A 72,089-nucleotide genomic window follows, 5' to 3' on the forward strand; every position below is an offset into this window, starting at 1 on the left:
AAATTTACTGAACTGGGATTCTAAACTCAACTATACACTCAAGTGCAAAACAAGCACTCAACTGATGGTACTACAACAAGGGCCCATTCATTAGTACCTGTGGCATTTGAAATATTGTAATCCTACCTTCTATGCTGATCTCCAGCTGTTAAAAATAATAGTGTATTCAAAGATTGGACAGCCACTGGAACCCAATGCAAAACACTCAGGAATCTTCTCAGAATGCCTGGTTTGAGAAATGGTAACTTTGGCAATAATGACCTTAGACATTATAACTTTGGGGAAGGAGTGAGATGATTTCTGAGCTTTTTTCTTGATGAAGTTTTTCTCTTTTGATTGTAATTTGACTGGTTTTACCAGATGATACATGGACTGGAGAGCACCCTGGCTTGAGAAGTGGGAGGACCACGATGGCAGCCTTGGCCTTAGGTACCAATCTGAAGACAACATTCTATTTCTAGAGGGTTCCTGGTTATGTAAAAATGAGGTGAGATTTGGTGGTCATAAATGTCCCCACCACTCTAATACCTTGTGGACCTATAATGGTATACTTATAAAACAGTGAGATTACTTTTCCTGGCCATCATCACTCTATCATCAGAATAGATTTATATAGCACCTTTCTTTGAAAGTTCCATGCATTCTATACACAACAATTGCAAAAAGTGAGGAACATGGTGAATACAATATGCTTTTGCATTGGATCTGAGTTCAAATTCGAAGTCTCCCACTTTACCAATGGCTCAATATTGAGCAAATTACTTAATTTCTCTAAGTCTAAATTTGCTCAATCATTAAATATGGTTCAGGTTCACTTTACCTATTTCATAGAGTTGTTTAAGAATTAAATGAGAGAACATAACTAATGGGCTTACCTCCTGATAGGTGCTCAAATAGAAGAGAGGTAATTATTCTTGTTATAGGAAAATAAATAATGGATTTAAGCCTGGAAGAAGGTCTTTCATTGAAGGAAGTGCCAGATGGCATTATGCACATGAATATTGCTCCCAAACCTAAAAGACTATTGTCAATTTTTGTCACGTGCTAAAATATTATCAGTAGAGACCCTGGAGGAAGCAACGTGATGGTGTTGGTTGAATGAATTAATAAAGTTGCTCCCTTCAGCCAGGACTCTTGGACATTGCTGAACACTTTCATAATGTGTTGGAGTCAGATTATATCATACAACTGATCATTGTATCCATAATACCAGACATTTTGGGCCTAATGGACACAAACATACATTGATGAGTAAGTGAAGTGTTTCATATTTAAATGATTTTTAAAAATTAAGTTTGTTCCTGATAGGTCTGAAATAGCTAAAAAAAAATAATTCTTCATAAATGGGAGGCGGTACATGAGAATACACCCAAAGAGGCCAATTGTAAGCTATGCATAGCAATAGTGAACAAGTATTCTCTAATCAAAAGGGCTTTACAGATGGACAGCTCCCCCTTGATATAAGGAGACATTAATGATACAACCTATCTTCAGGCTTGACCCAGGGCCACCTTGAAAGGAAGGATACATGTGAACTTCAGAAGAGGGAGTCTGGTTGCTAAGATCAGGCAGGACCACTGCATTTGACCTCTCAGTTGACAGAGGAGGTCAGGAGCCAAGAGACCAGGGATTACTCTGTCCATTCTGCGACCTCCCCTTGGTTATTTTTGTTGCCTGAGTCTGTTTCCTATGATGATTACCAATAAAAGCTCTAAACCAATTATAAATAATAAAGTACATTCTGGAATAGTGGTGGGAAACTGCTCCACACTCTGCAGCCAGACTTGAATGTGGGGAGGAAGATCACAAAGGATAGAGGAAGCAGGCTGAGTCCAAGAGGCCTCTGTGAGGAGGAAGAGAGACGAGCAGGGGCAGAGAAGGGATTCTGAGAACTCCAGATTACAGTGTAGTATCAAGCAAGGGAACTGCTTTCTCTCAGTTTCCAGCAATACAGGTTTGGAGGGTTATTTTCTCCAGGTTTGCAATCTATTTAATCTATCTGTACTCTAGTACATAATAATTCTTTCTTACAATTTTTTCCCAGTGCTTTCTGAAAGAGTTTATTTTCTGGGTTTGGGAAATGCTGAGAAGTCCAGCTCACTAGGAAATAAATTCAACCTGATTACTTAACCAAACTTCCTGAATGGCCAATATATGAATTTATCTCCAACTCAAAGATGAACAGAGCATTGTCTTAACCAAATATCATCATTTCCTGCCTTTGAGAAGAGACTAGAAAGACTTGTGCTGAACCATTTCAGAGCATTTTAGATATGTCTTCTGCTGAAACCTGGAAATCAAAGCAAAAGAGAAGAAAAATAAATATATAAAAACAAAATTTGTGAGCTTTGGGAAACAAGTGGTTTTGGGGAAAAGCTAATTTTCAAAGGTCTCCATCTGCCCCATGGCCACTCCCTTCTCTTCTAGGACCTTTCCACCTCTCTTCATTCAGTTTTGAGTTAGAAATACTGGAACTGATCACTTTTCAGCCTCAATAAGTCCTTGCTAATTATTTTAACATTTCAGGTTCAGGAAACCCAAACCCAGTGTTTGTTAAGTGCTCTTTGCCTTGATTTGTATGCCCTCTTATATTTCAAGGGAAGTTGGGTCCATGTGTTTCTGATTCATTTTTACTAAACTCATCAAGACATTGTTTCATGAAGGCCATTTGATGTCCAAAGATTCTGCTGAACCTTTTGTTTGGTAAGCCACACAGCCAGTGAAGCAGTATGCAGTTTATAACAAAAGAACAGAATTAGGAGACCCAGGAACTAACCATCCTACCTCTGTCCCTCACGTGCTTTCATACACCGATGAATCACTTCTCTATACATCTCTGTTATCTGGGGAGTAACAACAATGCTTTATGCACGGTTTAGAGAATTTTATAATAAAATATAATTTTGGAAAGTCTTTGTTAAGAGTAGGTCATGTTATAAACCAATACCAAGTTGAAAGAATGAATTTTTGCCTGGTGTTGAGGCTGTTTTACTAATTTTCCTGGCTAAGTACCACAACTCAAAATTAAAATTTCAAATGGTGATTAGACAAAACATAATATTTCACCTGAAAGCATAATTCTTTTATGGCTCTATATACTGGGAGAGTTCTATATTTTCTACTGGTTTCCTTTTTGAGCTAACAATCACACCACCAATCTGTTTAACAATTTGGAGAAAATTAAGAGGTAGATATTTGCATAGAAAGACATTACTGTTTTTTACTCAAAGGCAGAAATTCTTCTAATGTTTTATCTTGGAGTATGGAATACTAAAGTCAAAGTTCTCCTAAATGGAACGGCAACAAATTTAGCAGATATCAACAATAATATAATTTGTTTTTATTCATTCATTCCAGTTTTCCACTGGGCTCATTATACTACAGTTAACTTGCTGGTCTGTGGGTTCTCAGGTGGCATCCTGATAGTTTACCAAGCCTCCAGGGGGCAAAATAGGATTCAAGAATCAGTTCTGACGGGGTCAAAAGCAGAAATCAAGGGAGTTCTCAATCAAAATGACAAGGAAGTTACAGGAAACATGTTCAGGCAAACTTACAGGATTTACCTTTTTGGCTTTTAGTTCAGGAAGGCATCTAGAAAAGAAGAGAGTGATCAGAGGGTTGATGAAGACCTCTGAAATTAGCTTTTTATCCAAAACTCTTGTTTCCCAAGCTCCGAAACTCTGTATCTATCTATCTATCATCTATCTATCTATCTATCTATCTATCTATCTATCTATCTATCTATAATCTCTCTATCTATCTCTTTTCTCTGGATCACTTGATCTCCAATCAGGGCCCTGGAAAGGGACCCAGGCAAACATGGCATAATCACACCTAGAACAGACTGAGACACACAGGCAGAGGGTCAGTAGACATGGATGTAGTCCCTTTTCTCAAGCTTCTGAGGAAGAAGAGTGGTTGGCCTGAGCATGGCCAGATATACCATGGGTATGCTGCAGGAGAGGCACCTAGCCCCCCTTCTGGTCTTTTTGTAGAGTTCTCACAAAAGCATATAAGGGGGGTAAAACAATGTAAGTTTTGTTACTAGCTGCTTATGGGAAGTACATACCAGGGCTGGATCCAGCACCAATATACCTTGGAGACCTTGTGGCAAGTTGAAACCAGCCATTGACCCTCCTGCTGAGGTATTAACTAATACCAGCTGGCTCCTGCCAGGCATACTAGAAAGATTCACTGGACAAGCCTCTTCGTCTCTCCACAATGGGTAAGCTATTGAAACCTATTAGGAGAATACCTACTCTTTGTCCAGGGACTGGGATGAGGAAATCAAGAGAGACATAATATCAGTATTTGATTCATGGTAGGGGGAGGTGGGACAACTAAAGGCTAGCCTTCCAGAGTTCACAGTCTAGTGAATGACGTCAGAACAAATACTGACCACACAACATGGAAAATGATCTCATAGAGGTGTGAGTTACAAATGACGTAATGATAGCACAAGTGACATGGTGATCAACTCTGTGTGGCAGGAGGGAGGGTTCTTAGAAGCCTTCCCAAGAAGTATAAGCTCATGGGGAGGCAGGCTATGGGTGCATGTTGAAGAAAGGGCATTCCAGGCAGAGGGAACCACATGTAGGCAGGAGACTTAATTACAGCCAACCCAAAGAAAGTTTGAAGAAATATTCCCCTCCCACAGTTTTATATATTCTGGAGGAGTCATATCATAAGAAGCTGAAGTCCAACAGTGTAACACGGTTTCCAAAAATTTCACAATTAAGGAATGCCAGGTCCATTTCAAAAGCCAAGATTCTTTTAGAACCCTCTAGATAATGAATTGTCCCTCAAATGTCTTCTGCCCCCTTCTCCTACCTGAGTGGTCTGGTTGACATCCTCTTCCAATTGGTCACAGAGCTGGGGCAATATTAGCTCAACTGCCCTTGCTAGTTGGCTTGCTTATCTTTTGGTCTGGGTGTTATTTTTGTCCCACGTAGAGTACCCAACCACCCAAGTACCTTATATACCCTAAAAGAAGCACAGAACTCCCTCTGGTCGGGCCAAAGAATATAGCTCCTCTAACAAAACTCAAAGTTCTGAAAATAAGAGAATCCTTCTTGTTAAGATTGATGGTATTGGTTTATAACCGTCCGGCTTCAGAAGCTGAGAGGCTTCATACTAGTGGAGTCAGTGTCATCTCCCATGATCTGGGTCACCAGAAAGTTGATATACTAAATCCTTTAAAGGCTTACATGTCTTTGCCCTAAAAAAATGACATTCTGTCTGTATCAGTGATGCCACTGCACTCCAATCACCAGCTAACAACTTCCACAGTCACTTGGTAGCCCCTGTCCCTCTCCACTTCCCTTCCTCCTCAGCCAGGCAGCGGATGAAGTGACATTCTCAGTAGCTCAGAAAAGGCTTCAGGGAGTTGTGAATTTTCATATTCATACCTCTCAAGCTGGCATGAGAGTCTTGGCTTTTGCTATTCAATAGGAGAAATGGGAATAAAATTTAGAAGCCCGTAAATAGATTTCTTACTTGTAAATCTTAACATGTTTTGAAAAGCTTGACGCACTGAAGTGGGTGAATCTGGCTGATGTTAATTTAGTGAGAGGGTGTATTTGTTATCGATTGCTGTACAGCAAATCCCCCCAAAATTTAGCAGTGTAAAATAATAATAACCACTTACCTTTCATGCTTCTGTGATTCAAGAATTTGGGAGTGGCTCAGCCGGGTGGTTTGGGGTCTCATGAGGTTATCAGCAAATGGTGTCTGGGCCTGGGGTCATTTTGAAGGCTTTTTCACACACAAGCCTGGTGCCCCAGCTAGGAAGACTCCAAAGCTGATGGCTTGAACAAGTGGAGCTTGTCGAGGAGGTCTCTCTACTTGTTTTCTTTCTTTTTTTTTTTTTTTTTTTTTAAGATTTTATTTATTTGACAGAGATAGAGACAGCCAGCGAGAGAGAGAGAGAGAGAGAGAGAGAGAGAGAGAACACAAGCAGGGGGAGTGGGAGAGGAAGAAGCAGGCTCATAGTGGAGGAGCCCGATGTGGGGCTCGATCCCATAACACTGGGATCACGCCCTGAGCCGAAGGCAGACGCTTAACCGCTGTGCCACCCAGGCGCCCCTCTACTTGTTTTCTGTATCATGGCAGCTTTAGGGTATCTGAACTTCCCACGTGGCAGCTCAGGCCCTTAACGGCATATCTCCTAAGAGTATAGAGTAGAGAGAGTAAGGTGGCAGCTGTGTCACTGCCTGCAGTCCACCTGCAGAAGTGTCAGGAGATTGCTTCCCCTCACTCTATTTGGTAGAACTGACTCACTAAGTTTGGCCCATGTTTATGGGAAGGGTAATTAGATTCCACCTTTGTATTGCAGAAGTGTCAAAGAATTTGCAGATTTGTTTTAAAATAATCACAAAGGAAGTCAGGAAGAGGAGAATATCAACCGAAAATGACATATAAAGCTAATTATCATCATTTCCACTGACATGTCTTTGAAATTTGTCATGAATCAAATTCAGACTTTTAAAAATGTTTTAGTATCATTTTTGCCTTTTACCTAGTTTCTAGTTTTTTGTTACATAATTCTATTTTTTCTTAATGACATCAATTTTCTTTTTAATTTAATTGATTAAATTTTGTTTTGGACCTACTGTATGCTAAGCATGTGCTAATTCAGATACAGAGGCAAATTTGTACGCTTTCAAGGAGTTCACAGTCAAAATTACAATCCCTTGTGACAACTGCAACATTAGAAGCATAAACAAGGCATAGATGAAATAGATATGGGAATGAAAAATCACCTGATAAAATCGTACCATATATTTTCATTCTACTTCACAGCCTTGCAAAATGAGACCTCAATTGCACCTGTTTTAAATGGGCCATAAATCCTGTTAATATTAATCTGAAGTATTCCCAAAGGTAGCCTTTAGTGCTAAAGCCAGACAAAGATTTTTTGAGGTTAAAACACAAAGGTTTAAGCATAGGATTCTCATCTAGGTATAAATTATTGAGATGTCATTTGGTCCAGCCCATGCATCCAAGCAGGTCTCAGCCCAGCGCAAATCTACAGAAATCTATCCTACTGTTTCCAGGATAGTGCTTCTAGGAATAGCTCTTGTATCTCGTACGGTGAAAGATATTTACTACACTGCAGGAGGCCCTGATGTACTATCAGGTATGCAACCGTTAAGAGGAAGCCCGTGCAGAAAGAGAAGGGCACAGGACAGCACCTCAGAAAGGCCACACTCAGAGGCTGGAAGAAGGAAGAAGGTCACTGAAGAGACAAGAGATCGGCAGTCAGAGTTAGGGAGGTAGAGAGGAAAAGAAGAACCAAGACAGTCCAGTGTCATGACAGCCCAAGGAGGAAGACTTTTCATAAGGAGAGAGGTGACAACCCTGTGAATGAACCTTGTAGGTCAAGAAGGATGAAGGCTTAGATCGGTGCTTCTCAAATCACATTATAGCTTCAGTCGAGTGCTGGAAAGAAAAGCTGCTGAGATTGCCCCAGATTACTCAGCACACAATTACTAGGCAAGGGGGCCTGCAGTTCTACTGGGATTGCAGCAAATTCCTCAATGCAATTCAACAACTATGCATTTGAGCACCTTACTGTGTTTCTAGCCACTCTTTAAGTGACTCCCCACTCCCCACCAAAGAGATTACATTCCTTAGCCCAGTATTCATTGCTTTTCAATATCATTAAGTCTCCTTTATCAATTACTATGTCTTCACATGCACACTTTACTTTGTCCTAATATGATTATGCTTAAAAAAAAAAAATCTCATGCCTTAGTTTTTATTTCTCTCTTGCTGCCAGGGAAGAAGTCCAAAGAGGCTAATTCAGAGATTCACCATGGTAGGGATATGTTATAGGAAAAGAGAATGTTTAGATAAAAATTTAAGGCAGAATTCAGGAAAAAAGTCATCTGGTTAAAGAACATCAGCTGAGAGGGTAGGAGCTGATTTCCCAGAAGAGCTCTTAATTGCATTAAAGTTTATCAGAAAATTGCTTAAGCATTTATCAGGAATGCTAATTTCTTTCCAGAAAAATGTTGGTTGTGAACTATCTCACACACAAAATATTTTATCCTAGACCAAATATGGGACAAGTTTGTCTCTCATCTATTTACCCTTCCTTATGAACACTTCATGACTTCTCAACATCAGAACATATTCTGTGCCTGCATGAGCAGCCCCACTCCCCAGTCCCTGGCACTTCTTATTGTTTCGGGCCAAATCCAATGTTCTCTCCTCTTTATCATGGACTATTCTAAACTACAGTTGTTGTCGTGGTTGTTGTTTTTTCCATTCTAAACTAGAGTTCTTTTATTGCCACTCTTAATTTTTATTGTCATTGACTGTATTTATATTTCTTATTTTAACTACAAGAAATTTTATCTTTTCCCCTGTATGTACTCATTAATGTTACATACAGGTAGAATAATAACTGTCTAATCCATAGTATATAAGATGTTTTATAACACAATCTTCAATCTGTTGTACTTCATGGAAATATTTCATAACCTAATTATTTTATCATTAGACAGATTAGATTCAGTGGTGAATCCTCAGTACTGTCTCCTTCCTCATGGTATAAGATGGATGCTTCATCTTTAGTCATTGCATCCTTATTCTCACCAACGGGAAGGGGGAAGGGGAGAATGACATGCCCCTTCTTTGTAAGGACACATTTCAGAAGTTGCACACAATATCTTTAGAATCGTTAATGCACTGAAGAGCCAAATGACATTCCATTAGTTATAACTTAGTTCCATTACAGCACCAATAGTAAGGGAAACTGAGGAATGAGCACAATTTAAAAATCATGGGTTCCACAACTGAGGAGGAAAAAAGAACAAATGTTGAGGGAGAGCTAAAAGTCTTTCCTTCTATTGCCAGCTAATTCTAGCATTACCAAACCTCACTGGTCAGGAAATTCCTGTTTTAATTTAACTTGTTTTTCCACTATCCCAGCATATTTATTCCTCTTGGATTCTCAGTAAATACTAAGAGACTCCATTTTTTAATGTAGCAAAATATCAGTTCCAAGCTCTGGGAGAATATATATTATATATATATACATATAACAAAAAATGTTGGGAACTGCTTTTATGTAAAACATCATGGTTCCCAACTTTTTCTGATCATGAACCACAATCAATAAATATTAACCCCCACAATATATTTACATTCACCTATTAATATATTTACAAATGTACTATTAATATCATATGAATTATAAAACATGCACAAAAATTAAAATTGGAAAGATAAGGAATGAATACAAATAAAAGTTCTAATATTTCCTTCCTTCACACCAATGGACTTTCTGAGGCAAACACCAATCTAACAGATGTTAAATATCTTGACTTATGCTCTTCAGCTATCACGCACATCATCATTTCAACTGAGAATTGAACCAAAGCCTAACAGAGAAGGCTAGAACAACATGCTAACAATATACGTTGTTATATTGTTATGTCCCACATGGAAAAGAAATAACAATTGTTGAAACTCCCACATTTTGGGTCTGACAAACAAATTAAGCGTCTCGACAAAATGTCTGCATTGAAAAACCCATTTGGGCTTTTTCACAACATAGTTGACTTTGTTAAAGAGTTCAATGTCTTCTTGTTTATGAAGTTTTAATTTTACTACTATTGAGTTACTCAGATGGAATAAACAAGGAACACTGCTGTTCTGCTCATTGTGGTCATGAATTACAGGGCCCCGGAGAAGCATGTTGAGGTACTTTGGAGTCTCGATTTCAGTGTGCTGTGTGTATACTCTGTATGCTTCTATGCAACATGAATGTAGACTTTAAAGTTTTTCAAGTTGAATTTGCCGGACCAGTCATGTTGCATTTCCCTGAAGGCAAACCCCAAGATTGACAGCTCTCCCTTTGGGTTACAGAATAAAACTGAGCAATCAGTACCAAGCAGACCCCTGCCACATAGCTACTCACTGATATCAATTACTTAGCCTAATTATCTTGACAAAGTATACTATTCATTTAAATCTTTCATTTTCTGGAACCACAAAAGCAAGAGACTGCAGGAAAAATGATCACGCCATCTTGGAATTCCTAATATCTAATATATAGGCTTTGATCAAAGTCAAGCATGAACCCAATGCCTTAAGAATAAAAAAGATTTTAAAAGCAACTTAGAGAAAGTTCAAATATGGCTTTATGAAGAGAAGCTTTGAAGGATAACATGGCTTAAGAGAGATGGGGGCTCTAAAAATGAAATTCTGACACATTATGATAAATAAATGCAGAGATAAAGACATCCATAAGACCGCTCAAAAACTCTCTGATGAGCTTAGATTTTGAAAGAATACATATAAAAATGCAAGGAAGGTCATATAACCAAGGACACAAATTGTAAAATGTATAAGAAAATTGTCAGGTTCGTTAATGTGCTGATAAGCCAAAGCTTACAAAAGTGACAGAGGCAATAAAACCTATCATTTCAACTCTGTTTAGATCACAGATGTGAACAAGAAGTAAAATGTACAATACTGGAGATGACAGTATAATGCTAGTAGATGAGAAAGGATTTCAATCAAGGAAAATTATCTTCAAAACTTAGGAAGTCCAACATGGGTTAAAAGGGTACACGGATTTTGAGAAAGAATGCGCTGCTTAAATGAATCTTATACTCCATCTCCAGAGGACTTGCACCCCAGGATTCTAAGGGAACTTCTAGGCATGATTGTGAGGTGACTTGGAGTTATCACTGAATCAAAGAGACCCTGAGATATGTCAGGAGACTGGAACAGGACAGATTCACTTTGGATTTTTCAGCAGGTGGGAAATGCAAGGTTTGGGAGCAGATTCTAGAAACTGTAAATAAGTAGACATGATGTGGTTATCCTGAAAAATCCTGGAGAGGACTATTAAACGGGTGGGCTGCTGACCTTACAAAACAAAATGCTAATCCGGTGGTTCTGGTATTTATTTAGTGAAAATCCACCCCAAATGGGCTTCATTCCCTTTTTAGTAGATAAAGTAAAAGATGGACAAGTAATGAACATGCACCAGTAACATGGGACAGAGGAACTCTTATTAGATAGTCTCTTTAAATACCAACATGAGAAGCAACCTTTAAGCCACCTTTAGCCACAAAGGACTTTTTCTTATTAAAAAATAATTTATTTTCTAAATATATAAGCAATATTTTTTAAAAGTATGTGGACATATAGTACTTTCTCGACTCCAAGATGCAATTCATTTTGAGATCATACATCAATATAAAAACAGCTTTTTGGGTTGAGAAAGGAAATATATTAAATGTATAATTCATCCTAATTTATGAGCACTAAAATATGAAAAATGCACCTTAGCATTGAAGAAACATACACACACACGCACACACGTATTTATAGAATTGAAATCATACATTTTATTCACTTGGCATCTGAGTATAATCTTTGACTCCATGTCACTTAAAGTTCTATTAACATAATTTCTAGTGAATTGGTAACACATTATAATTTATTCAGTTATTACTCTATTATTCCGAATTTTTTGTTTTAATATAAATAGTTCAGAAGTATTTATCTTAATCTGATTATTTCCTTAGTATACATTTCTAGAAGTGAAATTATTGAGTAAAAAGATGTTTTAAAGATTCTTGATACACAGTACCGAACTAATTCTCTGAAAGCTCTCACCAATTTACATTATCACCAGCAGTGGTTTGAGGAAAAACCCATTTTCCCACGATTCAAAATGATCTTTACTTTTCAAATTCTTTGTTGATTTGGTAGGAAAAAACATCATTTGACTAAGCAAATGATTTAATGTGATTTGGATTTTATTAACTAGAGTGACATGGAGTATTTTCCCATACAAATAGTATTATTTGTGTTTCTTCTGTGAATTGTCCGTTATTGGCTTTTATTCATTTTTCTAATGGAAATGTATTGTTTTCCTTCTCAATTATTATGTGGCTTTTGTATGTCAAAGATATTAACCGTTTTCTGTTAGATTTATTGTAATTTTTTGTGTTTTTGTAGTAAACATTTGTATCATTTTGTTTTAAATCTGTCTGTTCTTTATTTTAAACTCATCCTAAAGAATATATGCTTTTTCACTGGAAAGCTTACAAAGCTTACTTCAATTGTTGTATCTGATATTTGACTTTACCTCTAGTATTTTGTTTATTCTTTTTGTTTCTGAGTAATGTCTTGCTGTTTATTTTGTGTGTGCCTGTGTTTTAGTCTATGATTGGTGTTTTGATTGCTTTTATCTTCCACAGTGATTTGGAACACAGACATCTTATTTTTTTTTTATTTTACTTGTGATTGCTGCTAAGTTTTTAAAATTATATGTGAACCCATATTTCACAAAATACCAAATTCAAACAAAACCTTTGATTCTCATTATATGATATTAGGAATTTGGTATGTTTATACTCTCCCTATCCCTTACCTCCTTCACTTTCTGGCCTTTATGATATAATCTGGGATTAGATCTAGATCATTACTACGAAATCACTGATTCTCCATTTTATAACTTTTAAAAGATTTTTTTTATATTTCCTTTCAAAGGAATTATTTTATTTTTGCATTCAATTTTGTATGAATGTAATACTGATTATTTTTATTTAAATGTATGTTTATTTGGTTTCATTGGTCACACTCAGCAGCAGTCATTTTATATTTGAACTTTAATGTTTCTGGGTCCTGGGTATTTTATGTAATTATCAGACAACTAGATTTTTAAGAAGCAGAACAACAGACTGACCAGATAAAATTTAACAATGAAGATGGAAAAGTAAGGAAGGAGGGGTCCTTGAGTGGCAATAATTGTTATGAAAAAGACCAGGAGATTTGAGCTGTTCTAATCTCAATATGAGCAAGCTGTGTAAATGATGGTTTAGAAAGCAAATGCAATTACAATTGGCATGCTAATAAGCACAAGTCATAGGACAAAATGGTAGTAATTCCACTTTACTGGTTATGAGCCAGACAGTTTTTGGCTGCTGTACTCAGGTGAGTTCTGAGCCATATTAACATTTAAATCTAGCAAGCGTCCAGAAGGGCAATTAAAAGAGAGAAGAGTCTGGAAATCATGTCATATAAAGATTGATTGAGGGAACTTGGGGCTTAAACTGGGAAAAATAGGATTTAGGAGCCCGTAGTACTCATTTGTTTAAAGGCCATGATAGGTATCAAAGACTCATTGATCCCCGAGGCAGATGTAGGAGAATGAGCCAAGTTTCAGAGGAGAAGATTTTGACACAATAGGAGGAAATTTCCCAACAGTACAAGCTGTCCAAAATTGGCATGAGCTGCCTGACACACTACCATGCTTCCCATCCCCTTACATAGTGGAGGACATCTGTTGAAGATGGCATACAACTTTTTTGATGTTGGCAAAGAAACAACTGATTAGAAATGTTCTTGGGACAAATTTATGATTGTGTATGATCTCCCAGCTTTTTCCTCCCTGCTACACAACCTTCCCCCTCCCCTACTCCCAACCTTGGTTTCACCTGCTCCTTCTCTCCCTTCCTTCATCTGCTTTTACAGGGTAAGCCCCTGGGTTTGTTGTACAGAGATAACAGGTCTGGAGAAAGGGAAGGATAGTAGGAAACACTCCTGTTTGCCAGCTTAGTTTCTAGAATCACTTGGTTACTGAGAATATAGGAAAAGTGTAATTAATATTTTTAAAAGGATTACTTGATACTTTTAAGAAGTTAAAGGGATGGAATGCTGTGAGAAAAGAGAGATAGAAAGGCCAAGCTTTCTCTCCAAATGTTTGCAGGTTTTGGAGTGTGAGAGGCTCCAAATGTCTGCATGATACTGCAGAGCAGGAGAGAAGAGGAAAGGACATATGAACAAGTTCAGAAGGCCACTGTCCTGAAATAAATAATATTCCCTGCCTGGACTGGCTTGAGACAAAAGTCTTATGGACAAAAGATGAGAAGAATCTACAAGAGTTTCTGGATCCTATTTACATAGTCAAGTCACAAGACTCTCAGTGAGAAGAAACAGGATTTTAAATAAGATCCCTTCTCCCACTTTAAATATCATGCAGATGGTTATATATGCTGGCTAGTATTAATCACGTGGTAAAATGTGTAGGGTTGGCATTTCATAATGTGAATTCACTTATTCTCTATTAACTATTGCCTGCTTTCATAAAATCTAACTATGAGCTCCTCATGTGTCTGTGTGTGTGTGTATGTGTGCATGTGTGTATTACTTCCCTATCACAATCAAAATTATGTTGCTCAAATTGGGCAAAAAGAGAAAAGCAACTTTCTTCTTCAAATGCTGCTGATGGCTGTCATAATGTTTAATTTTATGTGTCAACTTGGTTGGGACATGGTGCCCAGACATGTATCCAAACATTATTCTGGGTTTTTCTGTAAGGGTGTTCTTGGATGAGATGAACATCTAAATCCGTGGGCTTTGAGTACAGCAGATTGCTCTCCATAATGTGGGTGGGCCTCATCTAATCAGTTGAAGGCCTGAATAGAATAATAGATGGACCCCCCATACACACACACCCAAGAAGGAAAGAATTCTACCAGCAGACAACCTTCGAATTTGAACTGCAACATCAGCTCTTCCCTGCTCTCCTAGCCCCCAGCCCACCCTGCAGGTTTTGGATTAGCCAGCCTCCATAATTATGTGAGCCAATTCTTTAAATATTTTTCTCCATCCACACACACATACTATTGGTCCTATTTCTGTGGAGAACCTTGGCTAATATAGGTATGCTATACATTGTGGCTATAAAAAGACACTCTGCATATGAAAGATCAGATTACATGAACCCACAACTCTGGTTCCACTCTGAGATTTGACTTTGTAACAGAGTCCAGAGTCCATATACAATCATACTGTATTATTTACCAGACACAGTGTTTGTATGGACAGGGTTGCAGGTCACCAAACCAAATCTATTTACAAATGGATTGGGCAAAAACATTCAGGAAGGCATTGTTTAATTGAGTGATGATAATCAAGGCATATACATATTAAGGATATTGGCAAAAGATGTGAGTAAATTCTTAGGTTAAAACAAAACTGGCATTTAACAGATTTCTCACTGTCCTGTGCAGACCTTTCAGTAAGAGAACACCTACCTAAAATGAATTACTTATCATCAAATGCTACAGTGAGAATTCTTCTGTAGGAAGTATATTGTAGGTTCTTTTCAGAACATAGAGAAGATAATCTGTTCTTAGGAATTCATATTCAAGACAGATTATTCAATTAATGACAACATTTGGGTATCCCATTCTGCAACTATAAGGAAGGGACACATTTTTTTTCAAAGACTGAAGACCCTTTCATCTCTCTTCCCACTATACAACTCCATTTAGGTCTGAAATTTTGCATCCAAAACTACATGAGCTTAGATCTGATTCATCACAATCCTTTCCAAGAAGAATTATCTTTCAGTTTCTTCCAAATTAAAACAGCAATAGAATGCCATTCCATAAAAAGCACAATGATATTATATAAATTGGGAATAATGTATTAAAATAGAGCTTGTATTTGGATGAAGTTGCTAAAATAAAGAGCAGAGAAGAACAAATGACTGTGATGAGTCATAATGCAAATGAAAGGCCTTGGCTTACTGCTTATACAAGCTAGAAAGACAATAAATGGTAGAGTCCTTTCTTGCTACTCAAATATTCATATTTCCAATTAAATCAAAGTTCAAATTCAGTGTATCACTCATGGGTATATTAAAATTTAAACTTCCTACAGCTTTAACAGGCTCGTTTTTAGCACCACCAGTGACAATCTCATGTGACTGAGACTTCCATATAAGTGGGAAGTTGGCTAAGTGGCCAGAAACATCCTACCCAAATCTGATACTCTTTTTTTTTTTTTTAAAGATTTTATTTATTTGACGAGAGAGAGAGACAGCGAGAGAGGGAACACAAGCAGGGGGAGTGGGAGAGGAAGAAGCAGGCTCATAGAGGAGGAGCCTGATGTGGGGCTCGATCCCAGAACGCCGGGATCACGCCCTGGGCCAAAGGCAGACGCCCAACCGCTGTGCCACCCAGGCGCCCCCAAATCTGATACTCTTGAGCTTTCTTCTGAGTCTGCAATTGGCTGGTGGAAGGATGGAGCGGCCCATTCACATTCTTGACAATATTTCCCTTTGATCCTGCATGCATTTCTGTATGCATAGACCCTTACAGTAATACCTGACTAAGACATTAAGACTTTCAATTCCCTGTGGAAATCATATTCCTCTGTCTATTGTCTTAGAGCTCACATTGTCTACAGCAGCTTGCCCAGGCATATATGGCAGCCAGCAAAGTCATGATGTTTGAGAAGCAAGAGGACTGAGAAGTGTTCAGTGTCTGCATCTAATGATCTGCTATCTGTTCTCTTGTAGGTGCCCTGAGGGCAAGGTCTATGTCTGCTTACTTTAATTGTTAGTATAACTCATAGGATAGAAGCAGTGGCCTACGGATGCTTCATAAACACTATCAGGTAAAGCGATGATGGGTAACTGCCCCTGATGTTGTTATCACCCGCCAAAGAATGAGACTACATTTATACTTTCAGTAATTACCTCCTGTGCCAAATTGTTCCTATATGGACCCAAACATTGCCACGTTAGGCTCGATTCACGCGAGAGCAGTGATTACTCAATTATTCTACCATGATCAGAGGCCAGTTTGCAAAAGAAGCAACTTTCACAACTCATTAGACAAACCTTTGGTCCGCTGAGGGCATGATCTTCACCCAGAAAGGTGAGAATGAGGTGGGAGTGGGACGCAGCAATTTTTACTGAAGACAGATGGCGCTGTAAATTGCCCTGCTTTCCAGAGCGGTGGCCCGTGAAGTCCCACATTTTTTTTGATAAAGCAGCAGTTACCTTGCTAACCACCTCCAGTATGTAACCTTAAAGAAGGTCTACACAAACAAGCACCACCACGTCAATAGCATTTTTTACTGAATTCTGTGCAACTTCAAAGAAAGACTGAGTGTATGGATGGGGATAAGGCAGATTTTGCCACACACTCAGGCACACCCGGCAGGCCACAGCCCTACCCTCCTCTCCTGTTAATACCAGCAATTTCCAAATTCTCTGGATTAATTATCCACAATGTTGAATAAGAACATTTTTATTGAGTCTCAGGTTAGGTGTCAATTTAGTTGACGGAGGAAGGAGGGGCTGGGGAAGAGCAGATGTTGGAGACTATCAAAGTCACTTATAATCTTTAAGGAATACTTCAGTTTTAAGCATGAGGATACATATAATTTCTTTCTAAAAATTATTAATTCAGTAAAGAACAACTTTTGAGAAAATGTATATACTTTCTAAAAATGTGGCAATAAGACAGGTGGCATATCTAGGAATAGATTTAAACTCTAAAAGATGGCTGTACTTAAGCTTCTCCACAAACAGACAACGGTTTCTGTGGTTTTCTTTTTTCCATTGAGTCTATAATCTGTTATGATGATCACTTCATTAAAATTTACCACATGCTGACTTGTATTTCCTCTGTGGAGTTGGTGCTGCCTCCATGTTGATACTGCTTTCCCTTTCTCTAGACTGATCTTGATTTGACTAAAATAATGTGCAGTTGAAATAATGTGCAGTCAAATAATAACCTAAAAATGGAAAACCTTTTATTCCAGAATGTGATATAATCAGCTTCAGTAATCTATAAAGGAAACACTAATACAAAGAGAAACTCCAACCTGAAGGCCTATAAGCATAGGAAATATTCAGCCAATAGTGATCACCACTGTTGTGCTTTTGGCAAGAATATGACTCAGGTGACAGGATTTTGAAATAGAGCCTTAGACTGGATAATAATACCTTTGTCCAGATACTGTGCTACCTCAAGACCCCCTAGGACACCCTCCTTCCCAACACACATGTACATCAGCTTTCTATCTTTACTTCAGGCCACCTATCCATTCTACATTATATTCATTTGACTGTACAGATTTTTCTGAGCCTGAAGTCTCCCAGAATTTACGGGTAGCTCCATTCTTACTGTGCGGCTGATCAGGGTTCGAGTCTTCCTATAACTCCAATGCGCTTATGCATGCATATATAAGGGGGAAAATTAAAGCAAATCTCTAAGTAATCCAGTTAAGTTGCAATCAATTTATATAATTCAGTGTAAGTGTTTTTAAAATACTATATTCCTAATCCAATGTTGCAGGAATACAGACCCAATTTCTGTACCCAAGAGCTTTTATTAGCCAGGTGCAGAATGCAAGTTCACAAACACAAAAGTGAAAATAAAACAACTTATATTAAAATACAGTGTAGTAGAAGTTCAAAGAAGAGCTAATGCATGAAAGATAAACCAAGCAATCAAAGTCTCTCCTTGACATGGCGTGTTCATGGAAAGCCCTGGGCTCCTATTCACTTCATATGTGAGAAAGATCTGCCTGAAGTCTTAGTTTGCAACATGAATAGTTCTGAAACATAAATTCTACATTTTACTTAGTAGGCCATTGGGAAAATTTCATTTAATAACTGAAAACTAATGTGGGGCATGCCAGAGTAGCTGGGGAAGTATCCCAAACTCACTGAGAACCCCAGAAGGCAGTCAGTGGGCTTTCTCCGCCATTCATCATGAGTGTGAACAGAGATATGATCACTTTGGTAAAAACCAATTGGTTTTCTAAAAGGAAACCTCTTGTAGTCAAATTTATTTTTCTTTGTCATGCACTATGAATAAAATGATACTCATATCACTGCATGGTTCAAATTATTTCCTGGAGTGCTGTTGAGTTTGGGAACTCAGTGATCCCAATTTTAAAGTAATTCTTGGGAGTGAGGGGCAAAAGGAACTGGCACTGCACAGTGAAGCATTTCATCACCTAAGCTCCCTTACCTCCCACCTCCTAAAAAAAAGAAAAAAGAAAAAAAAAACGCTTCTTTATATTTTAGGTAGAAAAATTCTATTACTTCAGCCTGAGATTGAGTTTCATCATTCCATAGGTTCAGTTAACAAACTCCAAATGAAAGAATACAAACAGACATTTGATAAATTATCTACCATGTATTACTCAATCATGTCAGTTGATTAGAAGAAAATATTCTGAAATGATTGACACTTCTTTGACAATACTAATTTTTACCTGCCAAGCTGCAAGGTACACTTTTGATATACAGAAGTGAAATAACAGTGGAATAAAACTAACTCTAAGTTAAAACAGGAGTCACGCTATTCCAAATAGATCCCAGATGACTATGAAAAGTTATTTGTCTGGAGAATAATAATTAGATAAGTAATACATGTTATTACATAGATGACAAACTTCAATGCATTATACCATGTAAGAGCTCCTACCCTATTAAAATAAAAAGCAACACTGAACCCAAGAACTCAAATGGAATACAAATTTGGAATCATAAATTTGGAGAGCAATAGATAGCAAAAGTTTGCTAAGTACTATTAAGAATATGACTTATTTCCTATAAATCAGTGGGTTTACCTCTGAGTTTTAGACCCATACATTTGAGGAAATGTGTTATAATTGGTTCACGTTGGGTTAAATGGCTGATATTTTCAACATACGAAACCTGTTATTTTGTAGCTGAGGTTTATCCTGCTTTCCTATAGCTTCACAAACTTTCCATTTTAAATTACAGAACTTCCATGCTAATTATAAACTTTTATCTTTGAAAGTGGTGCTGCCTTTTAATCATTTGCTGTAGTTGAACCTTGTAGAAGATGTTACTGTTCTTCATTTTGACCAAGAAAGGTTTCATTCGTCTAGCAGAAGCTCAAGGTGTTATTAATATTCTACGAAGTCTTGGTCAAAGGCGGAATTTAATGGAAAGCAAAATGTTTAAACACAAGAAGGTAGACCTACAACGTAACAAATGTTTGTCTATGTTAGCAAAGGAAATAAAAGTTATTATTTTTTTTTAACCTGTGGAATATATTGAGTGCTATTTCTCCCTTTATCAAAATTAGTCACAGCTGGGTTGGCTCAGGCAATGACTAAAGCTGTAGTCAGCTCGTTCGGAACCAGTTAGCATGATTCTCTTTGCGGTCTCCAGCTGTGCTCTAAGCTTGAAAAGCTGTGCCCCTGGAGATGGACAGTAGAGTGGTAAGTGCAGATCCATCTCCAGAGGGGCCTAGACTGCTAAATATATATGGTCCAGGGATAGTTGTTCAGTAGACTGAACCTCAAGTGATAAAGAGACACAGGAGTGGATGGGCTACGGAAGACTACATTAACGCTGGTCATTAAGTACCAGTCAGTGTAAACAGCAATGATAATAATAACTATGACTTATTTAGTGCTGCTTAGGGCCAGGCATTGTGCCATGTACTTCCTCCCTCTCCATGATGTGTTTTTGTCTACATTTTACAGAGGCTCAAAGAGTCTATGTAACTTACTCAGTAATAGTGATGGACCCATGGTTTGGAATAGGCATGTCTCATCCCAAAGCCCATTCTTACAATCCAGAGGTTTTCAAACCTTGATCTGTAGACCAAAAAGATCAGAGTCACCTAAGAAGTTTCTTATAAGTAAGCATATTACCTGGTTACAAGAGCCAAAGAATTTGATTCTGTGAATCTATGGGGCAGCCTGGGAATTTGGTGGGGTTTTTTTGTTTTGTTTTGTTTTTTTTACTATTCTCTAGGGGATCCTGACCCCGATCCAGACTTGAAAACCAGCACCTCCCAATCTTATTCATATCAAGTCACAGTAATAAAGATACGATCTGCGTGGTTTATAGGGAGTAGTGGACAAAACTGCTCTCAGATAGAAGTGATGGGTGTGGATGTAGCCAGTGCTGATCCTACCCAGGCCTGAGGGATCAAAATTCCAGCACACAGGTAAGCCAGTCCCAGAACACCCAGAATGGGATTGGTGGTGCCTCAATCTAAAACCCAAAGTCAGGCTGTGAGAGCCCTACACTGCTCAGTGGTTTGATACCATTATCAGGAGAAACACTTGTATGAGAAACCAAAAGAACCAAACTTCTGAAATGGCTTCACAGTTTCCAAGTCTCTGACCTGCTCCCCAGGACAGGCTGCTGCGCTGAGAGGTATATTACTCATTGGTCCCAGTCTAGACCAAAAAACAAATTACTTTTTGGGCAAAACATAAGGATCTCAGGCTTAGAAGTGGGAAGTTGGAGAACAGAAGGGAGAGAATTTTTCTTCATTTGATCCCTGAAGGTGATTTTTCTAATTTGATAATAAAAAGAATTAGCCCACAAGCTAGCAAATACTCAACAGACAGATGGGTTTCTTTAACTTCTCTCTAATATATAAGCAGGTTGGGGCAAGGGTCTACCTAAAGACACTCTCATGCAAATTTGCCCACAGATTTTAAATCTAGGTTTGCATTCTGACTCTGTCACTCACTAGCTTTATGACCTTGAACAAAAGATGTAACCTCTCTAACCTAATCATATGCACCTCCTGTGAGGACTAAATGAGATAGTATGGGGCACAGCAAGCATCCTTTAAATACTGATTATCCCAACCACATTCATTGCAAATGCATGGTAGCCTGCACAGTGACACGGGCACGAAAGATTCCCCCCACCTCTCTGTATTGCTAAGATCATGCTGGGAGCAATTAGCTGTGGCTGGTTTCTTCTGTTCTGAATAATGAGGGGCCACCCTGGTGCAAGCCATACCACCATACCACCATCCATGAAGTGCCCAAGCTGGAAATCTGGGAGTCACCATGATTCCTCCTGCCTAGACATGCTAGAAGCCTTTCAGTTCCACTATTGCCGCATTATGTACGATAGCCAAACTATGGAAGCAACCTAAGTGCCCACTGATGGATGAATGGATAAAGAAGATTAAAAAATACACACACACACACACACACACACACACACACACACACGGATGTGTCTGAAATAGATAAAAGGGATTAAGAGGTACAAACTAATAGTTAAAAAATAAGTAAGTCACAGGGATAAAAAAAACAGCATAGGGAATATAGTCAATAATATTGTAATAACATTATTGGGGCGCCTGGGTGGCTCAGTTGTTAAGCGTCTGCCTTTGGCTCAGGGCGTGATCCTGGCGTTCTGGGATCGAGCCCCACGTCAGGCTCCTCTGCTGGGAGCCTGCTTCTTCCTCTCCCACTCCCCTGTTTGTGTTCCCTCTCTCACTGGCTGTCTCTCTCTCTCTGTCAAATAAATAAATAAAATCTTTAAAAAAATATTGTAATAACATTGTATGGTGACTACACTTATCCCAGTGAGCATTTCATAATACATATAACTATCATATCACTATACTGTATACCTGAAACTAATATAACATTTTATGTCAACTATACTTCAATAAAAACAGACAGAAAAAAAAAAAACCATCAATGCTTCTTTGTTCCCTCTCTCCATGTTCCCTCAGCCTAGAGCACTCAATTTTCCATCTCCTTCTACTCTACGGTTATCTTTCTCCCAAAGAGGCCAATTTCATTGCAGACTTCCCTGATGCTAACGTGTGGCTCAGGTGTCCTCCTGCAGCTTTCACGACACCCTGTATTTCTAGTATCTTAACGCTGACTGCCCTGCATCATAATCACTTGCTTCCCAGTCTAGATGAAGCTGCTGCTACTGTATGTGCTGTGAAACAAGGATCTTGTCTTGATGTTTGTTATCTCCCTAACAGTGGCTGGCATGTGGCAGTGACTGGGAATTATTTGCTGAGTGAGAGATTTAACTATGGCAACATTCCCTGCTCGAAACAAGAAATGTCATAAGTAATTAGAACTCCCTTCGTATTTAACCAAGACCCATGCAAGTGTTCTCAAGTCAAACCTCTGTGTTCACCTTAAGAAAGAGGTGTTGCTTTTAAACTGCTGGCTCCTGGCTCAGGACTGCACAGGATGGGAGAGGCAGCATGGTGGAAGGGAAAGGATGTGAGGTGAGAACCACAAAACCTGAGTTCTATTCACCAGTAGCACTCTGAAAACTTCATTTTAGGCATTCAAGCTCAGTTTTTCATCTACAAAGGAGAAAGGTTAGACAAAAAGACCTTTCCTAGCTCTAAAATTCTGTATTACCAAAAGCACATGCCAGGCTTGGAAGCAACATCAGCGCCATTCTTTCTTTGATTGATACTGAATTCCTCATTTAGGGCCATGAGGATAAAATGCCTGCCCCAGGCCTTTGCAAGTACACATCCTCAAGTTTTTCTGTAGCCCCCTTCCTGCTCTCTCTATAAGCACCGTGTAAAGAGCTTTGCATAAAGAAACTACTCAGTAAATGTTCACTTGAATAAAGTAGGGCCATTTAATTTACCTTAGTTAATAGAGAATAAAATAAAAGAATTTTTAATAAAAGTTTTTCTAATGGTTTGAGTCTCAGCATTTGGATCAGAAGAAGTTAAAAAGTTGGTAATATAAGGAATAATGAGTAAGGCAGAATATTCATTCCTAAAAACTTAGAGTACATAATACAGGACTTTAAAGGAATCAAGTTATTCTTCATTTGGGTATATCCAAGTTTCCTGCCATCCAAGATAGGAAGCTGGAGGCAATCCCGGATTTCTTCCTTCTTTGTTATTTTAAATCATCCGTATATCAAATATTTATTTAGCACATATTATGTGCCGGGTAGTGTGTTTGGACTACAGGAAAAAAAAGAACAAAGACATAGCTTCTGACTTCAAGGTCGTCTCAATCAGTTTGGGTTGATAGAAAAGTCAAGATAATTACAAGATCTTTTGCAGATGCTTTCCTTTTTTGATCTATCACACTCAGTAAAGTCACTGATCATTCTTACGTGATCACCAACAATAGTCTCCTAATATGTCCCTTGGCCTATAACCCCTCCCCTCTCCAGGACATTTTCTTTCTTTTTTTCTTTTTTTTTTCAAGATTTATTTATTTATGAGAGAGAGCACAAGGTGGGGACAGAGGGAGAAGGACAGAGAATCTCAAGCAAGACTCCACACTGAGTGCAGAGCCGGACATGGAGTTCGATCTCATGACCATGAGATCACCACCCGATCCAAAACCAAGAGTCAGACACTTAACCAACTGTGCCACCCAGCCACCCCACCTCCAGAACAATTTTCATGTTTTCTGGAGGGCACTCTGGCAATAGGTATCAAAGTCATTTTAATTGTTCCTAATCCTTCAACCAGCGATTAAACTTTTAGGAATATATCTTAAGAACTTAATCAGATATGGGCACAAAGATACAGATATGCAATGATGTTTCATGGGCTGTTGTTTATGATAGCAAAACACATAGAAATAATACATACATTCAATAATTATTTCTCAGTTGGAATACTTCTACATGATGGAATGCTATGCACCTGGTAAAAATCATTTTGTAGAAAAGTGATAGGGAAAATGTTCAAAATATATTCATTGTTAAGTGAAAAAACAGGTTATTAAGCAACAAGTATACTATGATGCCATTTAAAATATGTATGTGTGTGTTTATACGTATATGAACACACACACAGATAGATACATACTATGTTACACACATATGTAGAAGAGTGATCAGAAAAATCAATACAAAAATGTTAACAACAGTCATCTCTGAGTTGTAGTATTCATATTTTTGGGTTTCCATTATATGCATTTAATGTGTTTCATTTATACAACAGAAAAAATATTATTAAAATGCAACCACACAAATCCAATTATGTCAACTCTTCAAGTGATCCATCACCTCAAAAAGCAAAGTCCTAACATGGCACCTGAGAGTCCTCCCAACCAAACTCCTGACCAACCTCCGCATCTTTGGGTCCTCATGCTCCCTTCCGTTCACCTCACTCTCCAGTGCTATCAGACCTGTTTCCTCTTTCACCCACTCTGACTTTGCACATATTGGGCCCTCTCCCTGGAATGCCCTCTGCCTTTCTGTGACTGGCCAACTCCAAATGGCCCTGTGGAGACCACCTCAGAGAGCCTCTCCCAGAGATACTTCTCTGCCTCTCCTGCCGCAGGCCTCCGAGGTGGTCACCACTTCCTCTGGGCAACCTCCAAAGATCTTCATGGTTGCAGGCACCCCCTTCTACTACAGTTACACATTAACTTGTCTGTGTTCCCTACAACACTCTGCAAAAGTAGGGACCAGGTCTCGGTCTCACCGGAATCAAGCACTGAGGTTGGAACATTACAGAGATTCAAAAAATACATGTTAGATTGAAACAAGTGACAGAGACTGAGGGAGGAATTTCTGCTTCCTACGCATTTTTGGTAGTTAGGCTTCAAGTTCACAGCCCACTTCCTCTATGTTAATTTACTCCAGGTTCTGAACTTTTGGACCCAATGAAATTTGCATGCCCTAGACTGAGCAAGCTTAAGCATCTTCCAAAATACCTACTTTCCATCAGATAAGCTCATTAAAATAGTAGAATGACCCACATATACAAATACAGCTCTAAAGTCAATAAATAAAAAATGAAGAACAGTTTCATTGCTATGAGTAAAATGGTTTTGAGGTCTAAGTAAAAGAAGAAAAGTGTGGTATTTGTTATGGTGCATTGGTTTTGGTTAAATGTTTTGGTGAGAATAAATATGGCCAATTTTTATCAACACTAAATAATTACAGTTGACATAATAGCCACACTTTTGAGGATTATATTTTTCTATGTAAACATTTTCTTCCAAAAAAAACCCCAAAATTACTTTAGTCGTGCCAATGTTACAAACGGTGAAGTGTAAGTCCAATAATATCATAAAACTGGAAATAAAAATTATTTTTAGTTTGGTCCCTTTACCAGAATTTCTCAACTTTGGGAGTAAAATATCATTAGCATTTTTATTTATTTATTTATTTAAAGGTTTTTATTTATTTATTTGACAGAGATAGAGACAGCCAGTGAGAGGGAACACAAGCAGGGGGAGTGGGAGAGGAAGAAGCAGGCTCACAGCATAGGAGCCTGATGTGGGGCTCGATCCCAGAATGCCGGGATCACGCCCTGAGCGGACGCTTAACCGCTGTGCCACCCAGGCGCCCCCATTAGCATTTTTAAAACTGTTTTTGTACTGTTCTTTTGTCACAGCATCATAATATGGATGATTCTGCCTTGAATGCAAATCATATTGAGGGTCACTCATGATTCATTTTAGCAAGTATTACAGCTTTGTGCATTCTCAAGTCTCCCTTCCTCTATACCACACATGTACATAACTTTATGAGTTTGGTATTTAATGTGCAATTGTCCTCTAACTTTAAAAGAACAAATTATTAACCAATAACAGCAAAGCAACACAAAAACTTTTACTAATAGGATTCACAGAAATGACCCAGGCTGACTCAAAAATTTCTACACTCATGCATCTATATTCTTGAAATAGCTTCTAATGGAATATAACAACACTTAACAATGTACATTCTATGCTGTTCACTCAAAATTTAGAGCAAACTGGTGGAGGCAGCAGAAGAAAATGTGTAAGACCAAGAACAGCAAAAAATGACATTATCCAGATTTTTTTTTTTTTTTGGTGTAACATAGATCAGACTAGCTTCATTCTTCTAAGGCCTCAATAATACTCTACCAGGCATTAATTTTAAAGCCTCAAGCCACCTTGAGTCACTCAATAGAAACAAAAATCTAAGCAGGGGGCAGAGAAGACTAGCAATTTTTTTTAAAAAAGAAATGCAACTAGAGAAAATAAGATGTGTTTTGTTCCACTAGAAATATGACTCTTCCCTTTCCCAATCTCACCAGGGCTTATTCTTGTAATATGAATAATATAGCTGTAACTCATCAGAATTGTCTACATTCTAATTTGAAAAATAGTTCCTATGTTAATCTTTAATAGCCTGTCTTCTGGACCAACAGAAAGAGTTACAAAAGAAGTCATTTACAGTGGCTTAATTGAGGCCTATGAGAAGCATATTTAGTAATGTGGTGCTGTTCTCCTTTTCATCCAATGGCCTCGCCGGTATATAGATCCACCATTTGATCAGTGCATCTGGCCCCAGGGGCTTCATGGTCTGCAAGCCACAACCTACTAATAAGCACCCTCCAGCTTGTTTGCTAAACAGATCAGTCCTGGCAGGCACCCAAAAACTCCAGTCCTTGAAACTTGGAGCTCTTTAACTTGCAGGGCCTATTGTGTGGCAAGCAAGAGAATAAACTATGTACCTCATAAATGCAGAGCAATTATGGATCAGTTAGTAATACAGCTGTGGCTCTAAAGATTGCTTACCTAAACCAAATCGAGGCCTAATTTATTTTTGTATTGTCTTTGTTAAAAACCAAACAAACAGCTCTAGAGAGCTTATATACACAGTAAAGAAAATGGCTGCATTTTCCTTATAAACAAGATGGCAACTACGGGCTTAAAGAAATCATAGTCACTAGCTGAAGGTTTTCACTATGAACCGAGCCATTGCTTGTTGTAGCTTTATTAGGTTGGTTAAGGAGACAGGTAGAATGTTTTATTTGATGGCAGTTTGATGTAAGGAGGCTAGGGGACTATACAGTGCTATTTCTAGTTATAGATACCAGGTAAGGTACCATCAACTTCAATCACAAGGCTATAGAAACAAAGTAACCTTCATTTACAAAGCAATGGTCATGGAAATTCTCAGCATACTCAATAAATATTTCCCAAACGTTTATCTCAGTTTTTGGTAAATGAATATTATTAGCAAATCACCCCCGACATGGATTCTGAAATGTTCCCAAATCAGTCCTTATTTCATATGACTCTTTTTCTAATGGCCTCTCAGAGGTCAACTGAATCATGCCTCTAGCAGAATATAGCTCTGATTGCAAAGAACCTTTTATATATAGTGTTACTCAAATGATAAAAGGTGAGGAACTAAGGAGTTCTATAACCAAGGTAAGAGTTGCAACGTCAGTTCATATCTCTCAACACATTCTTCAAAAAAGAAAGAAAAGTAGTGAAAAGAAAACTACATAAAAACATGCCCTCAATGTGAATAAAACTCAGAATATCCAAACTTCAAATTATTGTAAGTAAAAAAGTATACATCAAATCCCAGCAAGCTACTTTCATGCTCCTCTTGCCCCAAACCTCCAGGAGAGAAGAGGGCAAAGACTATAGACTGATCTAAAATCACAGAAAAAGGAAGTCCATCCTACATGTGAACATGCTGGGAAGAAGTCCTGGTCAATCAGAGCAGAACCAGGGAAGAGATTTAGTGTATGTAGGACAAGAGGCGGCATCTTGGAAAAGCAACTTTTCCAGGAAAGGGAGAAGGGGGAGCAGTAAGTGGGAAGGGAGAGGTAAGTGCCTTACAAAACTGCACAGTGATGGGGGGAAAAGCAAGAGTGGGAAAGGTGGGATCCCAAACACCAGAGAATATACAACTCTTCCTCCCATCAATGCCCTCAACACACACACACACACACACACACACACACACACACTCACTCACAAAGGCAACCAGTAAAAAAAAACCAATCAACCAACCAACCAACCAACCAACCAACAAAAAAACTTCATCCATACTTTGCTACACTGACAGCAGAGGGAACTCTTGAACTAGGAATCTACAAACCATCCCAAATCACTACCTCATCCACAGAAATGCAGAGATGTAAGGAATCTTACATCTTAAGACTAAGAAAAAAACACCTTAAGAAAAAAACACCGTAAAATGAAGATTAAAACAATTCTACTGATGAAAATTATTGCCTCCCCCCTACACACACACACACAACCCCTCACCCACCAGGAGGTCAGAGAACTGAGGTTTCTTGGATGCCTCCACTCAGGAGTCGGGACTCTTCTGTTAGGACAGTTGCTCAGATAAATGTTTGTCTGTGAGGTCATGGCCACTGAAGCAGCAAACGAAAGCACAGAGGCCAGTTAGGATATCGTGAAAAGGAGACAATGTTGGAATGCTCTAGGAAAGATGATGAAAGTAGTAGGATTCAAGATGTATTTTAAAAGTAACACCACAAGTTGATGGATTGAATAGGAGATATGGAGGGGAAAAGTAAAGAATATATCCTAGGGCTTTTGTCTGGACAGCTGACAGAATGTAGGTACTGTGTGCTGAGATAGTACTGGGGGAAGTGAGTGAGAATCAAGAATTCGGGCATCTTAAGTTTCCAGTGGCTTTTAATACACATTTATGAATTTCATAGTTTTGAATGCTATTATAAATTATATTATGCTTTTAATTTCAATTTCTAATTGTTTAGTTCCAGAATATGAAATCATACCTCATTTTTATACATTGATCTTGTGTCCTGCTACCCTGATAAACTCACTAATTAGTTCTATTAAGTTTTTTATAGATCCCTTAGGATTTTCAATATAGATAATCATGTCATCTATAAGTAAAAGCAGTTTTGTCTAGTCAGGTATGTATGTTTTTTTATTTCTTTTTCTTGTCTTATTACTCTGGTTAGGACCTCCAATACAATGTTGAATTGGAGTTCTGTGAGTGTACATATTTGCCCTGTTCTCTATTTTAAAGGGAAAGCACTCAGCGTGATGTTGTAGAGTCTGTGTAGATGCCTTTATTAGGTTGATCAATTTTCCTTCTGTGTCATTTGGTTCCTCAAAGAAGTAGATGCCAAGATAGGATTAGATGTGCAAAAGATTTACTGGGTGGGGGTGAGAATGCCTGTGAAAGATAAAGGGGGAGGAAGTGAAGTAGTCAGGAAAAGACTTCATATCTGCTGTAGGTTTGACACCTGTGAAAGGAGAGTAGGAAGTACTGGTCTCTAACCAAGTGATATGAACCAAACCAAACCTTCACACTTGACAGGTCTGAGCTCTTGGTAACAATACTCTTCTTAGGTGAGGATTGCTGCCCCTGTCCGTTAACAGTTACAACAGGGTAAAGGAGTAGCAAGCTGTGCCTAAGTGGATCAGCTGGGTTCCACATGTTAGACAGCTAAATATTTGAGTCTGAATCTGGAACTCAGAGGAGAAGTCTAGTCTGAAGCTATAAATCTGGGAGTCATGTGGTATAAATGTTTCTCCAGAATTGATTGCACTGTATGGAGACAGTGCTCCTTTCAAACCTCAAGGCAGCTGGGAGAGATTTGTGGGCTGGACCCAGACAGTAGCCCCAATAGGAAAAAAATTTAAATATATATTATTTCTACCTATGGTATTACAGGGTGATATGAAGAATAGAACAAAAGGCTAAGTCCTGGACATTCTAAGATTGAGCGATTGGGAGAAAAGGGAAAAATCAATCAAGGGAACTAAGAAGCAGCATTCATGTAGTAGGAGGAAACCAGGAGAGCATGGTATATTGAAGGCCAAGTCACTAAGATGTTTTAAGAAGGCTACAGTGATAAAATGGTGTTAGAGGTGAAATAAGACAAAGGGTGAGAACTGAACACTGGATCGGGCTAGATGTAGAGTTGGTAATCCAGCAAGAGCATTTCCAGTGAAACAGTAAGAGAAGTGAGGGAAGGAAGCAGACAGGTTGTCATGAAGAGGAGCAGAGAAGGCACCTAGAAAAGAGGGGATATGGGTGAGAAGATGGGTGAAATAGGTGATGGGGATTAAGGACTGCACTTGTCATGATAAGCACCGAGTGATGTATGGAACTGTTGAATTACTCTATTGTACACTCAAAACTAATATAACACTGTATGTTAACTAACTGGAACTAAAATAAACACTTTAAGAAAAGAATAAAGGAAATAGGATGAATTTTTTTTTAAAAGACAAGTGTTCTTTTGCGGTCATTCACAGGCATGTGCAGAATGGTGAAAATTTTGAGTGGCCCAACATGTCCATTGCTACTTGAGGTGAACAAGGCTGAACATGCTGCCTCTTGTTTTAGCTCTGACACTGTAAAGAAGTGTCCTTTCACAGCCTATGTGGTGCCACAGTTTTCACATTTTTGTGGTTTTTGTTGGTGATTTCACTGTTTAAAATATACCTCAATTGTAGTGCTAAAGTGCTGTCTAGTGTTCCTAAGAGAAAGAAGACAGTTACGTACCTTATGCAGAAAGTATGTGTTAGATAAGCTTCATTCAGGCCTGAGTTATAGTTCTGTTGGCCATGAGTTCAAAGTTAATGAACCAACAACATATTTCACGTAAAATGTCTTTAAAGAGGAACACAGCATACAACAAAGTTATGTGTTAACCAGTTGACAACAATGTTGTGACCAGAAATTCACAAGACCCTAACCCTGTATTCCCCCTAAGAGCAGTGATTTAGTGGTTGCTAAGTAGAAAAGACTCTATAGAACGTAACTGTTGCAAATAACTGAGAATTGACTGTATTTCTTTAGAAGAAAGTACAGTATAGTATAAAAGGCACTAGACCAAGAATTTTGACATTGGTTTCAGTTCTAATTCTTCCAATAACTAGGGAGCCTTCAACGAAAACTCTGGCCTCACTTGGTTTCTTCATCTATGAATGGAACTCTTTAAATTAAATTTTGCCAAGGCCCCTGAAGCCCTAGCATTCTATGACCTTGACTCATCAGGAAGGGAAATTCCCAATGATAGTCACTTCCCAAGAAAGTCTCTTCTGCTTTAGATCAAACCTCCTCACTCTGTAAGGGGGTGAGAGAGGGAATAACGTTCTTATAATAAGACAAATGAGCACCATGTTCTAGAGAGTGCCACAGAGATAAAATAAAATACACTGATTTTAAAAAACTGGGAAGTTTTCCCAGGAAAAGAGTTGCTTATGTCTTTGGAAGTCATATCAAAATAACCCCCACATGTTAACAGTACATGTCACATTAAGAAATAGATATTAATGAGGGATTTTAAAAGAAAACAGTCACAGTAGGTTTAAATAGGGTGCAGCCTTCTGATGACAGCTTTGAATACAGAGTGCCAAAATGCAGCCAGACTGAGTGAGGTATGGGCACATTACTAAAAATACAAGGAATACAAAGAGTACGGTGAGGTGGCAACCTGAATTCACACTCGGGGTTTTTAATATCAGAAGCAAGAAAGTCATTTGCAACTCTTTGCTAAAGGATGAGGTTCTGCTAAGTGTTAAGAATACAGGCCCATATGTGTAATGACAGAAGGTGAATATCTTACCGGGGGTGTGAGGGGGCAGGGAGGGGATTGAAAAATGAAACAAATTCTCTGCATAATTTGGCTTTTTTTTCTTTATTAGAAAAACATTTATAACAGTAACTTGAAAATCAGGAATACAATTTTTTTAAAATAGTTTTTCCCTGAGTAGGCTTTGGTGCTTCGTGGGGACTTCAATACTGGGTTGTAGGGGATCTACACCCCATCGAGGATTATACAGGACTGGTTGTACAGGACTATACCATTTTGCAGCACCTGAAGTGAGGTTTACCAGCTGGTCTGTGTGGGTCAGAATGCTAGCAGGAAATTGATGGCGAAAATCAAACTGGGATAGTCTCAGGATGGTTTTTAAAGGGACCATTTAAAAAATGGTGTGGGGAAACCACAAAGAATAGGGTAGTCCCCCCTAGGACTAGTAACAGTGAAACTGTTGCCACCCTTCTTCAGAAAGGACTAGGGGAAAGATGGGCTTCCAGATCCTGGGTTTCCAGACATTGAAATTAATGAGTCGTGGTGAGGAGATCACCTTGGGAGGAGCGGTGACAACTGGTAAATCATCAGCCAGCCCCAGACAAGTCAACAGGAAGGGAACTAAAGAATATATATCTCAATGGTACCTGCCTCCCACCTCCTGATGGAGGCCACCTCCTTGACTGTTGCTCACTGCACAACCAGAAGCCAGAGAGCAAGAGGCCCTGATGATGTGGCCCAGCTAGGAGGATCCAAAAAAAAAAAAAAATCCCAGGCAGAATTAGCAGATTACTTTCAAGGTAGAGGTAGTCTGAATACACATTTTGGTTAAAAAAAAAAAAAAAAAACAAGAATGAAAATCTATATCCAACCAAAGCTAAAAATCAATATCCCTGAATGAACCTTAGAGATGCAACAGTAAATCTGAATTTTTTCAAAATTGTTTAATTTTCAAAAAAATTTTAGTCAAATTTTAATAGGGCAAAAGAAACAATTATTCAGAACTGTCAGCTACTAACTTGCTCCTGCTGTCACTGCAGCATTTGGGATATTAAATTGGCATTCACTTCAACTGGCACTTTTAATAATGTCACTAATCTTTTATACACAAAAAAATATATAGTTTAGAAGAATATTTTGAGTAGCAGTTTTCTAGAAGAAACCAGATACCTACATTGTACTGTTATCCTTCATCTTCAAAAACTTAACAATGGTTAGCAAACAACAGAAATCATTTCGGTAACTTTTAAAACAATTTATAGTCTCTGTATTATGTTTCCAGGGCTGCCCTAGCGAAGTTCCACAGACCAGGTGGCTTAAAACAACACTGATTTCTTGTCTTACACTTCTGGGGGCTCAAAGTTGGAAATCAAGGTGTTGGCAGGGCCACTCTGAGTCTCTGGGGAGATTCCTTCCTTGCCTCTTCCTTGCTCCTGGTGGTGACAGTCAATCCACAGTGTTCTCGGCTTGCAGGTGCATCTCTCCAATCTCTGCCTCTGTTGTCGGCTGGCCTTCTTCCCTCCCGTGATTCCATTTTCATATGGTCTTCTTATAAGGACACTAGTCATACCGGATTAAGGGCCCATCCTACTGCAGTATGACATCGTCTTAACTAATTACATCTGCAAGTGATGCGATTTCCAAACAAGGTTAGGATTCTGAGGGTTAGGATTTCAAAATATCTTTTTTTTTTTAATTGGAAGTTTGCACCTCTTAATCTCTTTCACCTATTTCACCCATCCCCCCATCCCCTCCCCTCTGGCGACCACCAATTTGTTCTCTGTATTTAAGAACGTGTTTCTATTTTTGTTTGTTCGTTTGCTTCGTCTTTTAAATTCAATATATATGTGAAATCACATGATATTTGTCTTTCTCTGTCTGACTTATTTCATTTAATATAATACCCTCTAGGTCCACGCATGTTGCAAATGGCAGTATTTTTTTCTCAAAATATCTTTTTGGGAGACACAATTCAGCCCATACTACTGCAATCAACTCAAAATAATAGGGAATTGCTTCTTAAAGCACTCTTTAATGAAGTTTTGTAGCACAGTAGAACAAATGTGTTTAGAGTTCTCCATTTTTCACTCATTTCTCTCCTTTTTGTCAATCTTAAAAATTCTTTTTCTTTTCTTTAAAGATTTTATTTATTTATTTAACAGAGAGACAGCCAGCGAGAGAGGGAACACAGGCAGGGGGAGTGGGAGAGGAAGAAGCAGGCTCCCAGTGTAGGAGCCTGATGTGGGGCTCGATCCCAGGACTCAGGGATCACACCCTGAGCCAAAGGCAGATGCTTAATGACTGTGCCACCCAGGCCCCCCAATCTTAAAAATTCTTTATTGTGTCTGGACCTTGAATTTAAATTGTCATGGGCACTATTCTATTTGATTTAGATTTTTCTTCATGTAAAAATTTCAGTTTACAGTACTTTCATCTCTAGTCAAGATGGAATACAGGGATAATATTTATCCTTCTCTTAAAACGTCTAAAACACCAGACAAAACATATAAAACACTCTTCGAGACACTGGGTATCAGGCAACAAAGGACAATGATAGTTAATATATGGGAAACACATACAGGGAGCCCTACAATTGACCCAGCTTACAGCTTACATAGCACAGGGAAAGAGAAGCTTGCCCAGAGATCTGCCAGGGGAGAGGAGACGGGGCTGGAAGTTCTCACACACTCTCTCCTAATGGTACTATTAACTCTCAGGGGCGCCTGGGTGGCACAGCGGTTGAGCGTCTGCCTTCGGCTCAGGGCGTGATCCCGGCGTTGTGGGATCGGGCCCCACATCAGGCTCCTCCGCTGTGAGCCTGCTTCTTCCTCTCCCACTCCCCCTGCTTGTGTTCCCTCTCTGGCTGGCTGTCTCTGTCTCTGTCAAATGAATAAATAAAATCTTTAAAAAAAAAAAACAAAAAAAAACAAAAAAAAAACTCTCAATTTCTTTGCCTCCTTCTCTAAATATTTGAAAGTTCTTGGTAATTGTCTTTAACAGTTTTAACATTTATTCGTACTATCACTACTAATCATTAGTGTGACATCTTAGTCTTGTAGTAATTATTGCACATTTAAACTTTGATAGAATTTCAAAATACAAGAAAACATTTTTCTTACTAAAAGTTATACCTAAAAAAAAAATTTATACCCCAAATGCTTACTTATATTTGAAAGGACTGAGATATTAGCAATAATCTGAATGACATGTCTTGCTTGTGATACCATTATTAGCTGATTAAAGAGACTTACCCAAACACATGATTATTGATCATGCAAAGTTCAGGGATGCCAGAAATGACATTGAAATCTACTTATTTTGACTTTCAGTAGCTGAAACCAAAACCTCACAGTGGAGTTGGGCCAAATACCAAGACTAAACCAAAGTATGGTATATCCTAACGAAGGAATGAGAATCATATTGACTTTGGACATCAAAATAATTGAATGCTAGAAGCGAATGGAACCATATTTTAAGAAGTCTGAAGGGAAACTATTTTTGAATTTAGAATTCTACAAAACCCAGACTAACAATTTTAAGAATAAAAATGAAGACATGTTCATGTATGCAATGATTCAAATGGTTCACCTCTCATGTCCACTTCCTGAGAACATTAAGGATACACTCCAGCAATGCAAAGAAAAAATCCAAAAAAGGTAAAGCTGTAGGAGTCAAGGAACAATAAAACAAATCAATGGTTGAAGGAAAAATAATCCTAAAATGAGCTGTGTATCTGGTTCCAAAAACACTATTTCCAAAATTAACCATCAGTAGTATTTGTCTTCTGTTAACACCAGACATGAGTAATATATTAAATACAACTATGATAATAAAATAAAGTGTAAATGTTACCAATTATGGCAGGGCAAAAGTAATGGTAAAACTAAGAGAAGTCGAAGGAAGAAAGCAGAGGGGACAGAGGAGAGATGAAGGCAAGTGGGGGAGGTTAATTTCTTAAGAAAATTTTAACAAATTCAAATTTGATAGATCAAGAAAGAGGCTAAAGTATTTTATAGAAAATGGTAAGGTAAACAACAGAATTTACTCTCCTTCCCAGATGTCACATGTCCTCAATAAAAATGGAAACAACATCCTCTAATCATGCAGAATTGCAGAAAAGATTTTAAAAGTCACCTGAATCTCCTTTTAGTAATTCAGTGCCTCTTATTTTAATGTCAAACTTTCCAAATATTTGATGCTAAACCTCCAAAATAGAAATCATTTGTAAAAATGCACAAGTAAACACTGCTAAGCGGTTTGACTGTCATTGTAGGCAGTCTTTCTGTCCTGGCATTGAAGGGGACATGAAAGCTCTTCTCTTCCCAAAATACAGCCACTGTTGATTCCCAGATCTCACTGTGGCAGCAATACTCCTGTGAACTGAGCAGTAAAAATGCAAATCCAATAAGCCTATCAACCATCCATACCTAAGAGTAGGTTGAGTTCTCCAAAAAGACAATTTAAAGTTGATAGTGGGGGTGGGGCACCTGGGTGGTTCATTCGGTTCAACTCCCAACTCTTGGTTTCTGCACAGATCAGATCTCGTGATCCTGAGATGGAGCCCTGCATTGGCTCTGCACTCTGCAAGGAGTTGGCTTCAGATCCTCTCTCCCTCTCCCACCCACATGCACACTCTCTCATAAATAAATAAATAAATAAATAAATAAATAAATAAATAAATAAATATTCTTTTTTAAAAAGTAAAATAAAGTTGCTAGTAGGAAAGTCTCCAGGTGAGAGAAGGCTTGGCTGAGGAGTGCTGGGAAGCCTGAGGGGCCAGGAAGGTGGAGGGCCATGGAGCATACAACCTCCCCCCTCCCAGGCAGGAAAGGCCACAGATGTGGGAATGGGCAGGCTCAGCTTGTACAGGGTAGTGGAACAGAAACTTGGATGCTTGAGTCTTACTGAAGCCATCACAGCTTCCCTGGATACTTGTCTTCAACATTTTTTTTACCTCAGTGGGAAATACATCTCTATCTCATTTGAGTGGCTGTTATTTTGTGTTGTGCCACAGGCAGCCAAACCTAAACCTATCTGACACAGAGGAAATGATCTCATTCAATCATCCTAGCAAAGCTAGGAGGTATGTAGTCTCATTACCTTCACTTTACAGATGAGCACACTGAGGCACAGAGAGGTTAAGTTACTTGTCTAAGGAACAGAGCTGAGAAGAGGTATTACCAATAGGGCCAGGATAGTGGAAAAGAGTAGAAAAGGCTGACAGGTGTGGCTACCAGAGTAAGGACACAGGAATGGGTCCCTAAACCAGCAGATTCATCCACACCCAAAACTGTGTCATCTCTACTGCACATTTTGTCCATGGGAATATTAGTCTTGAATTGCCTGAAGTCTTGAGAAACTTAATACTACAAGTAAAATGGGACCCTCAACTACACAGCCCGTAGAAACGAAAAAAGCAAGAAGCAACATAACAGATTTCAGAGCAGAGAAGCAGCAGCCTCAGGACACTTTGGATAATTAGGGTTCCCTTTTAATTCAAGATTGAGCACAAAACACTATTTTCACTCTCCTTTCAAAACCTTATCAATTCCCGTTTTCCTGCTTAATTAAGTAAAATGAGGATAGTGGAACTTTTATTTGACAAATGATGATCTAGAAATTGCTCCAGCCATTACACTGGATAAAATTATCTTGGGAATTCAGAGGCCTGTATCCCAGGCCTATGTTGACCACTGATGCGCTCCCAATTTTAGACATTGCAACTGACATCCTGAATCTCTGTTTCCTCATTTGTTAATAAAGACGGTTGAACGAGATCATATTTTCTAAGGCCTTTTCTAGTCCTAATTGTCAATGATTCTGAATGTGATTATATCGTGCATAAATGAAGAAAAGGTAGAAGGTTTTTGTTCTTTGTAATTTCCTGTGATGAAGCTGCTTAATGGACCCTGTTACCTGGCCTCTTCATACCGTGAAACAGCAGAGTGCAGTAAAAACAAGTGAGATTGATGGAGGCTCCTGATTATTTAGGAGCTGCTTAAAATAGGACTTTATTATAATACTATTTACCATGAGGCCTAAGAAAATTGGTGGGATTAGAGTTACAGCCCTAATAATTTGCCTTTATAGATTTAACCTGAAATAACAGGCTGAAAGGACAAATAAAATTAGCAGTTTCCTGAATAATTCCTGGATAAATGTAAGTATAAAATCCTGTTGAAAAAAAAGCAACAAGTTGGTAGCTCTGGTTCAAAAGAGGCAGAAAGGGAAATGGGTAGGATTACTTGGACCTAATTAAGGGCTTGGCAAAGTTCTGGCTCCCGTAGTTTGCCTTACCTCAAAGCTGTTCTGCTCCTTTTCTTTCAGTGTTAGGTGTCAGAGTGACAAATGTCTTTCTTAGTGGGCAATCTCCCTCATGTGGAACTTTGCCAGGTATCCAGTAATAAGCAAAATGGTGTGTGTAGGGGGGGACCCTCTTAGGAGTCCAACAGAGAATATGAATTTAGCTTGTAACCTTAACACAATCTCAATCATCCATCCATCCATCCATCCATCCATCCATCCATCTATCCATCCATCCATCCAAGTACCTTCCTTTTGCTAGCATCTATCTAGGGGCTGTGAAACACAAAATATTTAGAAGCTGTATAAGATACTGTTCTCTTTCATCAAGGAAATGACTGTCTATATCAATGATATTTCAGCTTCCTATATCAACAGAAGGGTGTTTTTAGAAAATGTTGTTTTTGCATTTGCATATTGGTTTAGGACTTATTTTGACAATTTTAACGTTCATCCCTATCCTTTATCTTTGCTTCCCAAACCTCCATCATTGTGTTTCTTTTTTTTTCAGCTTTCTCCAATATTTCTTTAGAATTGCTCAGAAGAGGGGTGTCTGGATGGCTCAGTCAGTTAAGCATCTGCCTTTGGCTCAGGTCATGATCCCAGGGTCCTGGGATTGAGTTCTGCATCAGGCTCCCTGCTCAACGTGAGCCTGCTTCTCCCTCTCCTCCCCACTTGTGCTCTCTTTCACTATCTCTGTCACTATCTGTCCCTCTCTCTCAAATAAATAAATAAATAAAATCTTTTAAAAAATAGAATTGCTCAGAAGAGAGAGACTCTCACAGCAGCAAATGGCCACATGACACGGGGAGATTTTTTGCTTCCTCAGGCATGGCAGAGCCTATTTTCATTTTCATTTCATAGAAAAATCTTACAACCAACAAGTTCTGTTTCCAAGTCTTTATAAAAGCGCCTTTCTACTAAGAGGAAACAAACTTCAGTGGTGATGTAGACATAACTGGTTAGCACTAGCTCATTCCTATGAGGTAATGAAGGCAAGGAGGGCAAGACTTGACTTAGAGCTCTACAAACAGGAATCTTCACTTCCAGGGCAGGACAAATTAAACCTACTTTATCACTTCCAGCACTTGTCAACAGTACCTGCACATCCTTGCCCATTTTCAAGGAACAAGATCCTGATTACAAATGCAGCCAGAAGATCTACAACTGACTCTCTAACATGCTCTTCTGCGAACCACGGGAAAGAGGCCGGCGGCAAAGGCTGTAGCAACACCATCATCCCTGGATTCATTGCTCAAAACATTCTCTTAATTCTCCTGCAAAAATGGCTGAACAAGAAGCACCTGGATGGCTCAGGTAGTTGAGCCTCCGACTCTTGGTTTCAGCTCAGGTCATGATATCAGGGTCATGAGACTGAGCTCTGCATTGGGCTCCCTGCTCAGCAGGGAGTCTGCTTCCCCTCTTTCTCCCTCTGCCTCTCCCCCCACTCATTGCACTCTCTCCCTCTCAAATAAATAAATCAATCTTTTTTTAAAGTGGCCTAACAAAATGTTTCCAAAGAACTTTTGAATTGTATGATGCCAATGAAGCTGTCCTTGAGTTCTTAGTTACCTGCAGTAAAAACTGGACAAGACTGGTGAATGTAGAAGAATGTTACAGCACAGTATGAAATTGGATTTGGCCGGTAAGTTACTATGCACTTTAGTTTTCTGGGGCAGCCATAACAAATTACCACAAACTGGTAACAAAGCTTAAAACAGCAGAAATTTATTCTCTCATAGTTCTGAAGGGCGTAAACCCAAAATCAAGCTGTTGGCAGGGCTGCGATCCCTCCAAAGTCTCCAAAGGAGAATCCTTCCTTGCCTTTTCTAGCTTCTAGGGGCTCCAGGTGTTCACTGACTTGTGGTATACCTCCAGTCTCTGCTTCTGTCTTCACATGGTCTCCTTCTCTGTACCTTTTCCTCTTCTCTTCTCATATGAGGACATTTGCCTTTGGATTTAAAATCCAACCAAAACTGGGATGATTTCATCTTGAGATCCCTAACTTAATGATATCAGCAAAGACCCTTGTTCCAAATAAGGTAATGTTCATAGGTTCCAGGTAGACATGTCTTTTGGGGGTCACCATTCAACCCACTACACTATGTTATTCTTTTAATTGGATCTTATCCACTTCAGAAAGCTTTGTACTGGATGTTACTTGAGGTCTTCCTGCTCTTTAAGATAAATATGTAATTTGCTAGAATCCTAATTCCATGCCCTGGGGAAGTCTAATCCCTCCTGGGGCCTCTGCAAATTCCTAGAATGGGGTGAGAGGGATGGGCAATAATCTTCATGCGTTAATTCAGTTCCTGAGTTGTTTTAATGTATATTGTTCCTTTTCCTTACCTTGTTGATCCAGAAACAGAATTTGATCTAGTTCTTCAATTAAAAACAGCCAAGGGGCGCCTGGGTGGCGCAGTCGTTAAGCATCTGCCTTCGGCTCAGGGCATGATCCCAGCGTTCTGGGATCAAGCCCCATATCAGGCTTCTCCACTAGGAGCCTGCTTCCTCCTCTCCCACTCCCCCTGCTTGTGTTCCCTCTCTCGCTGCCTGTCTTTGTCAAATAAATAAACAAAAATCTTAAAAAAAAAACAACAGCCAAGATTCTTAGATTTTAGTGGATTATAAATAATAGGGGGTAGAACACAGGAAGGCAAATCCCTTTAAATTGAATATAAGAAATTCCTGTTCTTAAATTCTTCAGCCACATTCCCCTGGGGCTGGGCCGTCATCCCTCTCCTCTCTCTTCAATACCTGCTCATTCCTATTTATTTCTTAGTAGGACAGCTTCATTATCTACTTTCTTTCCTCCTTCAGCAAGGCTTGCCCGTAGTGACTTACCTTTGGCCCTGGAATCTTATTGAACTAGTTTCCTTTTAGGAATAGTCCCAACCTGAGAAAAATTCTGGTATTAGCTATCAAGATCCCAATACCCTCTTCCCTGCCTACTATAAATCATTTAAGTTCTATTAGAAAAGACCTTCAAGATATTTTTTTTAAGTTGCATAACAATTAGGAATCAAAACTTCTGTGGTAACACTGGAAAACTGCTAATGAACCTTACTACTTTTATTTATACAATTTATTCCACAGCTGCTATTTAGACAATAGAAAAGAAGAGAGGAAAAGTGCAAAAGAAGAGTCCGTAGGACGGACAAGAGGAGCTGCCACCATGATCCTATTGAATCTGATTGTAATTCGATCACACTAGGGGTAGACTGATTCCCCCATTTAACAATATGAAGCCACAAGTCACTTTCTTCTTTTCTTCAAAGAAAATGTCAGCCTCTACCTAAGTTTATGAGCTGCAATACTCAGAGTGACAGTAAATGAGCAGCAGGACATGACTGATTAATATGTGCCGATTTCCCAGGTTTCCAACAGCCCTAGACTATCATGTGCTAAAAGTGCAAACCCCAGCATGGATTTGTCCCTCCAGATACTCAGGGAGGGACTGAGAAGAGAAAGGCATGAGGAAGCGGCTGTTGCTGAAAATGTGGGTAGACTATACAGCACTGAGGGTTAAGGCAGTCAAGGCCACTGAGAAAACAATCTTCGCTTCCACAGTCAACTACTTGGGGATGAAATGACAGAACAGATAGTTGTCTGGAAAATAAAAACTGGAACATATAAAGAAGATAACTTAAGTAAACCTTTTAAAGAACACAGGTCTGGGGTCACCTGGGTGACTCAGTCAAGCATCTGCCTTCGGCTTAGGTCATGATCCCAGGGTCCTGGGATCAAGCCCAATGGGGCTCCCTGCTCAGTTGGGAGTCTGCTTCTCCCTTTCCTTCTGCCCCTCCCCACCTCGTGCTCTGTCTCTTTCTCTCTTAAATATATAAAATGTTAAAAAAAAAAAAAAAAGAAAGAACACAGGTCTGACACGTGAATGTATATTTCTAGGATTAGGCTGATTTCAAAGTCCATCCACTGATGCTGACGGAATTGTAGCCTAAAAGAAGATGAAGGAATGAAACAGCAGACTTCAACAGCCAACCCACCAGAAAGAATTTATTTCCAGAGAACCATAGTTAAAAGATGAAGAAAAAGAAGTTGGGAACAATGCAATTAAATAAATGATTTGGATTCTCACATTTCATCCATTTGTTAAAATACAAATAGTGCCCCCTAGGAATTTTGAGTTTTGCTGAACCAATTACAATAGTGTAAGCTAAGGGCTTAAAGAGAATTTCGAGCAAGTAAGTAAGTTCTCCACCAGGAAAGAAGGAAAGATCCCTGAGAAGTCTTCTATGTTGGCTCCTTGCCATTAGATAAGGGCACTGGTCCACCTTTAGGAGAAACAAATTTGCTCTTAAGGCTCCGGAGGGGGATCCAGAGTTATCCTGGATGTAACAATTATTTTGCTAACTCATGTTCACAATTCTCACCTTCTGCTCTGTCAGTGTGGACAGACAAGGGTGATTTTCACAGTTAGAACAGTATTATGTTCACTCTCAGCCCCATTGTAATCTTTCTTCCTAGCCCTTATTTTTGACTTCTCTAATCTTTTAGCCTCCTTGAATTGCTCCTTTATGTTCTGCACATTTCACCCTAACTGTGAATACCAAATATGAGTTGTCCTCCAGTAAATTTCTTTAGGCCACCACAAGTGGTTAACACTCCTTGTCTCCTAAACAAGTTAAAGAGTCAAAGGAACTTGGGAAACTCTTGTCTTAGTCAATTCCACAAATATTTATCAAGTACTCATACATGCAAGCCACTGTGCTAGGTTCTAGATAAGGGAGAAACAGACATTTGTAATAACACAAAAGTTAAAACAATCTTATATGCAACGGTTAAGCGATCTCTGCTGCATCCGTTCTTGGAATGTTATGGGTCAGTTACAAAGTGAGGCAGATTTACGACTACTGACATGACCGTGTTTCCAGGACATATTGCTGAATGACATGGATAAGTTGCAGAACAAAAGTAATAAAGCTGACACTTATATAGGTCCTGGCACACGCACACAAAACAATACTACCTCAACAGTCATATGTGTAAGTACGAAGAAAAGGAAAAATTCTTAAAAACATATCCCGAACAACTCAACACATGATTATGGTTACCCAGGAGACTGAGGTTAGAAGTGATCAAGGGAAAATTACCTTCCTCCATACTGCCTGGTTGTTTTTTATAGCCAAGGGAATGTATGTATTTACTCAGTAATTAATAACTTTTATTTAAAGGATTAGTAAAAGTCATGGCTCTTCACTTCAAATTGTCCATAACTGAGCTGGGGTGGGGGTGAGGAAGAGCAGAGGGGAGCTATTCCATCTAATCCACAAAGCTGTGCTGGGCAGAACAGTATCTGGGTCAGGTGAGGGGTACAGTTTGTTACAAAGAAGGACAGAGAGCATCCCCCAACAACGGCTTCTCTGCAAAGATGTTTTTGACATAAGCTTGAAAGATGGGGAGGAAGCAAATGTCAGGATGCTGGAGCTGGCAGGCATTTTAAGATAAGGATAGCATGAGAAGAAGCTAATGGGCAGTAAAGAGAAAGGCAGGCAGTCCTTAATTTGACCGACGATGGGAACCTTAGAAGGTCTGTGAGCAAGGGATTGATCTAATTAGGGATGCAGCTGAGGAATGCTTATTCTGCTGCCCTGTGAGGTGCCTCTGACTGGACAGAGGCCGAACAACCCGAGCAAGAGCACCTCTCCGAAAAGGTAGTGACAGGAAGAGAGAGAAGAGAGATGGCTGAGAAGTACAAGTTACGGGATCTCGGTAAGAGAAATGGCAGAATCTAAGAAGATGCCAAGGCATGAAGCCCAAAAGAGCATCACTGAACATTTAAATGTGAAATATTCAGAAATATGTCTCATAAATGGAGCTACTGCATCTAGGAAAGCAGAGAGAGAGATGGCAGTTGAAAACCACACATGACAAAAGTTAGAAACCATCACTGTCAGGAGCTGAAAGCAGAAGATCTGTAGGGCAGTAAGTGGCCGTTTCTTCCTGCTCTGGCTGCCAAAGCACAGCTACTTAAAGTGATGGTCCACGGACCACCATGGGTCCGTGAGCTGTTTGTCAGCCTTGTGTGAGGATACAGGAATTGAAATTAAGAGAAAGTATTCAGAAACTCTTATACCAATTTAAAAGAGTAACTTTATGTTTACTTGCTCTAATAACTCTTAAAATTGCACTTATATTTTTGTATGTCTTTCAAGTTTCATTTTTCTAGCAACTCACTTTATTGTATTCTATAGAAGTTTCAACTCACAATAGATTGAAGGGGGAAAAAACTCTTTCACCAAAAATAGTTTGAGAAGTACCAATATAGATATACTTCACACTGAAAAGATTTAATAGTTTTTATTTGTTATTTCATTTTATCCTGAAAAATATCTTCAAATAAGTACTGGAAGCCTATTTTCCCCAGTTTTACATAAGGAAAGACCCAGTCCTAGAGGGATTTTAAAAATTATCACCAAATCACACAAAAATGCAGGGGGGTGGGTGAGGGAAGGAGAGCAGGTCTAGAAAGCTGGGTTTCTGACTCTGAGCTAAAGAATTTTTAGTATTCTAGGTTCCAGAATTTCCAGTATGGTATAGGCCGAAATTGCCTTTTAGAAGACAGATGAACCATTTTGCTTTATAAAACATGCAACCTGTACTGCAGGGCTCTCAGCAACAAATTTAAGATACCATTGGATAGAGGCAAAAAGTTTCCAACTTTTATTTTCTTTAACTCAAGGATTTCAGATGAATTTTAAATCGCTAAGGCTGGGATCAACCAATATTTCAATGAATTACTAATGATTATATAATAGGTGGGATATTTGGAGATGATCAAACTTCCCCAAATATCCCCTTTTCAGATAATCTTCTAGAGTTGATATTTAACTTAAAAGTTATCTTTAAATCAAATTATTCTTCTTATTTTTGCTCTGGGCCTAACAAATCTGGATGACACACCATCATCAAAGGCTGTGAATGTGTTGGTATTTCGCACAGCACCAGAATGACTGGTTCCTGAAAATATAGAATTATAAAGTTCAAATTTTGTTTATTCTCAGAAACTGTGAGAAAAAGGATAGTTTGCTGGAGGACTCACCAAGCTCCTAGACAATGAGAGAATTCCAGTAAAATAACATTCTAATAAACTAGGTATAAGTGAACTAGGGATATGTAGATTAAATTTCTTTCTTTCTTTCTTTCTTTCTTTCTTTCTTTCTTTCTTTCTTTCTTTCTTTCTTTCTTTCAAGATTAACTTTCTTTTGAAACACACACGGTTTTTTAAAATTACAGGAAGTTGCTCTGCAAATGTGCTAAAGGGATAGCTAACCCCCAAATGTTTGACAGACAGTTGAGGCCAATACAAAAGCTCTGCTTGGTCATTCCTTCCTTCCTAAAATACAAAGGTATTTTAGACCTCCACCAAGGCTACAGGAATCTAGAATATTTTTAAGCTATTTTACTAGTCAAACAAACAAGCCCCATCAACTTGTGCAAAACTGATCATTCTCAGGGAAATGGGTCCTAAATTTGAGACATAGGAACTCTAAGAAAGGCTTCATTTTTAAAGGGCAATTGACTGTAGGACTGAATAACATAATCCTAATTTCGACTCTTCAGTTGATCAAATGTTGGTCGAGAGATGGAGGAAAACTACACGCCACGTCATTCATGCCGTACTTTCTTGCAAGCACACCAACATTAGTGAAACAGATGAAATAAATGCTCAGCTTTATGAGATTCAGTGTACATAAAAGCATCTTACAGACTAAATGGTTGGTTTGATTTACCCAATAGTGAATATTACTCTGCTTTTTTTTTTTTTACATGTGTATAACAAATTAAAGTTTACAGCTTAAATTATTATTGGGTCCTATTCCATGCTTCCTTGGTTCTTCGCTAGACATATCTTTAGTGACACGCAGGAGGCATTTGTATCTGTCCCTCAGGTAAGATCTTCTTCTACAGAAATGGGCAAAGAAAACAGAATATTTGCAAGTGGAAGAGCTCTTGTTTGTCTTTTCATGTTTGGTAGTGAAAGCGTATGATACACTATTTGTGGGTTCTTCTCTCACTGAAAACTGGAGATTTTGAAGGCAGCATTCTCATCGGCCGCTCTCGCCCCTCCATTGTAATTCCTAGCATAGCTCCAGGCGGAAAGCAGGCACTCAGTAAGTATCTGGTGAATATTTACAAATGAATAAAGCAGACCCAGTAGAACTCGCATCTATTTTTCTCTCAGAGACGCACATATGACTGGACAAATCCATCATCTGGTTATGTACACCGCCTTCCAATAGCCTTTCCTTTCACGGCTCTGAATTCATTCAGAATGTTCCAAAATTTCCTGCCCAGCAAAGTTGTTGGAATAACCAGAGCCAACGCTGAATAGCTTTGAGGTTATTGGGAAGTGAGTGGGACAGAGGACATTTTTATCAGTCAAACAGCTCCAGCGGCAACTGCCTTTAAAAAGTGCTTTCTGATAAGTAAAGCTCCCCAAGCCCTGAGGCACTTAAACATTGATCTGTAAATATTTAACAGCGATAAAGAGATAAGCGGAGGTAAGTGGAATCATCCTGCTGATCTTTACATAGCAAAGAGACTAACCACCTGACTCTTAAAAACATTCCTCAGCTTTTGAGTCGGCTGCCTTGCAATGCTTCCCTGAGCCTCCTTGGATCACTGACCTACCCTAGCCAACCTTAAACAAATACTGGTTTGTCCTCTGGCCTCCAACTTGTTCTTCCAGAACCATGGGGGGATACTTGACTTGCTTATTGGCTTTAGAACTCACAAATGTGGATGCTAACCTTGACTTTCCGGGTAGAAGAAAATCTTCTCAAGTGTTATCAGCAGCATTTTCCCTTAAACGTGTAAATACCAGTATGCCTGTGTCCTTTACTTTGTCTTTACCACCGTATTACAGATTCAGTCCATTATTTAATCCATTTAGCTGCCTTCACAGAGGAATAACAACATTTTAACTTGCTTAGATTCGATTAGGGAAGAAGCACATGCCCTTTCCGCAGAGTCACACCTGGCGTTGATTTTTATAGCAAAAAACTGGACTGATGTCCCTTAGCATCACAGTGGTGGCATCGCTTCGATCAAAGGCTGTGTCTACACTGCCCCAAAAGACTCAGATGCCCACTCACTCAGTTCAGACAACCAATCAACCAAGTCAAATAAACAGTCCGGGAAAACAGGTGATTTGACTGAGTTCAATGGTTTGTTGACTGACCTGATTAATTCAATTCAAAGCAGTCATCCAGGGGCCCCTTGGTATCCATACTGCTTCCGGATGGAACGAATGCTGACCACAATGGACACGGAGAAATACAGAACTGTCTGGCAGAAGGTGATTGGCTGCCAGACTGCTTGACCATAGTACCTGTATGGTCATGGAATAAACCTCCAAACCAGTAACTCAGCTGTGTTCTCCACCCTCTCCAAGGGCAGAGAAGTCCTGGGGAAGGGTGGGAACTCTAGAAAGGAGACTGCCTGGGGTGAAATCTCAGCTCTGTCGCTTAGTACCTTTCTGACCTGAGGTACCTAACTGCTCTCTGCTCGCAATCGACAATTTGAACATAATATGACTTATCTTATGAACATAATATGACTTATCTTAAAGGGTCCGGGTGTTGGATGGATCAGTGAGGTAACATAAAGCACTTAGTAAGTGCTCAATAAATGTTTGCCCTTGTTTTTGTTATTATTATTTAACAGAAAGAAACTTCAAACCAGAGACTTCACAGTATGATCAGAATTTCCCAGCACCTCGGATGTTTTTAAATTTGAAATAATGTATCTCCCAGCAAAGACATTTTCATTTGCCAATAAATATCTTATTTTTCCAGAGTTCTCTAGGTACTCATAGTTTATGCTGGATATAATATCAACAGAAAGGTTATCTGGAATTATCCTATGGAAAATACTCATATTGGCTCCAAATGACTAGAAATCTTATGCTAACTGAAATGTATCATCTTTTAGGAATACGCGGGAAAAATACACTTTGAGTGGTGGGCCTGGGGCCACTGTGTCTCCTAGGTGCAGGGGTGACTTCACAAGGGTGCAGTCTGTGTGGTTTCGTGGCACCCCATGCTCAGAAGGCCCTGCGCTTGGTTTAAGGTGCCACTGTTGTCAATTTGAAATTCTTAATAACTTTTGAATAAAGGGTCCTGAGAATTATTTAGATGGTCCAGCCAGGGTGTGACCTGTTATTGGTAGCTAAGATTCTAGAGTAATTCATGCATATCCATAGATCGGAGCCTTTCTGTTAGAAGATTTTAAGAAAATATTGATTAGCTCAGCTGCTATGATACTTGTAGCTGAGATATGAGTTATCCGGTGGTTATTATCCATGAAGGAGCTGCTTCAGATGCCCATGACTGGCTCACAATACAGGCTTGTTAGAGCGACAGAGCGCCTCGGTCAAGCCTTTCACCGGGTTCTCAGACCAGGGGAGGCTGACAAGCAGGAGTGACTTGCAGTCATTTCCCTCATGCATGATTCCACTCGTGTCAGCTCATTATTAAAAAATGTATTTTGAATAATCTCAAGAGCCTAGAAGTATCTCATTCCAAACACCAGCATAAATATTTGGATTTTCTGTCCTTCATCCAGCTTTCCTTAGTTCACATCTCATTCTTACACTCTTGACATGATCTCTGTATTGTTTTCCTACAGCATGAGATAAAAACCACTGTTTTAGTTGTTTGATTTTTACTGCGTGATTAGTCTAGGGATGACAGAGAGAAAAGCACGTAAAGCATTATTTTATTTGAAAGCCAGAAGCACATAATGTTTATTAATAAAGAGCCTGGTTTACATAGATTTTATTATTATTGAGCATAAAATGGTTTATATTACAAGCAAGGGTGAAATTACTAACTAATTAGCCTGTGAAGATCATGTTTAATGGAATATATAAATCTAGGGTGTTGCTTTTTTTGCAAACCTTAAGGGTCTGATTCATTAAACATGTACATATGCAGCCTTTATGCTGAAACAGGGGACTGTGATATACAATTCAAGGTCAAATGCTTCATTTTGTGTTCCTCAAAGTCCAAAATCTAGGGCTTTAAATTCCTTAATTCTTACGGTAGTCAGTTTCTTTACACAGCTGCCTTAGTGTGAACACTGAATTCAACTACAAATGATGGCAATTGAAAAAAGCAAAAGTGAAGAATTTAGGGGCCAAATTCTCACTCTCTCTCTCTCTCTCTTTGGGTACTACAGCTTAAGACCCACTTAACTCCTCCAAAGGAACTTTGTTTCTATTAACTTAGAGGATTGCACAATCTTTGTAAACACACCATTCTCATATATTTCAGTTAAATTTTGTAATAGCACCATAAAATGTGTCAGGCATTGCCATAAACTATCAGTCAGAGGAAGCACCAATTGTATGTGAAAATTACTAGAAACCATGTCTTAGAAGGAAGAAAAAAGCAAAATTCTTCAAGAACTTGGAAAAATAATCCTCAATGTTTCCCTACGATGTGTGTTTCTCATTTTAATAAAAATAAAGACCGTGTGTTTTAAGTCAGATTTCAGGGTTTGAAGCAGTGTGGCTCCTTTAATCCCCTGACGAATGCTGGTTCCTCAAGGCCACTGCAGAGCAGCTAGCCTTCTCTCTCTCCCTGCCCCCCGCTGCTCTGGAGTGGGGGCGTTGGTACCCACGGGGGTTAATGCGGCACAGATACACACACACACACACACACACACACACACACACACACACACGTGCATGCTGCCATTTCTTTACTTTCAGAAGACGTTCTCCGGGTCTAACTTAGAGGATATTGGGTCTGTCATATATTACATCATTAGTTAAAAGTTGACTCGCCGCATATCCTGAATCTAGTCCTTTCATTCAAAATCCAAGTCAGCACAGGTGAACAATTCACTTCTGTTCTGGGAGGCTAGAATGTGCTTATTTGAAAGAACCAAGGAGCCTCAGGTGACTGAATGATCGATACCAAGTCGTCTCTTGGTTGTCTCTTGCTTGTTTGAACAGCCTTAGGGAGACTACAATAAGCAAAATCAAACCCGAACGAGAAAACCGTATAGCTGCTATGATAATACTGGAGTGATTCTGAGTTACCCTGTGACCATCCCAACAACCCTAAAGGATTAAAACATTATTCACAACGATGATAAGGCTGCACACTGCCATAAAGCCTCCAATGTTCCGTTTTATGTAAGTGCTTTGCTTTAATGTTGGAACTAAGAGCAAATCTAGACTTACCAAGCCATAGGTTTGTATTCAGGAAATTTGTGTTTAGGAAGAACCTCGAATGTTTGCTCTGGAGGGCCTGGGATTTTTGGCCACGGGCGGGCGTTTGCAGGCTTTGTGAGTTGGGCGGCCCAAGTTCACATCATTTAAAGATGAACACTGCCCCCTGCTGGGCAAAGGCCACATTACTTCCCAAAGAACTATGCTTAAGGGGGAAAAAGCACACTACAACTGGGGAATTAATTTTGATTTTTTTCATCTTTCTTCAGTTCTTAGCTTGACAATTAAATTCAGAAGAATTGTAACTTCAGAGAACCATTATTGCATTTCAAGACAATTTGCTTTATCTTATTCTTGCTACTCAGCCCATTATTATGAACTACCAGTCCTGGCAGAGATCCACTCAAATGAAACGATAAGAAAAACAAAGGCAGCCACTGTGGTAACTGGGGGGCTTTTGAGATAGAACAGGGAATGGAAAAGAGAAAACTCTGCAAAAGGTTTTGATGGTTGATAGTTCGACTGTCGTCAGTTACACCACCGAAAGCTAGAGAGAACCCAAGCTAAATTACAGTGCTCAAGAGAGCTCACAAACATCCGAATCGCTTTATTTTCTAACCATATGTTTTCCCCTAAACTGAGCACCACAACAGAGCTGCCCTGAAGAGTGTGTGGAGCCCAGGTCTTAAGGAGGGGTGAGAACACTACAATGACACACCATGACATGCCCTCACCCCAACTCCCTTCCTGCTTCCTGGGGTGAACTGAAGTGGGGTGAACTCCTCCACGAGCTGCAAGGGAGAAAAGTCCTGGAAACGAAGAGCTGCCTGCTCACCTCACCACCTCAAAGGCAGTGCATTTCGTAGAACCTCCAGGAGCCCTCTTTGGGGAGGAAAATGTGTGGATGAGTGGCTGAGGGACCCTGTAAAGGACAGCTCAGGGTCATCTGACAGGGAGCACACGGTGTGGGGAGAGGCAATAAGCAACTACTCTCGACTTTGGAAGTCCAATTGTGCAGACTGAGCAAACATGCCACTAGAAGACAGCACCAAGTCCTGCTTTTATTGAACGGTTCAGCAAATGTTACTGACTGCCCACTATGTACCAGGTTCCTACAGCGTTTAACAAGGACACATTTTGGTAGTTCTGTATAATTCACAAAGTACTTTAACACCATTCTATTGACACAACAACTCCTGGAGGCAGGAATGAACTCCCCTACACAAGTGAAGAAATTTGGAATTAAAAAGATTAAATACCTTGCTTATGGTCATGCAGTTAGTAGGTGGCACAGACCCTGTGCTCATCCTACCTTATACATCTCTAGAGGTGACAGAGCTCTGCTTCTCAAAGTCACCCTATCAACCTGTGTAAAGATAGACAGAGAGAGAGGGAGAGCGCGCGCACAATGTGCTACACCGAATAATCAAATAATTCTATTAAATATTCACCCAATTTGTTGATAAATTCCCTATAAGAAGTAGCACTGGCCTTGAAAGCATCAGCATGCTTTGTAAGTAAGAACTAATTCAATATTTTTTTAATTAGCAATCCCTTTGGATTATGTGACATTTTTACTGCTGAGTTTCAAAATAATATTATACCTATAGAACAAATTATTATATTCCCTTAAAAACATCTTTCCTTCAGGGGTGCCTGGGCAGATCAGTCAGTTAAGCGTCCAACTCCTGGTTTCCTCTCAGGTCATGATCTCAAGGTCCTGGAATCAAGCCCCTCATCCATCCATCAGGCTCCCGGTTCAGCAGGGAGTCTACTTCTCCCTCTCTCTCTGCCCCTCCCCATGCTCGTGCTCTCTCTCTCTCTCTCTCAAATAAATAAAATCTTTAAAAAATAAAAAAAATATAAAGTTTAAAAAAGATTCTCTCTCTCTCCCTCTCCCCCTCTCCCCACCCTACCTCTCCCTCTCTTAAAAAAAAAAAAAAGTCTTTCCTTCATAGATGCTAACCCTAAATAAAATATGATAATGTGTCACTCCCCTCCTTAAAATCATTCATTATTCTCTGGAACTGAATGTTAATAGATGTTCAATACAAGAAGTATTCTAAAATCACGTTAGTTTAGAGAAAGTTTCATTTTATATCCCCCCTTGGTATACTAATAGCTCTAAAAAAAATCCTACAGTAAGAAGAACTATTTAATTTCGTTATACCGAACACTTCTCAAACTTACTGGGCCACAGAATTTTATTAACAGAAAATATACTAACATATCAAGGAACCTGGGAAATGCAGCTTAAGAAATACTGGCTTTCATGATAAGAATCCAGACTCTTCAGCTTAGCACATAAGCCTTTCATAAACCAATACCTGCCCACCCTCTCCAGCTTCAATTCCTACCAGTCCCCTCCACATGCCCTACCATGGACCCAGCTGTTTGCTGTTTCTTGAATTTGTCTTGTTCTCACCTGCCTACATGTCTTTAAAAAGTGCCGGTCCTTCTGCCTGGAGCATCTTTGGACTTCCTTTTCCACCTGGCCTCCTCCTAGCCATTCTTTCAAGCCTCAAAGCAACTCTTCTCCTCACTGAAGACCCCTACCTCCCTAACTTCCCCCAGGAAGATTCTGACACTGCTCCTTCCATATCTGGAGCTTTGTGGGTATCTCCCTCCACTTAACCCATCAGTGTGTATTTTTTTCCTCTGTTTCCCCATTAGCTCTTCCAGACACCCAAAGTACTTCTGTTCCCCAGGACTTATCATGAAGGCCAGAACACTCATGGAGCCATGCCTGGTGAATTTGTTCTGGGATTTCCTTCTTTATTTAATGTTGTTTCTTTATTTTTTTTTCCTTCATGAAATTACACAAAGTAATTTCATCTCCTCTTAAAAGTCTTGATGATATTGTTAATGATAATAATAGCTACTATTTATTGAGTGCTTACTATGTGCCAAGCTCCACACTAATTATTTTTACTGGACTAGCTTGTTCAATTATCACAGACATAGTACATGAATACATGATTATCTCCCTTTTACAAATCTGGGAATCAAGGTGCATGGAAGTTAAGTAATTTATTCAAGGTCACACAACAGGTGAATGCAGAGCTAGGATTCGTACCCAAAGATTCTCTTAGCTCCTATGTTATAGTATGCTCATGTGTCTATTCAAACATGGGAAAATTCATTACAATAGAAGTAGAAAAAATAAGGCATGAGTTTTCTTCCAGTTCACCAGGGAGGAGAGGGGAGAATCAGATATCCATGGTGCAGAGTAGGAGGGTCACAGCAGCACCACAAACAGGTCTCACAAAAAGCCACCTGTCAGCTTCTAGGGGGAAGAAAAGAGAGCACTGTAAAAAAAAGATTAGAAATACTATTTATTCCTTAAAAATGAAGCAGCCTTCAGGGGTTGCCTCCAGCGCCAGAGGGAAGCTCATCTCTGATTAAACTTTCTGCTGTTCTATGACTGGAGATGAAGGGAATGTCAATGGCAGCTGTATTAACAGTAGTTGGGACCACAGTCATGTGGCAGTAATAACCACAATGACCAACCCAACAGCTCAGATGTGTCTGTCCCCACCCCTGCAGTTGCCCCTTTACAGTGGGGAAACTGAGGCTCGGTGAACCCAGTCACCACTCAAGGTCGTTCAGTTAGTAACACAGTTGAGCTCAAGTCTAGGTCTGACCCAAAAGCCCTTGGAAAGATTCCAAGAAAACCAAGCAGTCTTTTAAAAGCCCGCTAGGATTTTAGCTACTTCCGTGATACCATAGTTTGTTTTGTATTTGTTCTTGAATTTTAGCCAAAACCAGACCGACATCTCTTGACAGAGAATATTAAGCTTATCTCTACTGTTGTTCACATAATGCACGAATTCATTGAACACTTGTCCACTGACTGATTAAATGAGGCCCAAGCACAAACGTGTTTGTCAAGTGGCTGGAAGCCCTCTGTGACTTTCAGGTGGCTGGCAAAGTCATCTGGGGAGAAGGCCCCAGGCATTTACAAGACCACATTGGAACCCAGGCGCTTCCCCTGCCTCTGCCTCCGACTGGCTGCAAACATTCATTAAGTCTCTTCTTGGGTCTGCAGCGCCTTATTAACAAAATGAGGATATAGATTTCTCTGAGGGTCCTTCCAGCTCTAAATTTCTAGCGTGAGATTTTCAACATTGAAAGGAACAGGAATTTCCCGAAGGATGCTGACATTACTGGTAACTAATTTGCATTTTTGGTAGTTTACATAAGAATTTGAAAGCCTAAGTACCAGGTTTCTAGTATATAACTTGGCTTTTAAAATAAATGAATAAAGAAATAGATGGGCTCTCTTCCTAATTAACATGCTTGTTGCCTAGGCTTTCCAACCATAAAGCAGGCCTCGGGCTTTATATCTATCTTGTGGCATAACTGACTGCCACAATTCAATAGTAATAACAGTGCTTTAAATAGGAGCCAGAGATCATAGAAATGCCTTACACTGCCACCACCTTAACACATGAGAAAATCCTTAATTTTTAATACCTCTGCTTTAGGAAAACTCTCCTTGGTTGGGCCACAGAGATGCCCCTGGATGCAGGTGTCTTCACTTCAATCTGAGAGTGGACTGTTGTAACCCCTGTCATGGACCAAAGTGTGTCCCCCCGTTTCAGTTAGCTGAAACCCTAACTTCAATGTGACTATATTTGAAACAGGGCCCTTAGAGAGCTAATTAGTGTTAAATAAGACAAGGACGGAGTGCTCTTCCTATAGAACTGGTCTTCTTCTAAGAGGAGAAAAACACCAGAGATCTTCCTCTGGACATGGCAAGAAGGTGACCGTCTGCCAGCCAGGAAGAGAGGCCTCAGGAGAAACCAACCCCACCCACACCTTGGTTTTAGAACTGCAAGAAAATAAATTCCTATTATTTCAGCCACCCAGTCTGGGGCACCTTGTGAGGGCTGCCCTAGTAGAGTAATCCATCCCCTGAAAACCAACATTTTGATACCCCTAAAATAACTTCCATTTTTATTTAGGATAACTTGTTTTTCTTATTCCTGAGCTTAAGGATTGAAGCAAAATTTCTCAATTCTCCTACTGTTATCTCATTTCTTTCCCTATCACCACAGCCATTTTGGGGGTAAAAGGTTTGATTGTCTTAGAAGAGCTCCTGCTAGTATCACAGTTCCAGAGATTTGGCCACAGGCTCAGAGACAGAAAAATGCCCAGTGCTCACAAGGGCCCCTCCATTTTGTCCTGAGAGAACGGTGACTTGCCTCTCAGCTAGCAGCATCTCCAGAGAGATCATGCAACCATGGCCACCCAGGGCACCAGGACCCAGAATTTCCTACAAGTTTATGGGCAACAACCTCTCTGCCATGTTCCCACATGCCAATCTATTGCTTTGCCTAAGGACAAAAAAAAAAAGGCAGGCCATCTCTCCCCTGCCATGTCCAGGTGTCCTGATATTCTTCCACCCACTCTATCGTTCAACAAATATTTATGGATGCCTTCTGTGTGCCAGGCACTGTTTCAGGGACTTGGAAGATTACAGTTAACAACATAAGCAAAAGTCCCATCTTCATGGAGTTTACATCCTCATGTAAACCCTTCTGATGAAATAATTTCTAATGGAGCAAAAACACTTTTATTTGATCTTATTTTAACACTGCTCTTAATTTTTCCCAAGGTGCCTTTTCCTACTCTATGGCAGGTTTCTGCCTTTAACCATTTTCTTGATCTGCTCTCCCACTTCCTTAAGAAAGGAATAACGTTACTGTAAGTCCATTTTACCAACAGGGATGTTAAAGGACAAAAGGTAATTGAATCTACTTTTCCCAAAGCACTCACACACCTCATATCAGCGCAAGATTTGGAAACTAGGATTTCTAAAGTCTGGCGTACAAATTAGCCACCAGAAAGCAAAGCACAAGTGCTTCATATTCTTAGTTTCTACTTAAGTCCTGTAGTGGCAGTAAAAATACAAACAAAATTCCCCATAACTTCTCCATGGGGATCCTTCTTGGCTGATTTCGTATAACTCCACTGCACTGGTTCAGACAAAATCAACCAAGGTCATGACAGTGAAATGCATATTGCACGCTGATTGGGGAACCTGGATGGGAGTTACAAGCATGAACTCAAAGCCAGAACGCTGAATTTACTCTGCAATTATTTTATTTTCGACTATAGCAAGTCTCAATCAAAGTGCTATCTTGGGCTCAAAGCACTGTTTTCTAAAAACATCTAAAAGCCAACTTATACTTACGTGTAAAATGTACATATTAAATATAAATGATTCAGCAACATGGATCAGATTTTGCATAGTATAAAAAAAAATCTCTTTTTTAAAGTTAACCAACCAAGAAATTACCTTTATCATATTTATGAATGTGTTTGAAGATAAAGTCTTTTTTTCCTTTACCAAAATTCATTGACAACTGTCAGTATCCCAAGATTTTATGTTAAAGTGGAAGAATTTCTCTAGGCTGCGGTTACTACCCTTTGTACCTTCTATTCTTTCTTAATTCTTCTGACAGTCATCACATTGCAAGTTCACCATCTCCAAAACTAATACAGTGACAGTAATGCCAGTGAAAGGCAGGGGTAGGGAAGGGTGTTTTGGGGTCAAAAACAGGATGGAGTTTAATTCCAAGAAATTTATCTTAGAGAAGTTACCTAGACTTAGCCTTCTTCCATGGAGGGACAAGTAAGAATAAGTTCTTGGACTGGGTGTACAGAGTCAAGCCAATCTGGTCACTATGGCAAAGCTTAATATCCATGCCACAAGGGCCAGATCACCAGAGAAACCCAAGTCCTTGCCCTTGGACTGCTAGGAGGTCAGCAGCTAATGTACAGATGAAGCCAGACTGGTAGGCATAAAAGACAATAGGCACTTTTAAAAACACTAGGATTTAGCTATCATACTTCAAGCTGTTTTTCAAAATCAGTTATAATCTTCCTACCAAAGGCTCAGAATCTCTTGAACACAAGCAGAAACCCTTAAGCCTCATGACTGAGACAATGGAAAACAGCCTCCACTGAGAATCCCAAGTAGATAGCTTAAGGCCTCCCACAAGCAAGGTGTTCTTTGCGTTTATTTTTCTTTGGGAAATCAAATGAAAAGACTCCATTCCCAGCATGCCAGTTAAGAAAGAGAGAATGTTCCTTGTGTTCTGCCAATTCGACGTCCTTCTTAAACCCCTTTCCCTCGCTCATCTCGCACTACCTTAAACCTGTCGGGCTGCCAAGGTCAGATTCAGATTGGTGTGTTTCTGCATTCTGCTGGGCCAATGTTGGCATGAGGAACATCCTGTTTCAAATAAAAAAGTTTATTCAAGAAAAATAAAATCCTCATAAAGCTCCTTGGACATCAGATGACTCTTACAAAACAACAATTTGATGAATTAAGTGTAAATGAATCAGAAACATGTGTATTAGATTTCCCTCCGAAAACGCATGGGCTTAAATACTCGGAAGAAAGTGCTTGGGGAAACATATTCTGAATTTTCCTGAACCCAAAATGTTTGAAAAGTAATCGCAAACTTACTTGACAACTTCCCCACCCCAGGTCAAGTCGAGTGATAAATACATGTATATAGGTATAGTGCATGGTCCCAGAGACGTTTACAGCTCTGCTGCCCGGGATCCTAACTATGGTATATGGAGTGTGCCGTGAAGACAGGCTGGGAGGCCTCGGGCTTGTCTGTGTTCCCACTCACACAGGGTTTGTTTTTGTTTGGTTTTTCATATGAGAGAAGAACGTTGTAAAGATTTCCACCACCACTCACCCACTCCCTCCCAATCATTTTATTCCCATCGCTGAAACCCTCAGGGAGAATCTACTGTGTGTGACAAAGAAATATGTCTTTTCTCTGTGTTACAGACCTTGGATTGCATCCAGGGCCCCCTTTTCCCCGGAGGCCAGCTCTCATGGTTTATGATTTGCATTTCACTGCCATACACTGCACCCAGCGAGAAGTAGTCTGAACCAGCAGAATGACGAGAGCTAAAAGTAGCAAGCAAGAACTCTCCATTTTCCAGCGCATTCTGCGGAGTCTGCACTGCCAGAAATTGAAAGCCAAATTTGATTTAAAATTTATACAAGCAAAGAACATCAACACGAGCACACTCAGACTTTCTTCTCTTCCCCTTTCCCAAGACCCTTCTTGGCCTGGGAACTTCTAATTTATGTGTAATTTAATTTTGGATTGCTAATTATTATCTTTTTCTGTTTCCCCCTACTCACATTTAATCTTGTCATTTACTCTTACAAGGTCCTTATTTTCCTGAGCTCTCTTTACGCATGAATCTTTCACTTGCAAAATGGAACAAAGTCAACTTCTGGAATGTGACAATATGAATTTGAAAGAGGAAGCAGAGGGCTCAAGAAGAGTATAGTCCAATATTTGGAGGGAAAAATTCAATTTAGAAGGAATTAAGATACATAAAATATAGTCTATATAAGGGAAGGAAAATCTATTCATCCTGTCCTGTACATCCTCCTTCTTATAAGTGGTAATAAAAGAGTCACAAGAAGGATTTTTCTTTTAATGAAGTCATCTCTGCTAGCGCTACAAAATAAAATTTCTATTTTGAAAACAGAATTCTCTAACTATACATTTGTTTTCTGAACAGATATCAAAACATCTCCATGGGGGAGGAAGTCTTACCAGCATCTCCAAATAAAAAGTAATCTGCTGCTTCTATTTTCCTATCTTTGTTAAAGGGAACCTCCTCTGCCTACACCCCATGTCCCAGAGGCCATAAAGAGTGATCATTTTCTACATTCTTCCTTTAGTTATTGAGTTCATCCCTGAACCCTTCTATCCCTAATCTATATGTCAGTCCATCATCTACACTGCAACCCTAGAGATAGTTCTGAACACAAACCCGAGTGGGTCCCTGCCTTGCTAAAATCCTCCCTTGTCTTCCATTATAGGGGATGGTGGTTCTCAAGGGTCAAGGGGAGGATGGAAAAGAATTACCCAAATCTTCCCAGGAAACTTTTATACTCTGCACCATTTCTGCAATAACTGTTCTTCCTCCTTCTTGACTGGGCAGTGCTGTGAGAGTTTGAAAGGGACCTGGGAAGGTTTCTAGTTCATTCGGAGGTAGTCTCTTCTCCCCTTCCTGCCCACATTCCCATCTCCCCCACCACCAAATCATCTGGCCTAGAGGATGAAGTCCAAACTCCCTAGGGCACAGGAGGCCTTGTAGGAGTTGGGGCCTGACAGACATTCCCTGCCCCTCTGCCTTGCGCAGTACCCCATTGCAGTTATCCCAAGCTCCTTGCCCATCCAGACTCTCCATGTTTCCATATTAATAGTGCCTGCATTTCTCTCAGAAATGCTCTTTCTTTCCTAGCTATTTCCCTTTTCTCTATCAAGCCTCATTTACTTCTATTGGAAGGGGCTCCTTCATCACCTGGGCCCCACTGGCATCTTCTCACAAGTGTGTTGCCTATCTTTTTCCCAGTCTGGGACTTTCTGAGACCAGATCTTATGAGTCTTTGTTCCCCCAGTAGATGCTTGATGTTTTTTGAATGACTAGATGCACTCATGTGCAAATAAACAGGTGAAGGAAATCATGGTTGTCAGGGCTACTTGAGTGGATGCATATATGTTTTGCAAACAGTTTGTGGTAATATTGTATTATTATATAATCAATCCACTTTGGCCACTAAATTACCAGAAATAACCAGACTATGGTACAACTGAACTAGTTATTTTGGTTATCTTAACATGTAAATGAGATTTAGCCATTTTGCTGACTGAATCTCATATGAAATGAATTCTCACCCTAATAAGGAGTATGTACCTACTATTAACGAATTTAAAAATACTAACATTTATTTATTGACTGCTTACTATACACTGGGTAGTGTCTTAAGGGTCTTATGTGCACCAATTTATTTAGTCTCACAAAAACTGTAAAAGGCACATGCTTTTATGGTGCCCATTTGACAGATGAGAAAGCTGCCCACAGGTCCCCCGCAGATGCCAGCAGGACATGCACAGCCCGTGTTCTCACCCACTAGACTATACTGTCTCTCAGGACACAAGTGGGTATTGTGTGGTTTCTACTAGAAACAGCGAATGATATTTTCCAAAGTAGAGCCATAATTAAACTACCTTTAGCTTCCAACTTATATTCAGATCAAAAAAGACACAACAAATCCCAGCTGCTCTGTCACTAGATCCTGGTACTTCCATTGGTCAGTTTACTCATAATACATAACACACCAAAAATCAGGCAGGAAAAAGTTTCCAACTTGACCAAACTGATTTTTCCCCCATTCCCCCATAAAAACTGTTTCTGAGGTGACCATGACTTAATCATTATCTGGAGAGCAAAAAATATGGGTGTTCCGCAGCTTCAAGGACACTGGGTGCCAGAAATAAGCAAAAAAATCTACTGCGGGGCCACACAGAATCCCAAGTGAACAGGAGAGGCAGGGAGGGGCCCAGGGACTCTGAAATGTACAGAGTTCCAGGGGCTGACTGTCCACGCATCTGCTCTCCCCTCAAAATCTGAACTTTTGAATAAAAGCTACTACCTTACTTGCCTGTCAGTATTGTTATCCAAGACAGGAACTGGAGTGAAAAGAAGTGAAAAATTTACTTGCAGTCATGCCATCTTTTGCTAGCTATTCCTTTTGTAACCGTGTACTATAATTACTACAAAATAACAATGAAAATTAAGCTATTCCTTTTGTAACCATGTACTATAATTACTACAAAATAACAATGAAAATTAAATCAATGATAGTTCCTTTTTCATAAATGGTAGGAAGGAAACTTTGGCTTCTTCCTATCCCCACCTTCATGGGTCTTACCTACTTCTGAGTGAGTTGAGAGAGAGAGAGAAAGACCCCACCCCACCCTCAATTGAGCCTTCTGGGCTACCAGGAAATCCTATTTCCTTGGCAACCTGAGACTGAATTCTAGGCCCAGCTCCTCAGTGGAAAGTGGACCCTTTAACCTCCCTTCACCTCTCTCTCTCCATCTACAAAGATCTGAAATAATGCAGGCCACCTGCTTCCCTCACAGGAAAGGTGAGAATCAATGACATTAGGTTAACTCAGTCACCTTTCTGAAGGGCTCAGGGAATTTGGAACAAGAGGCTCTGCGTGGACATCAAATATGGTTTCCTAATCAAAGGACTTGGTCTGCCCATATATCCTCAGAAACAGGGGCACTGGAACACCAGCGTTTCGATTTGATTTTTGAAATGGTGCCCAAAAGAGAAGAGGACAAGACATGACTGAAGGATATGATCGTGGCAACCCTTCTGGTGACTGTCCATTCAACATCTGTCTGAGGGGAGGTGATTACGGGCCCTCAGATTGTCGAGTCCATTATCATTAGTGCATTATTTGGTGCTGAATGCGTTCAAAGGACAGGTCAGGCCACAGATGTCTTTGTTAAATGCAGAGTAACTCCCACTGTCCACCCTCCCACTCCAGGCTATGGTAGTGAACCATGGGGCGTTTCCCCCCTTCTGCCTACCCTGCCTCTGCTAATATCCACCCCTGGCCCCCATCCCTCATTTAAGAGTTCACAAACTGTTCCTGCCAGTTTAAGCAAAAAATGTTCTGAGAGGTAACAGGGCCACGGTAATTAATTTTGTTCCTTGACTGGAAGGTGAAAAGCTTTTTATTATGTAAATTATAAATGTCCTGAAGGGAAACTTTATCTCCCTCTCACGAATGAGCCCATCAGGCTGCCTGAATCAGGATTTTTTTTTTATGTTTATTAGTCTAGCGGGGCCAGTTAGGGCGTTTCATAGCTTCTAAGTGCTGACATTTATCTATTGCTTTCAAATAAGCCTAGTGGCAGGGAGCCACGGGCAGATCAGTGAATATGGGGGTGGGGGGGCATTCCGTTCACAGACCGGCAGAGAGCAAAGGAGCACCCTCTGAGCGTGCAGGCAGGGTGGGAGCCTGCCATTCCATCCACAGGGAGGGCTCCTGTCTCTTTCTCCACCCCTGCCCCACCCCCAACCACCCTGCCCACTCTTCCTCCCCTGGGATTCCTCCTTATGTATCTCATCTGTGCCTCACCACTGCCACCTTGGAGCTGTGTTCACAGCAGGACCTCCCCAGGACCGAGGATGCCCTGCTCTTCCCTCTACACCCCACCAGCATTCCCAGGCATACTACTTCTGCTTTTTGGGGACTGTTTGTGCTCTCAAAAGAACAGTGGAACTGTTCTCCCCCAGAGGAACAAGTTTGTACACTATGATGGCTACATGTTATGCCTCACCTTGGCTAGGCCATGGTGCCCAGATTATGGGGTTAAACATTCTGCATGTTTCTTTCTGTGAGGTTTTGGGATGAGATTAACATTTAAATTAGTGGGTTTTGAGTAAAGCAGTTTGCCCTCTGTAATGTCAGTGGCCTCATTCAATTAATTGAGGGCCTGAATAGAACAAAAGACTTACCTCCCCTGCGCAAAAAGGAATTCTGCAGCAGATGGCCTTTGGACTTGAACTGCAAGACTCTTCCCTAGGTCTCCAGGCCACTGGTCCACATTGCAGACTGGGGACATGCAGCCTCCATAATCACATGCCAATTCCTTAAAAATCTATCTATGTATAGATAGAGATAGGAGATCCAGATAGAGTAGATAGAGAGAGGTAGGTCCTATTGGTTCTGTTTCTCTGGAGAACACTGATGGATATATATGCCAATGACAATGTAGACTACAAACACCACTCCACTCCAAAAAGTGAGGGTATATGATAGTGATACCAGGACCTAACAGGCCCTGAGAAAGGATAAGCTTTAGCTTTCCTATATTGCACAGTAACATTTCTTGATCCATAGATGGGCTATTGGATAACACATCTGCGGCTACAGAGTAGAGCAGAAAGTGGATGGAAAAGAAGCAAGAAGAGGTGAGATGAGCATTTCCTAACTAGTATAGATTTGAGTGCAGGCTCTGCATCCTCTGCTTAAAAAGTAATAAATCTATCTCATTGATAGATAGATGGCACAAGTTCATAAGAAGCTTATAGGGAGAATTCCATCCTCTAACAGCACAATGGTCTAGGTACATGGTGATGGGTGAAATAGTGCCTTGCTTTCCTAGAGCTTATAGTCTAGTGAAGAATTCACTAGACTATAGTCACATATAAATGTATATCATGATATCTGCTGAATCCCATTAGAGGAAATAAACCTGTTTTGTTGTAGAGTGACAAGTCAGGAAAGGCATTGCTGAAAAGACATTTTACAGGAACCGAAAAACAAATAGGAGTTGTCCACACTGGGGAGAGCACTTCTGGCCAGGCACCAGCAGAGAGGAGTTCCTGGGCAGGAAAGATCTCACTAAAGAGCAGAAGGGGAGATGGGCTGGAGTGCAGAGACCTTGGAGTGGGGCATGGTGGGCCAGGCTACACCACACAGGAGCTTGTCTGCCCAGCAGAGCAAGTCGTGTTTTCTCCAAGTTCAATGAGAAGCCTGTGAAGTATTTTAAGCACAGGAGTGACATTATCCTAATTTATATTTGTAGAAATTATTTTGGCTACCTCTGTGTGGAAAATGGATTGGGGAGTAACATGGCAAGATCAACATGATGGCATTCTCTCTTCTTTTAAAAGAAAACAAAAAAAAAAAACCCCAAAAAACCATGGGGCTCGAACTCACCACCATGAGATTAGGATGTGATGAGCCCTGGGTGTTATATGCAACTAACCAAAAACTATTGATGTACTATATGTTGGCTAATAGAATTATTAAAAAAAAAAAAAAAGACCTAAGCTGAGATCAAGAGTCAGACACTTAACCAACTGAGCCACCCAGGCACCCTGACGGCATTCTCTTTTCAGTCTCTTCTCCAACTGAATAAGGGAAAACCTGTATTTACCTTCTTCCCCTTGGCTTGATGCCTTTCAAGCAGAGAGATTCTTGCTTATAGGAGATAGATTTAACTGAAGTATATAATTTAAAAATGGAGTGATGGGAGAGAGAACAAAAGCCATTAGGAGCTAAATATTGAAAAAATTTGTGGGGGTGGGGGGAAAAAGTTGCTAGTAAGATGCTAACTTGGGGCTTTTCTCCTTTTTTTAAGAGCGGCTTTCCAGGGATAGGGAACCAGGGAGAAGGGAAAAGGAGATTTAAAGCTATTACTATGGATTATGATGGGATCTTTTTGTATCTATTAAGAAAAGTAAGTTAAGGATTTGAGTTATTTAGTAATTACTGTTGATTGTTGGACAGTGCTTCCTTGGATCTACCATTTGTCCAGGACTGGACTATGTAGGGTTGTAACTTTGTAAAGGGTTGTTACTTTACAAAGGGTTGCTTAAGCACCCAACAAGAGAGCTTGGACTTGGCTGTGACAGAGCAAGGCCTGGGGACCTTCTTGTGATGGTGGAGACAAGACGCAGAAGAGGAAGCAGAGCTGACAGTGTCCCCAAATAGAGGTTCTCCCTTTCTTCCATAGTGATAACACTTTTATCTCTCAGCATTTGGGTACCCAGAATACAGACTTTAATGCCCAGCTTCTTCTGGAATTGAGTGTGACCACATGGCCGAATTATGGCTAATAGGTGAGTGGAGGGAACAAATGCAACTTCCAGAACATGCCCAAAAGGGAAGTGGTGTACCCTCTCCTGGACCCTTTTCTCCATTTCCATGGACTGCACTGTGGGTATAGTGGTAAGCCATCTGGGATGACAGGATACAGGCAGCATACCAGGGGTGGTGGAGCTAAAGACAGAAGGAGCCTAGGTATTTGACACCATGGTTCCCACACCCCACCAGGCCAAAATGGCTAATGCTTGGACTTGTATGTAAGAAAGAAATTACCTCTTAATTAGGCCATCATTTTAAGCCATTGCCTAACTAATACAAGTTGTACTCTAGGGAGCCTCCAGTACCTTAAAATTTCCCCCATACCCTCCCATCCTAGAGGTGGGGGGTTAAAGAACAAAGGTAGAACCTTCCCACAACCCTGTTCACAGATTGGAGGATTTGGGAGACCCGTGACTGTGCCCTGAAGTTTAGACAAACAGTCATTTACAAAATGAGTCCATGTTCTATAACCACTTCCTTAGTGTCAATTAATTAAAAATTAAAACATACACATACAACTTAAAAAAATTTCCCCATATCTCTTTTTTAAAAACAGTTTAAATGCTTTTAGTGTTAGAAAGTTCCACTCAGGCTTTGGAAATCTCTGCAAAAGACATTCTCAGATGGTCGAAACTGGGAAATCCATCATATAGAACATGATATCTGAGTACAAGGACCTTAGTTTTACTAGTAGCCCCATAAGTGACATCAGAGTTAGGCAGCCTGAGCACTTCAATGCTCTGTCCTTCCATTTCACATTTCGAAAAGAGGGGAACAATAGCAACTTTCCTAAAGAAATATTGTGAGGATTATAGCATCATAGAGACATAGGGTAAAAGCAGACGTCGCCAGGAGCCTGGTCCAAACGCCATCCAACGCCTGTTTCCCCTCCATCACTTCCTTGATGAGAAGGCTGCCATCTGCTCAGAGGCTGTTTCCAGGTGATAGACCTCACTATTATTCTACTTAGCACACTTGATACATAAAACAGTAAAAATGTACTGGAAGCAATGCCTTTCCTCTGTCACACTGTTTTTCTGTAGAGAGGACATGAAAAAGAAAAGCAGCGTGGCACAGTGAAGGGAGGACGGACTTTGAAGCCAGAAGGATCTAGCCTTGAACTTCAGGTTTGCCACTTATGTGACCTCGGGCAAGTCACTCAATGTGACTCCTTTAAGCTTCCACTTCCTAAGTTATTGCAATGGGTGTTTTAGGGATCACAAATCAACATAAAGTGATACATAGTACCTGCGTGTGGCAATTACTTAATTATTACATGGCTGCTGTTGCTGTTACTGTCCTTTTATCATTATCAGCATTATGGTCATTGTAGGGGCAGTATGGCTAGACTGCCTAGGTACAAATCCCAGCTCTGCCATTGACCACCAGTGTGACCCTGGGTAAGTCACTTAACTTCTGTGTGCCTCCCGGGTGCCTAGGTAGTGCAGTCGTTAGGCGCTGCCTTCGGCTCAGGGCGTGATCCTGGTGTTCCGGAGATCGAGTCCCCCATCGGGCTCCTCCACTGGGAGCCTGCTTCTTCCTCTCCCACTCCCCCTGCTTGTGTTCCCTCTCTCGCTGGCTGTCTCCCTGTCACATAAATAAATAAAATCTTTAAAAAAAAAAAAACACTTCTGTGTGCCTCCATTTCCTCATCCGTAGATGAAGAGTGATAATAATACATAACATCACACATTTGCTGTGAGGGTTAGGTCTACACAAAGATACACAGCACTTTGAACAGAGTTTTAGTAATAGTAAGTATTATATGTGCGCCTGGGTGGCTCAGTCAGTTAAGTGTCCGACTCTTGATTTCGGCCCAGGTTTTCAGGGTTGTGACATTGAGCCCTGAGTTGGGCTCTGTGCTCAGCGGGGAGTCTGCTTGAGGATTCTCTCTCTCCCTCTCCCTCTGCTTTTCCCCCTCTCTAAAAAATAAAATAAAATAAATAATAATTTTAAAAATAGTAAGAGTTATATACATATCAGCTTCTGTTATTATTAAGGAGTAACAACTTACAAAATGAGAAGACCTATTACCAGGAAGTGAGTAGAACACTTCATATGTTCAAAAATAAAATTAGACATGACTGATTTAGAAGAACAGTTGCACAGAGACAACTCTTAAATGTATGGTAAATGAAGAAGATCTCGAATGTGGATACTTTGGAACAGTGCCTAAAAGAAAAACCTCTTACACTTGTCCTCTAGAGTACGTTTGCTTCTCTAAATCTGCACTTCATTTTGGTAATATTAAGTGTCTTCAACATGAAGCACTAGTACAGGGAAAAGGAACAATCTGAGGTTTTAAGTGGGTAGATGGAAGTTTAATGAGTGTAAGTTTTCTGGATATATTTTAAATAAAATGATAGAAATTTTTCATTTAAGAATCTTCTCTTATAGTTTTCCCATTGCTAACTGAGCTAAAAACCCCAGGAGAAGCCATGCTGACAGTGCACGGGAGTGGGTGCCTGGCTTCCTCCAGTCTGGGCCGCATTCCTCCACCAACCAGCTGGGGGGATTTAAGTGTGTCACTTCACATCTCTGAGCCTGTATCCTTATGTGCAGAATGAGGGCTTAATTAGAACTCTGAGCTCCCTGCACCTCCTCACATTCTAAGATCCTCCATTAACTGACCAGATACACGGTAGCAGGCGTGCAGCACTGCCTGGTTTTAGGGATAACTTTCCTAGATTTCTTATTCCATGCACTACCAAGTAATCTCAACATGTTAAGAGTATTTTATCGTAGAGATCTACAAATGAAAGGATATCGTGTCAATCACAGTAAGCTAAGTTGTGCTGCAGTAAAAATCCCAAGTATCTCAGTGGCTTTCAACAACTCAGTTTTGTTTTCTCTAACACTATGTGTCCATCAAGGCACAGCTGTTGAGCTACCCCAAGTCTCCATTCCAGGACCTAGGCGGATGGAGCAGTCTCTCTCTGGGCACTGCTGCTCTTCTGGCAGAAGGAGAAGAAACACTTCAAACAAGCTGGCTCTTAAAACTACTGTACGGGAGTTACACACATCGCTTCTGCCCACATTTTATTGGCCAAAGCAAGTCACATGGTTTCTCCTGACTTCAACAAAGAGGGGATGAATAATCAATCCACCCACGGGGAAAAGCATGGCAGGGAAAGAAAATAGAAAGTGACAAACACTAGTACAATCTACTACAGATGTCAATGGAGAATTATCTCCTGAATTGGAAAATGATTTGCTCCTAAATGGAAGGAAGAAGAACCACCTCTTTGTCGAGGGGAAACATCTACACAAGAGTATTTGGAACCCAGATGCACAGATATAAGAACACAACTAGGAAATCACTAGCAGAGGAAGCAGTTTCTTTTTTGCTGTTTTGTGAGAAACTGAATGCCAAACAAATAAGGGGGAAAACAAGGAAAGGGGTGCTGTTAGGGATGGGGGAGAGATTAGGAGCTAGGGAAACCCAGACTTGGAGAGATGACACCATTTTCTGCAGCTCCAGGCGCTTCCAGCTAATGACTGTGTGCAAGCAAAATGTGAATGCAAAGGATGCCAGCAAGTACATAAAAGGCAGAGAAAGAAGGATCAACATGTTTTGCTGCCATTTCCAGGAAAGAAATGGTGTCCCCAGCAGCCTCCTACAGTAGATGACCAGAAAAAAAAAGCAAACACAAATAACACTCATTGAAAATCCGAGTCGTGACTACTGTGTTTCACAGCACATCCTCCCTCCAATCCTGGCTGCAAACCAGCCCAGCCACTTGAAGCAGCGTTGGCAGCGCTGCTCTCTCTTGGCACCGGCTACGCATGGCAGCTGGATGGCTTGTAGTCAGTGTAGTTCTGCAGCTGGTGGTGGTAGCAACTGGCAAAAACTAACTGTCCAGATGGGCATTAAATTTTCTTTAATGTTTATAATATGTCAAAAGAGAATAATCCTATGTCAAAGTGGCTTAGAACTTTTACTCAGGAGTTTACAGAAATTCCTTTTTGACAAGATGGAGGTTGCTTTATTTCAACTACATACGTGGGTTGTCTTCCCTTAAATTAGGTCGGGTGCTCCTCCACAGTGGAGTCTCCTTTGGCTCAACGAGGTGGGGGAATGTCCAACCTATGCCTTTCTCAGGTTCTCCACACTCTGTTGATCGTCAACCCACATTTAGCAGTATGGTCATAGGATCTGAACTGAGGGTCCAACAGGAAAATAATGCTTTATTCTGGAATTTGTATAATCCTCAGAGGGACCAGTACCATTCAGGTAACATTATAAAATTAGGAATAAAGTAGTAACTGCATTGTATAGAAGAAAGAGTACTGGGCAAAACATTTTCAGACATATGAGACAAGCAAGGAATTAATATCTGAAATATATAAATTTAAATTGCTATAAATCAATGAGAAAAACAAACCAACAACCTATTTTTAAAATGTGCCTAGGGTATAACTTGCAATTCACAGAAGAGGAGATTCAGATGGCCCATACGTTATAAAATGATGATCCACCTCACTAGTGATCAGGGAAAAGCAAGATACCCTGCTCCCCAAACACACTGAGGACAAGCTAGAGACCGTCAGTATAGAGAATGGTGAGCACGTGAGGAAACGAGGACTCTCACAGCTGGGGGAAAAACCAAACAGAGCAGTATAGCCACTTCGGAGGATAATTTCTCAGTAGCTAGAAGTTAAAAATCCTCAAGCCCATGACCCAGTAAATCCTTCTTCATATCCACCTCCTCCCCTTCCCCCACCCGAGAGCACTCACAGAGGTACAGAGAAAGCCTGTGATGCACTAACATTCATTACAGCAGGGTGACTCAGAAGTATGGTTCGTGGACCTCCAGCATTCCCCGAGGGCTTGTTAGAAATGTTAGAAATGAGGTCGAGAGCCCATCCCAGAACCACTGAGTATGTGGGGATGGGGCCCCCTGAAGGTTCTGTGCCACCATTAAACTTCGAGAAGTGCTGTGTCATAACATTGTTTGTAAGGAAGGAAAATGGAAACGATCCATCTGTCCATCACACGCCATGGCTTCTTTATATTTCAGAAAATTATCCAGCAGTTTAAAAGAATGGGGCAGATACATGCCGATCCAGAAAAATACCCAAGATAGACCTATTGCAGAACCACATGTAAAGTCTAATGTTAACCATGTTTCTCAAAAACTACAGAACAATATCATCTATGTCTACACACACATTTCCACATACATGTGTACATGTATGCATATGCATAAACACTCAGCAAAATGTCTGGAGAATATACATCAATTGATAATAGCATTTGTTCTGGGAGGGATAATGGGATTGGGAGGGCAGTCAAGGGAGACTATAATTCTTCTACCTTCTGGTTTTTCCAAGAAGAACTTATATATGTACGATTTGTGGCACTGTATTTTTAGCTGGAGATCTAGGTTCTAGACCCAGTCTGGGCAGGACCCAGTTGTGTTGTCTTAAGAAAGTGCCAGCCTATCTGACTTCAGCTTCTTAACCTGCTAAACCAGAAACTGGGCAAGTTAACCCCAGAGTCCTTTTACTCAGCTTTATCACGCTATGATTCTTGCCAGAGTTGTCTGAGTGTGAAAATCAGGTTGCTTAATAAATCTGACCAAAGAAATAAAGAGGCACATGCATATCTTGTGTCCCTAGAGGAACTAGTTAATAATCATTTCCACATGTCATCTTAGGACAAATGACTTACATGAGATTTCCTGTGTTTAAATATCACTGTGGCTATGAGAAGCTCTTTATTTTTAAAGAAAAAGTTTAAAGACCTGGTAAACTGCTGCCCAAAATTTTCCAAGGGCTTGGATTTTAACTCAATCTTCAGGACTCTGGTTCCAGTAGCATCAGTGTGTAAAAATAAATAATATGACTGCCCTACAGGATGGATTGGCTCAGATGCTAATCACACATGTGGTGAGCATGTAATTACATGGAGCACATAGATGATGTCAGACTGAAGAGCTACAGGGAAAGTCAGTATCGTGTTTCCATCCTAACAGAAAAACTAGAGATTTGTGTCATTCACTCGCATTTTTCAGTTTTATATGTCACTTTTTTAAAATTAAGAAAGAGAAGTCACTTGTATCATGTATGAATCTGGATTGGTTNGGGGGGGGGGGGAGAAGAGAGAGAGAGAGAGAGAGAGAGAGAGAGAGAGAGATTAATAGGAATTAAAAAGAAAAAAATTATACTAAAAAGCTAAGAATAAGGCAAAACTAATTACAAAACTCAATCAACTTTGCCCCTTAAGAGAAAGTCCTGCTTCCTTGATCAAATGCAGTATTCAGACATAGCAGTGAACCAGAAAGAGTTTTAGAGACCATTAACAACCCCTGTCATTTTATAACCAGTTAATGATAAATTGGGGACTAGAATCCAGTTTTCCTGTCTCTTAAGCCACAGATCCTTCCTGAGTGTAAACAGCACACACATGAATGCCTTTAGCACCTGTATGCAAGTGGATGAGTCAAACCAATTTCATGAGGCAGCTACTTCTGAAAAAGAGTTAAATGCCTTTCATTGTACATCTTTAAAGTTAATTTTTAAGAAGATTCATGGAGGAAAACATTCTTTTATAAATGTAAATAGTATACCTATTATTAGAATTTAGTAATTTTGGATATGGAACAATTTTCTATTACTCTTTAAAAATAAATAAAACGATACAAGGTGCTGGTTATTCTCCATGGACCATCCTAGACCCACTTTCCATCCTTCTCTGCTCGGCCGTGGTTCCTGGAAGCTGACCTCCACAGCAAGCTTCCCTGCCTACAGGCTTCTGCTGGGTTTGTCCAGTGGGAATAAGGCAGGAGAGATTAGTATTTGGAGGAGAAAGCAAAGTGGGTGCCTTAGCCCTCTGCACCCCAGCCCCCATTTCTGCCCCACCTCCTCACTACCTTGCTGGAAGTGGCTACCTGGAAGTCCCTCTTTCAAGGCTCTAAGCTCTCTCTCCAGACTTGGTAACAATGGTCCCTGAGTCCCTCACCATCTCTTAGTGGTGTCCTTATTGGTGTCCAGCCCATATCCCTGTAACTAGTCCCTTCACAAAACCCTTTTCAGTTAGTTCCTTAAATGCACCATCAGTTTCCTGCCAGGACCCTCACTGCTCACTGCTCAGAGTAATAAGAAGCCTGTAAGTATCTATGAATACTGGGATAAAGCCAGCAACTGGCAAATGAAGTCCCATGTCATCCCTGAAAAAATCCTGGCCAGGGACACATTAGGTCTTGTGCAATTC

This window comes from Ailuropoda melanoleuca, chromosome 2, assembly GCF_002007445.2.
Source record: "Ailuropoda melanoleuca isolate Jingjing chromosome 2, ASM200744v2, whole genome shotgun sequence".
Taxonomy (NCBI): Eukaryota; Metazoa; Chordata; class Mammalia; order Carnivora; family Ursidae; genus Ailuropoda; species Ailuropoda melanoleuca.